The 70,368-nt window shown below is 43.7% G+C and overlaps 4 protein-coding genes across 9 annotated transcripts; 2 read left to right on the forward strand and 2 right to left on the reverse strand.

The window, feature by feature from the left end:
• The first annotated feature begins 3,515 nt into the window (after positions 1-3,515).
• LOC121581699 (G-protein coupled receptor 55-like) lies at positions 3,516-13,360 on the forward strand. The gene is made up of 2 exons (XM_041897175.1): positions 3,516-4,241; positions 12,585-13,360. The coding sequence occupies exons 1-2, from the start codon at positions 3,516-3,518 to the stop codon at positions 12,798-12,800; spliced, it is 942 nt and encodes a 313-aa protein (XP_041753109.1). The 3' UTR covers positions 12,801-13,360.
• A 543-nt stretch (positions 13,361-13,903) lies between these two features.
• On the reverse strand, positions 13,904-21,116 carry LOC121580855 (integral membrane protein 2C). The gene is made up of 6 exons (XM_041895957.2): positions 20,888-21,116; positions 18,387-18,524; positions 17,866-18,054; positions 17,403-17,513; positions 16,681-16,834; positions 13,904-15,707 (listed from the first exon to the last, which is right to left on the reverse strand). The coding sequence occupies exons 1-6, from the start codon at positions 20,978-20,980 to the stop codon at positions 15,616-15,618; spliced, it is 777 nt and encodes a 258-aa protein (XP_041751891.1). The 5' UTR covers positions 20,981-21,116; the 3' UTR covers positions 13,904-15,615.
• A 1,703-nt stretch (positions 21,117-22,819) lies between these two features.
• LOC121581492 (transcription cofactor HES-6) lies at positions 22,820-25,070 on the forward strand. The gene is made up of 4 exons (XM_041896991.2): positions 22,820-23,147; positions 23,242-23,328; positions 23,444-23,525; positions 23,912-25,070. The coding sequence occupies exons 1-4, from the start codon at positions 23,070-23,072 to the stop codon at positions 24,373-24,375; spliced, it is 711 nt and encodes a 236-aa protein (XP_041752925.1). The 5' UTR covers positions 22,820-23,069; the 3' UTR covers positions 24,376-25,070.
• Positions 25,071-28,514: 3,444 nt separating this feature from the next.
• LOC121580854 (period circadian protein homolog 2) lies at positions 28,515-60,065 on the reverse strand. 6 transcript variants are annotated; one of them, XM_041895953.1, is made up of 21 exons: positions 59,987-60,065; positions 49,700-50,596; positions 45,148-45,398; positions 44,870-44,991; positions 44,372-44,573; positions 43,850-43,901; positions 40,929-41,071; positions 40,709-40,787; positions 39,946-40,052; positions 39,648-39,801; positions 39,120-39,420; positions 38,606-38,714; positions 38,166-38,379; positions 37,603-37,724; positions 36,763-36,966; positions 34,386-34,655; positions 33,156-34,096; positions 31,726-31,957; positions 31,165-31,414; positions 30,251-30,401; positions 28,515-30,111 (listed from the first exon to the last, which is right to left on the reverse strand). In XM_041895953.1, the coding sequence occupies exons 2-21, from the start codon at positions 50,458-50,460 to the stop codon at positions 29,926-29,928; spliced, it is 4,851 nt and encodes a 1,616-aa protein (XP_041751887.1). In that variant the 5' UTR covers positions 50,461-50,596; positions 59,987-60,065; the 3' UTR covers positions 28,515-29,925. The 6 variants fall into 6 exon arrangements, with proteins under 6 accessions (XP_041751887.1, XP_041751886.1, XP_045080771.1 ...); XM_041895952.1 differs by having other exon boundaries at positions 38,606-38,717; XM_045224836.1 differs by having other exon boundaries at positions 38,606-38,717; positions 59,907-60,045.
• Positions 60,066-70,368: the final 10,303 nt, after the last annotated feature.

Below are 70,368 nucleotides of genomic sequence, written 5' to 3' on the forward strand. Positions count from 1 at the left end.
AAAAATATTTTTTTATTTCACCTTTATTTAACCAGGTAAGTCAGTTGAGAACTAGTTCTCATTTACAACTGCGACCTGGCCAAATGCTTACTTACAGTCCATTGCACTCCTTTGGGAAAAACTCTTATTTCCAATTTTTGTTCTCTTCTTGACTGGTGACACATCCATTTCTAATTTGCTGACCCTTTGATGAAGGCTGACAGTGATTGTGCAAGTAATTCTGTCGCTAGCAACTATTCTTGGCTTCAAAACATTCACTATCAGTTTTTCACATAGCCAGAACTAGATAAAACATGACACAGCTAAACATTGACTAAACTGTAAATGTAAAGCTAACTAGGTACTAGCCAAGAGAAAGCTTATAGTTGCTCATGTTCGTTCTAACATATCAAAGTTTATTCACATTCATACACTTTTTACTCAAACTTACTTTGTTGTTGCCAACAACAATTACTTTCCCCAGTGTAGTGTGTGATGGTGGTGGTGCTGCTGCTCAGTGCTTTTTCTCTCACTAACACACTACCATCCTGCTTGTAACAACTAAGAGTGAGAAGGAAGCAGTCATGGGGCAGTCAGTGGGGGCAGGGGAAGTGACTCACGTTCCAGCAGTAGAGGTCTATTCAAAATAAAAGTCCCTCAACGCATCTGCTGACTCATTTTTCTAAATAAAAGTCAATGTGTTATATGTTCTTTTTATTTGATTTATTTTACCTGCTTCTAACATTGGGGCGGGGGGTGTCCCCACTGTCCCCACTGTCCCCACTGTCCCTCCCGGCTCCTACACCCTTGGTTACAGTAACTCAGATTAAAGCAATAGATTCACTTTTCTGGTTCATAGTTTAAACAATTTTTTTTTGCAAGAGATGAATTTGCAAAGAGAATCATTGGCACTTGCAAGAGATGCATTGGCAAAATAGAAAAACACAATTAGTTACTTACACACATCCCATAAAATAAATCAAATTACATTGAAAAATACATACATGTAAAATGATTAAAAGGAAAGCTAGTGAAAGCTGTATAGTGTAAGTACAACATCAATGACATTGTCAAGATGTTTGGAACTCTTGGTAAAAAGCATACCTCACTGTTAAACTCATCTCAATTGTTCAAACTTTGACGTTTTCAAACCATTTGTTCAAAGGTATGTGACTGTCTAACCCCAATTCTTTCTGGCTATGTCGCCGCTGTGCTGACAGACATTGGGCTCTATTCAATCAAATCCGCTTTAGCCGACATATGCATAGCGGTTGTTTTGGTGGTGTCGGAACTGCGTTAGAGCTGTCAAATCCACAAGTGGCTCCTGGCATTATACCCAAAGTGGACATTGCCATTGGCTGCACGGAGTCGCATTAAAAAAATTAAAAAATAATAATTAAGAGAAATCCCATGCAGCCTTGTTTCCAAGTTGGAACACTGGAATGTGAGATGTAATCTATACCTCGATTAGGCTGATAGAAATCCTCATTATTTAGGATTTTAAATTTGAGTGTCATTATTTCTATATAGGGTTAGGGTTAGGGTTGGGATAACTTTCTAACGCGAGTGGTACGGGAGTGGCTAGGTGACAATGATCAAGAGAGCAGCTGCTAGACGACTTGACAGCTCTAATGCAGTTATGCGGTTAACATTTGATCTGATTGAATCTAGGCCTTTGACTTAATTTGAATATTTCTCTAAGAAAAATATTTTTCAATCTGTATATAATATACAGTATGTTATTATATGTGATAGCAGAATGACACTATGTTCTCAAACAAATCTGATTGTTATGATTTGTGTATGTATTTCTAAGTTATGTCTCAGACATAACCTCTTGTCTGCGGCTGTAACCTGCTGTAGAGAGCACCAATTCAGACTATTGGAGTTCTCTCACATAGGAAGTGGTCATGAAAAAGCAGAAGTGTTAAACTAATGTGTCTGGCACAGATAGACTGACAGACAGACACACCAGCAGCATGGCATCTATAAGGTAAGGTTTCACTTACTGTATATACTGTATGGTGGTGGAAAAAGTACTCAATTGTCATACTTGAGTAAAAGTAAACATACCTTAATAGAAAATGACTCAAATAAAAGTGAAAGTCACCCAGTAAAATACTATTTGAGTAAAAATCTAAAAGTATTTGGTTTTAAATATACTTAAGAATCAAAAGTAAATATAATTGCAAAAATATACTTAAGTATCAAAAGTAAAAGTATCAACAATTTCAAATTCCTTATATTAAGCAAAGCAGACGGCACCATTTTCTTGTTTTTATTTTATTTACGGATAGCCAGGGGCACACTCCAACACTCAGACATAATTTACAAACAAAGCATTTGTGTTTAGTGAGTTCGCCAGATCAGAGACAGTAGGGATGACTAGGGAGTACTTTTGGGTGTCAGGGAAAATGTATGTAGTAAAAGTACATTCTTTTCTTTAGGAATGTAGTGAAGTAAAAGTAAAAGTTGTCAAAAATATAAATAGTAAAGTAAAGTACAGATACCCCAAAAAACTACTTAAGTAGTACTTTAAAGTATTTTTAACTAATTACTTTACACCAATGATGGTGTTACATCATTACAACAGAAAACACACTCAGAGAAGAGTGATTATTCAAATCAAACCAATAAAATAGGTGATTACCTTATCTAAAACAACGTAATAAACATAATCCGAAGTCATTTTAAACTTAGAAAACACTTAACTAATAAAAAATGTATAGGTTGGATTTATGTCAAGCTAACCATTATTTTACCAGGTTACTTTAATTTAGTTCTACAGTATTTGATGAGACCAAGCCACAAAAATATTTTGGTTCAGAATAGTCTTTGGCCATATGGCATGCAGACTGGCAGTGAAGTGGTTAAAGTGATGCTCTGGAAATTTTGTACAATTTCAGCCAGTAGTTTTGAAAGTGGTGTTCACGAGCTAAAATGGGTCCCCGTTTTTTGTGTACTACGTCATCCAATTTTGTACTACGTCATCCATTTCGTATGATATGTTACTTCCTGCAAAAAACAACAACATATATATTTATTTATTTGTGCAATTCGTATGATATGTTACGAATCCAATTCGTACAATATGTTAAGTATTTGTTGTACTTAAGACCCCAGACTGCATCTTTAAAGGTTCTCACATTAAATCAGGCAGGCACTGCTTTCATATGTGAGGAGGGTACAGCTACTGTAGGCTATCCACACGGCTGAGAAAGGGAATCAGGTTTTGCATATTGGCATGCGTGTGTGTCTACGTGCGTGCGCGTGCGAGTGTGTGGGTGTGTTTCAATCTCAGTGCCAGTAAAATGATACATGGGGTATATGGGGAAAAGTAAATATCAAAGTAGTGGGAAAATGATTGGGAGGAAAAAAGCAACAACAAAAAGGTGAGATAGTATGGCCATAATTTGTATCCTACATTTTGTGAGACACTCATTCATAATCAAAACACCATTCCTTTTAGAAAATAAATTACAAGGTCTATTTGTATTGGCTTACCCAACGTCTCCCATTTACCCCTCAGCAGCAACATGACAACCAACTGCTCCTTCACCGAGGTAGACAGCCTCATGAAATCACTGGAACTCGCCATCTACGTGCCCATCTTCGTGTGCGGCCTTGTCCTCAACATCCTTGCCCTGGTTGTCTTCTGCGTCCTCCTCCGCAAGTGGACAGAGTCCACCATCTACATGACCAACCTGGCCCTCATGGACCTCCTTCTTCTCCTCCTGCTCCCCTTCAAGATGCACGCCACCATCCACCACTGGGCGGCCCACCACCGCATCCTCTGCTCCTTCCTGGAGAGCCTGTACTTCGTGGGCATGTACGGCAGCGTCTACACCATTGCCTGCATAGCCGTGGACCGCTGGTTGGCCATATGCCACCCCTTCCGTGCCAAGCAGCTCCGCTCCCCTCGGGCCGCTCTGGGGACCTGCATCCTGGTCTGGGTGATGGTGCTGGGGGGCACCTCCCCCATCTACTCATTCCGCACGGCAGAAAAGGGGTCCTTCCACTGCTTCCACAGCTTCTCGGACCAGGGCTGGCGCCAAGAGGTGATCGGCTGCCTCTTGGGCTTTGGGTTTGTGGGACCGGCCCTGGTGCTGGTGGTGTGTTCGGCCCAGAGCATCGGCACGCTGAGGCAGTCGGGCCAGGAGAGCCCTAAGAGCAGAGCCTGCGTGAGGACCATCTACAGCAGCCTCTGTGCCTTCCTAGTCCCCTTCACACCCAGCCACCTGGGCATCCTGCTGCAGTTCCTGGTGAGTTCATTATAAACAGGCCCGGCTGCAGGATGACATGCCTGAGGGGGCATTTTAATTCCATGGGGGGTGCACAACTAGTATTGATTTAGAGCCCTAATACCACAAGGTAGATTGTTCCTACTAATGTTCAAATGTACACCTCAACAACCATGGCTTTATATAGTAACACAAGAAAGATATGAGCCCCACTACAACGTGTCTATCTGAAATGCAGCCGTAGCTACAGTAGGCCTAGGCTACACATAACTTGCGCCTACCAACACACACAGATCACCTCAACAGGATGAGCGCCACTAGCTTATCAAAGATTCTTACAGGCTTCATAACTTAAACTTCAATAATTAGATCTATAGGCTACGTTCCTGTCGAATTTGTGACACTACGCTACGCAATGAGCGTAACCAAGCCGCTACTTCTCTAGAGTTTCAGAAAAGCAAACTAAATAAAACTAACTGCATATTTTATAGTCATAGCTGATGTCAAAATGTCCTACATGGCAGTAGCTAATTTGAATCTGCCGCGAATAAGAGTAAATACCCATTCCGAGAGCAACACACACACACGCTATTGAGGCGGTGTGTCCAAACTTTTGACTGGTACTGTATATATATTTATACTCTGGACTCCGACGTTGCTCGTCCTAATATTTCTATACTGTATTACTCAATTCCCCCCCAAAAATGCTTTTCTTTCGAAAACAATGACATTTCTAAGTGACCCCAAACTTTTGAACGGTAGTGTATATATACAGTGGGGAGAACAAGTATTTGATACACTGCCGATTTTGCAGGTTTTCCTACTTACAAAGCATGTAGAGGTCTGTAATTTTTATCATAGGTACACTTCAACTGTGAGAGACGGAATCTAAAACAAAAATCCAGAAAATCACATTGTATGATTTTTAAGTCATTAATTTGCATTTTATTGCATGACATAAATATTTGATACATCAGAAAAGCAGAACTTAATATTTGGTACAGAAACCTTTGTTTGCAATTACAGAGATAATACGTTTCCTGTAGGTCTTGACTAGGTTTGCACACACTGCAGCAGGGATTTTGGCCCACTCCTCCATACAGACCTTCTCCAGATCCTTCAGGTTTCGGGGCTGTCGCTGGGCAATACGGACTTTCAGCTCCCTCCAAAGATTTTCTATTGGGTTCAGGTCTGGAGACTGGCTAGGCCACTCCAGGACCTTGAGATGCTTCTTACGGAGCCACTCCTTAGTTGCCCTGGCTGTGTGTTTCGGGACGTTGTCATGCTGGAAGACCCAGCCACGACCCATCTTCAATGCTCTTACTGAGGGAAGGAGGTTGTTGGCCAAGATCTTGTGATACATGGCCCCATCCATCCTCCCCTCAATACGGTGCAGTCGTCCTGTCCCCTTTTCAGAAAAGCATCCCCAAAGAATGATGTTTCCACCTCCATGCTTCACGGTTGGGATGGTGTTCTTGGGGTTGTACTCATCCTTCTTCTTCCTCCAAACACGGCGAGTGGAGTTTAGACCAAAAAGCTATATTTTTGTCTCATCAGACCACATGACCTTCTCCCATTCCTCCTCTGGATCATCCAGATGGTCATTGGCAAACTTCAGACGGGCCTGGACATGCGTTGGCTTGACCAGGGGGACCTTGCGTGCGCTGCAGGATTTTGTTCCATGACGGCATAGTGTGTTACTAATGGTTTTCTTTGAGACTGTGGTCCCAGCTCTCTTCAGGTCATTGCTCAGGTCCTGCCGTGTAGTTCTGGGCTGATCCCTCACCTTCCTCATGATCATTGATGCCCCACGAGGTGAGATCTTGCATGGAGCCCCAGACCAAGGGTGATTGACCGTCATCTTGAACTTTTTCAATTTTCTAATAATTGTGCCAACAGTTGTTGCCTTCTCACCAAGCTGCTTGCCTATTGTCCTGTAGCCCATCCCAGCCTTGTGCAGGTCTACAATTTTATCCCTGATGTCCTTACACAGCTCTCTGGTCTTGGCCATTGTGGAGAGGTTGGAGTCTGTTTTATTGAGAGTGGACAGGTGTCTTTTATACAGGTAATGAGTTCAAACAGGTGCAGTTAATACAGGTAATGAGTGGAGAAGAGGAGGGCTTCTTAAAGAAAAACGAACAGGTCTGTGAGAGCCGGAATTCTTACTGGTTGGTAGGTGATCAAATACTTATGTCATGCAATAAAATGCAAATTAATTACTTAAAAATCATACAATGTGATTTTCTGGATTTTTGTTTTAGATTCCGTCTCTCACAGTTAAATGATCAAAATTACAGACCTCTACATGCTTTGTAAGTAGGAAAACCTGCAATATCGGCAGTGTATCAAATACTTGTTCTCCCCACTGTATGTGTGAAGGGATGTATAGACATTATGGACAGTATGTGGATAGAATATGTAGTATATCTGAAGAATACGTAGGATAGAATAATATGTACAGCAATAGTTGAATAGGATGGCCTTGACTAGAAAACAGTATATACATATGAAATGGGTAAAATCAAATCAAATCACATGCGCCAAATACAACAGGTGTAGACCTTACAGTGAAATGCTTACTTACAAGCCCTTAACCAACAATGCCGTTTTAAGAAAGAATACCAAACAAAATCACAAAAAAATACAATATAAAATAATACGAAATAAAAGTAACAAATAATTAAAGAGCAGCAGTAAAAATAACAATAGCGAGGCTATATACAGGGGGTACCGGTACCGAGTCAATGTGCGGGGGCACCGGTTAGTCGAGGTAATTGGGGTAATATGTACATGTAGGTAGAATTATTAAAGTGACTATGCATAGATAATAAACAGAGAGTAGCAGCTGCGTAAAAGAGGGGTGGGGGGGCAATGCAAATAGTCTGGGTAGCCATTTGATTAGATGTTCAGGAGTCTTATGGCTTGGGGGTAGAAGCTGTTTAGAAGCCTCATGGACCTAGACTTGGCGCTCTGGTACCGCTTGCCGTGCGGTAGCAGAGAGAACAGTCTATGACTAGGGGGGCTGGAGTCTGACAATTTTTAGGGCCTTCCTCTGACACCGCCTGGTATAAAGTTCCTGGATGGCAGGAAGCTTGGCCCCAGTGATGTACTGGGCCGTACGCACTACCCTCTGTAGTGCCTTGCGGTCGGAGGCCGAGCAGTTGCCATACCAGGCAGTGATGCAACCAGTCAGGATGCTCTCGATGGTGCAGCTGTAGAACCTTTGGAGGATCTGAGGACCCATGCCAAATCTTTTCAGTCTCCTGAAGGGGAATAGGTTTTGTCGTGCCCTCTTCACGACAGTCTTGGTGTGCTTGGACCATGTTCGTTTGTTGGTGATGTGGACACCAAGGAACTTGAAGCTCTCAACCTGCTCTACTACAGCCCCGTCGATGAGAATGGGGGCATGCTCGGTCCTCTTCTTTTTCCTGTAGTCCACAATCATCTCCTTTGTCTTGATCACGTTGAGGGAGAGGTTGTTGTCCTGGCACCACACAGCCAGTCTCTGACCTCTTCCCTATAGGCTGTCTCGTCGTTGTCGGTGATCAGGACTACCACTGTTGTGTCATCGGCAAACTTAATGATGGTGTAGGAGTCGTGCCTGGCCATGCAGTCATGAGTGAACAGGGAGTACAGGAGGGGACTGAGCACGCACCCCTGAGGTGCCCCCGTGTTGAGGATCAGCGCAGCGGATGTGTTGTTACCTACCTTTACCACCTGGGGGCGGCCCGTCAGGAAGTCCAGGATCCAGTTGCAGAGGGAGGTGTTTAGTCCCAGGGTCCTTAGCTTAGTGATGAGCTTTGAGGGCACTATGGTGTTGAACGCTGAGCTGTAGTCAATGAATAGCATTCTCACATAGGTGTTCCTTTTGTCCAGGTGTGAAAGGGCAGTGTGGAGCGCAATAGAGATTGCATCATCTGTGGATCTGTTGGGGCGGTATGCAAATTGGAGTGGGTCTAGGGTTTCTGGGATAATGGTGTTGATGTGAGCCATGACCAGCCTTTCAAAGCACTTCATGGCTATATACATGAGTGCTACGGCTCGGTAGTCATTTAGGCAGGTTACCTTAGTGTTCTTGGGCACAGGGACTATGGAGGTCTGCTTGAAACATGTTGGTATTACAGACTCAGACAGGGAGAGGTTAAAGATGTCAGTGAAGACACTTGCCAGTTGGTCAGCGCATGCTCGAAGTACACATCCTGGTAATCCGGCCTTGTGAATGTTGACCTGTTTAAAGGTCTTACTCACATCGGCTACGGAGAGCGTGATCACACAGTCGTCCGGAACAGCTGATGCTCTCATGCATGTTTCAGTGATACTTTCCTCGAAACAAGCATAGAAGTAATTTAGCTCGTCTGGTAGGCTTGTGTCACTGGGCAGCTCGCGGCTGTGCTTCCCTTTGTAGTCTGTAATAGTTTGCAAGCCCTGCCACATCTGACGAGTGTTGGAGCCGGTGTAGTACGATTCGATCTTAGTCCTGTATTGACGCTTTGCCTGTTTGAAAATGTTGCCGTCTGGTTTGCTTAATATAAGGAATTTGAAATTATTTATACTTTTTCTTTTACTTTTGATACTTAAGTATATTTAAAACCAAATACTTTTAGACTTTTACTTAAGTAGTATTTTACTGGGTTACTTTTACTTTTACTTGAGTCATTTTCTATTAAGGTATCTTTACTTTTACTCAAGTATGACAATTGGGTACTTTTTCCACCACTGATTAAAGTGACCAGTGTTCCACGTCTATGTACATTGGGCAGCAGCCTCTAAGTTGCAGGGTTGAAAAACCGGGTGGTAGCTGGCTAGTGACAGGGACTAAGTTCAGGGCAGGGTACTTACTGGAGGCCAGCTAGTGATGCCTATTTAACAGTCTGATGGCCTTGAGATAGAAGCTCCCTGCAAGAGAGCAGGGAGGGGGCAAAAAAGTTGTGTATGTGTCGTTTTCATAGTATTGACATCAGTTTTACAGTAGCCTATCACACACAATGACTGTGTAATGTAAATGAATGATAACAGAGTGAAAGTTACTTGTTTTAGTAGGCTACACACGGTATTGGTCCTACATACAACATTTTAAACAAAATAGGCCTATCTGAAATGCAGCCATATACACGACAACTGTCATTTTGCACACAAGAAAGCACACAATGTTGAAGAGAAGCCCCATGAAGACTGGTAGCCCAAGATGCACTCATTAAAACAGCACACACCGTAACCATCGAATCAGGACAATGGACAGAAGGCTACCTGCAGTCAGCGTGACGGGACATTAAAAACTGTAATATCTTATGTTTCACCGAGTCGTGGCTGAACGACGACAATGATAACATTCAGCTAGCAGGCTATACATCGGCAGGACAGAATTCCCCCTCAGGAGACTGAAAAGATTTGGCATGGGTCCTCAGATCCTCAAAAAATTCTACAGCTGCACCATCGAGAGCATCCTGACTGGTTGCATCACCGCCTGGTATGGCAACTGCTTGGCCTCCGACCGCAAGGCACTACAGAGGGTAGTGCGTACGGCCCAGTACATCACTGGGGCAAAGCTTCCTGCCATCCAGGACCTCTATACCAGGCGGTGTCAGAGGAAGGCCCTCAAAATTGTCAAAGACTCCAGCCACCCTAGTCATAGACTGTTCTCTCTGCTACCGCACGGCAAGCGGTACCGGAGTGCCAAGTCTAGGTCCAAAAGACTTCTCAACAGCTTCTACCCCCAAGCCATAAGACTCCTGAACAGCTAATCATGGCTACCCGGACTATTTGCACTGCAAACTATTTGCACCCATCCTTTTTACGCTGCTGCTACTCTGTTAATTATTTATGCATAGTCACTTTAACTCTACCCACATGTACATATTACCTCAACTACCTCAACTAGCCGGTGCCCCCGCACATTGACTCTGCAACGGTACCCCCCTGTATATTTAGCCTCCCTACTGTCACTTTATTTTACTTCTGCTCTTTTTTTTCTCAACACTTTTTTTGTAGTTGTTTTATTTTGACTTTAATTTTTGTTATTGTATTTAATTTTTTTAAAGAAATGCACTGTTGGTTAAGGGCTGTAAGTAAGCATTTCACTGTAATGTCTGCACCTGTTGTATTCGGCGCATGTGACCAATACAATTTGATTTGATTTGATTTGATTTAAAGAGATCCTTTTAACGCGTACATTCGGATTGTCATGCTTGCTTCGCAAGCTAGCAAGCAGGCTAGGTAGTGCTAGGTATCAGCAGCCAATCCAGTAGTGTCTGGAAACTATAGTGCTCTTCGATCGGTCAATAGCAACGTGATGTCGCAGAGTATTTGCATAAAGTTCTGTTTTTCCCAACTTTGGTCCTGCCCTGTTCACGTCCCTCACCCATGCTTGCATCGCCCAACGGTCCCCCCGCCCACTTCACTTCCTTCATGAAAATGAATGGGCTTCCGTTGTTTCATCGACCCCAACGTGCTATGTGGATCTCTTGTGTAACGTTAGATGCACTGCCAATTTCAGCATCACCTCATAGCACAACCAATAGGATACATTGGTCATTGTTGGTATTCTTGTCATAAGAAGGAATTCCCCTCGACCATGCCCACAAATTGGGGAAAATAAACATTATTTCACATTGACCCCATTGTAAAAGCGCCAACTTCCTTGTCAAATTTTTGTTATACAGAAATAACAAAAAATGCAGAAAAGCTTCTGTGTTGTTCAATGTACATGTAACCAGGTCAAAATCCCGACCTACGGTTTGCAATGCTCCCATGTAGGCAAAAAGAAATTGCGAGAAGAGCCCTATGGCTTCAGGCTATTCGGCGTGGGAGAGTGGGAAATATGGGGACACGGTGTCCAAGTAGGCTAGACGTAGCTATGTGTGTGTAAAACATTTCATCATAGGTAAGACATGTAACTTGTTTAGTATAGTCCGTTTGTAACTCCACTCACTACTTGTAGCTGTGTAGTCCATTTGTTTGTGTTGTTGGTCTTGGCTAGCTTAATGTTCCGGTCAATAGCTTGCTAGAACTCACTCACGTGGCTGCTAGCACCGTCATGAAAAGGAGCATGAGGCAAGCCCTACAATATTACGTTTTTCTAAGTAGTGAGAAAGCTCGGGAGCAGGCATTGTTGAAAAGTAATCTTTAGACATGTAGTACTTTTCTTAAATGTAGTTTGTAATTGACTAAAAGAAGTAGACAACAAGAAAATTGCGTTTGAAAAATGTTATGTTTTTGCTGTGAGCCAATGGGGTAACCACGGGTTGTTTTCCCCACTGGCGGGCAGGGCCTCGAAATTCTATCTAATACCGACTGGGACTATACCCGTCAAATAACGCAACGCTGTATATCTATCAATAGCAAATGGACCCACGAAAGCAAGCACTGACTTTAAGAATCACAGATAAATCTAAAAGAAGCATTGAAGTAAAAACCTAAGGCCTAAACTATACATTACATTCAATATCAGACAAACAACAAATAGGCTTACATGAGGGAAAACCAATTAATTAATCATTCTGGCAGGGCGGCCAGGGCCATAAAGGTTGTAGCTTACTATTTAGATGAGTTGCAGCCTCCTCCATGCGCTGTTGAACCTCATGAGAAGTTTCGGATTCCATTCTCCTTCCTGGTGAAATTTACTTGTCAGGTCCCTCTTAAATGCCAGCTGGACAAGCTGGGCTTTTCGTTGATGTAACATGCTGTGCCTGTGTTCACTGAATACATTCTTCAGAGTGGAGAATGAATTTTTGCACATTGCTGTAGATGTCCCAAGTGTTAATCCAAATCCATGTTTCAGTGCCAACAGCACAGTCTGCATTGCTGACAAAGGCCCGCTGTATCTTTGAAGAACACTGAGTGAGGTCCATTTGTTGCTGCTGGCTGTGATTGCAATTTCACTTTGCAAGAATCAATAAACTCTGCTTCCACTGGTTCAGTTTATGTTAGATCCAACAGGTGGTCAGGTGCTAGTGGCTGGGGTAACGGAGGTGCAGGTGCTTGTTGTGATGTTACCCTCTTGCTGTTGGTACTACCTGGCTTCTTGATTTTGTTGATCAACAGGCAGTGTGGGGGATGGGTGGGTATTTGCTGCTAGGCTCCTCAACCTCGTTGGTCGGGCCAGCAGGCTGCTTGGTGAGCTCGGCATCGCACTTGAAATGGTGGTCCTCAATTTTTTTGCTCTTGGCAGTGCCCAGGCATGCCCGGCTTTGCCACTACGTAGAGCCGGCTCTGATTATAAACCTAAAAATGCCATAAATACTTTCTTGAGGTTATCTTATGTGCATTTATATGTCTGGGGGCAACTTCATCCTTTGGCTCTTTTTTTCCTGACCATGTGACCTGACCAGGAAAAACCTTACAGGCATAACCTCTATCTCCTCCCAGGTACATAGATGCGTGATCGAGGACTGCGTGGCCAAGACGAGGATCAGCCTGTTCCTACAGGTGGCCATGAGTCTGGCCAACATCACGTGCTGTCTGGACGCTGTGTGTTACTACTTCATCACCAGGGAGGTGAGGACCTCCAAGCAGACCTTCAACTTAAGGAGGTCCAGGTCCATCAGCCAGAAGAGAGCCACCACCAGCACCTCAGAGCTCTGACGAGACCCATGGAGGGACAAACACTGTGCAGAACTGGTTGAAATTATGTTTCAACCAGTTTTGCCCACTGGGAAGTTACTGGCTATAATCTTACTAGCTGTGTGAGAAATTCTGCCACTGTTTGAGGACAAGGGACGTTGAGTAGGAAAAATTAGTATTTATTATTGAAAACCTACGCATTTTGGCACTATTTTCCCTTTTGACTGTCTGTAGCCTTACCTCGGACAAGAGTTAACCCTATCAGACCAGATATTTTTATATATTTAACTTTGACTATATTTCACTGCTTCGCTTAAGTAAAATGTTTTAAACTTCTTAGACTACCACAAAAATACTTTTAAAGAGGTGAAGCAATTGAACAACAAAACAAAACATGGAAAATTACCATCTGATCTGATTACTATTGTTTGTGCCCTGTGCAATGCCATCTATATGTGTACTGTATGTCCTGACAAGGGAATCACCACAGAACAACAAGGCATGTTAAGTAGGAGAAGTCAGTTCGACCCATGGGGCGGCGCACAATTGGCCCAGCGTCGTCCAGGGTAGGGAAGGGAATGGCCGGCAGGGATGTAGCTCAGTTGGTAGAGAATGGCGTTTGCAACGCCAGGGTTGTGGGTTCGATTCCCACGGGGGGCCAGTATGAAAAAAATAATAATAATGGATGCACTCACTAACTGTAAGTCGCTCTGGATAAGAGCGTCTGCTAAATGACTAAAATGTAAATGTCACTGAAATCCTTGAAGTGTCCTAGATACATAATTAATGTACCAAATATTGTCCATTGCAGCTTCGGCCTATATAAATTTGTATGTTATATAAAGTTTCTTTATAAAGCTCTTGAATGTATTCCTCTGAAGGGAGATGTAGTTGAAATGTAGTAATGTAATTTTCACTGATTATTTGTCATTGGTTTGACTTCTGTGCTTGGGTTTGACGCAAGTTAATGGTGTTTTGCGGACATTTTTCTATTTTTATTTAAGATAAATATGAAACGGTAGATTTTGGTACCCATGATATCCTTTGTATTCTCCTGAGTTTATTTATGTTTCTCTAAAACACACACACACCAACGACAATGAAAATGCAAAGATAAAGGAATATAGTTTTTACATATTTATTTATTAGGTAGTAAGATAAGCTATTACAAGCCAAATGACTGTACAGCATGGCGAGTCAGAAGAGAAGGGGACAGATCATGAAAGCCTATATCATACAATAGGTCCCTTTAAAACAGCAAAATAATTCCTCCATAACATACAGTAGATCGATAGTAAAAAAATGTTAACAGAGACAGGCATGCAATAGAGAGAGAGAGAGAATCTAGATAGTAGGGATGGAGAATGGCTGCAATGACTCAACTGCAGACAAGAGGCTGATCCCTTTTTTTTTTTTTTACCTTTTTTTGTCATTTAGCAGACGCTCTTATCCAGAGCGACTTACAGTTAGTGAGTGCATACATTTCATCCCACTACTAAGACAGGAGGAAGAGGGCGACTGCGTTCCAATTCTCCACCCTTCTCCTGGAGTGTGCACTTGCACACTCCCTCTCAGAATCAGGACGTAGTTAAAGACACACAGAAAGAAAGAGTTTAACTAAAACCTATCCAACTGTACAGATGTAGGATCTTAATTTGAGCCAGTTTGCTACAGAAGGGAAATAATCCTGCAGCAACAGGAAATGAAAATTATGTGGATTATATATTAATTGAAATTCTTGTAGGCGTTGATACATTTTTCATAAGGGAAAATCAAGTCTGACATTTCAAAGCATTTTTTAAACCTCAAATACACTACCAGTTTTACATTTCCTGCATTTCAGGAAAGTTCTCCTGCAACAGGGTGATCAAATTAAGAGTCTACATCTGTAGGTAATCTATATATGCCTAAGTAACACCCTCACGACTCAACATAGCGTTAGTGAGTATAGATTTGGTTCCGTTGGCCCGTCGAAAGCACTGCTACTTTATACAGTCTAAAGCCATGTGAGACCCAGAGAGTCAACCAGTGGAAGATACCACAAGGAAGAGGAACAAACCATAGAGAAATTATCATTCAATCACAAAACAAGCTCGGATAAAAATCAATGCACGTTCGAATATGAAATCCAAGAAAAATCCATATACAGTATATATTGCTTATAGGAATGATGCAAAATACATACACAAACAATTGATGATTTAAATTACAGGCGAAAAAACGTCTAAAATATATGAGGTATGTTTCGGCATTTCTGGACATCCAAAACAAGACGAGACATCATCATGGGTTCATTTTGGAACCAAGAGACAAATAGAAACACGTGTGTGTGCACAACGCACGCAGCATCTTAACTCCCAATTCTCCTCACTGTTACACACTGCACAGGGTTACAACAGAAGAAAGAGAAGAAGTAAAATACAGAAAGGACAAACTCAATCTGAGCCGATTGAAGTAAAAACCTAAGACAACTCATCTGATTATGCTGGCGTCGACTTCAAATCGATACAAATAAAATAATAAAACGTCAGTGCAACAACATGACATGAAATCCCAAGCAACAAAAAAGCTACAGATTCATCGCATTACCGACATTATCGAAATATACAGACCATTGGAATACAAAAAACTAACAAATAGAAACAACACCAGAGCAGTAAACAACAATTAAACTTGGGACAAAAAAAGGAATAAAAGAAAACATTCAAATCAATAACTATTGGACAAACACGTGCTTTTTAAAGTGCAATATAAAGCCTAAGGGATGCGCGAGGTATGGTTTCAGAGTTGGCTTGGTGGTGTAGGGCGGCCATCTTGCCATCTTCCTCCTCAGGATTTAGACCCTGTCGCAGATCACTGTCTCGACGACAAAGGTGTTCTCAAAGTGACGGATGCTGTGGCAGTTCCTCGCATTGCGCTTGTCGATGCCTGGAGGAGGGAGAGATTAAGAGAAGAATGGAAGAGAAGAGAAGATAGGTAAGCTTACATCCAGTTTTATGTGTCTTGTTCAATGATGTTATACTTTTGATATATGATGTGAGATGTTCCATAGGGTTTGGTATATCTATGGTGCTATTGCAGTGCTGGGTTACTGAGGTAACTCCCCATATGTGTTCATATGCCAACATATTAGGTGCCTAAAAACCAGTATGGTATCATCCTCTGAAGACTAGATATTGAGCAATACAACAGTTGAGGGAGCTCCCACTGCCTACCTCACTGTTACCATGACTACCAGTACCAGCCTCATCTTGGATCAATGGAGTTGCCTACCAGCCCATATATGTGCTCAGAGGGAAGCATGTTACATCAATGCTCTGGTTTTACAACTAGCCAATCACAGAGGCTCACGGAGCACATCACTACTACGCATCACTTCCTCCCCCACACACGCTGTCTGATCATAGGACCTGCGTGGTGTGTTGGAAAAATTACTCACATGCGATGGCTTTGACATGGTAATCATACAGGGATCTGTGTGTGGAAGTCACTTAGAACTCATACTGTGGGAGGCTAGCGCCTGGCAGAACCCACACGCAAACTCACTCTCTCAGAGCCAGCACAGGAAGCGCCGATATGGACCTGGCCATCTCTGTTTCCTCTGTGATGAGGGGTGTCATATGGACACCTCTGACAGTCAGTGTTTCTCCCACCACACAGTCAGCCAGCCCATGGATTCGGACTGACTCAGTGACTACTGTGAAACACACAACCCTTCGCTCTCCTCTCCTCTCCTCTCCTCTGTACAGGACAGGAAGAGCCTAACTGATGACCTAGCACTTACATGCATCTCATGTTGACAAGGACATCGGTGTGTGAAATGTGTGTGTGCGAGTGTGAAATCTGGATGTGTGAGACAGAATAAAAAATAATGTGTTGTTGGTGTGTGTGTTGTCCTTACGTCGGCGTGCTTCGCGTCGGCGTTTGAGGCGGTAGGTGTCTTTGCCGTAGCAGAGCCGGTGGATGAAGGGCCCCAGAGGTCTCATGTTCCTCACCCTCCCCGTCACCACCATCTCCTCCTGGATGATGTAGGTCTGGGGCAGGTACGTCCCCTTCTGTTGGAGAGGGAGAGAGAGACACAAACACATACGTTAGTACAGGGATCATCAACTAGATTCAGCTGCAAACCAATTTTTTCTTGAGCAGATGGTCGGGGGGCCGGAACATAATTACAAATCATTTGTAGACTGTAAATTGACCGCAAGAATCCCAAACAGATATAATGTTTGACTAAAATATAATCATTTCAAACCGTGCTTACATTTGTATACGATCACGTCGTGTCTCTCTATTAATCGTGGGACTACTTAGGAACAGATTTCTTAAATTAAAATCACTTGGAGCTGATTTGCTGTTTTTTTTTTTTTTTTTTTTTTTTTTACAGTTGTTTGTGTCCAACAATGAAAATTCCACACACAAAAACAAAAAAAACACTGGCGCGGGCCGCCAGTTGGGAACCCTGCGTTAGTATAATGCCCTTCACAGGACAGACGGTACACACATGACCGCAATGTCCTTTTGTAGAATAAATATGCATGGGCAGACTGTCCCTCTGAAGGACAACCACATACACACAAACAGTTTCTCTGACAGACCTAACACAGATATAACACAATAGTGTACCTTGATGTTGACCAGCAGCTCCCAGAGGTTCCTTGGTGGCATTACCAGGGTGGTGTTGAGCTCAATCACATAACACTTGTCCAGGGCAATGTCATGGTACACAGTCAGACCCTGGAATTAGAAATTACAACAAAACATGAATCATCAATCCTGAGTTGAAACGGTGCTCTTGATATTTGAGAAGCAGAAAGGTCATTGCTAACCACATCTTACAGCAGATTTAAAGGAGGAAGGAAATATCAGCATTTACTAAACCCACAGATTCCCTCCAGTCTGCTAACTAACAGAAAAGGTCACATAAAGCTTTCATTGCCTTATAGACCACTGACCCTAATAGACACGTCCTCCAAAATCATATGCTCATATGTATACTAATGGGCAATGGGCGAGCATTTGGACACAAAATGGCCGCCTTGTATCACACTACACAATGAGTGTGTGGATAGGCATAGGGATGACTTACCCTCTGGAAGTCGTGGATGATGTCTGCGGGGTCGCTCCCCCCGAAGTGGGGCACGGGCACGCTGATCTGCTCATAGTTGTCGTCCAGGTAGATGCCCACGTTCTCCTCCAGCTCCTGTCTGCCGTGCAGGGGGGCGTACACAGAGTCTTCATACAGAACCCTGCAGTGGAACAGACTGTCCTCGGGGATCTAGAACACACAGAGGGAGAACAGATCAAAACAGGGTTAGGATAGTCAGGGGGGATATCTATATCATTCATCACTGCTCCAATCAGAACCAATTTGTCTATATGACTGAATATGTGAGGTATGATGTAGCAGGTAGTAGTAGCTACTACTGGCAGTTGTACAGTAGTATAGTATAGTATAGTTGTAAGGTGTGTGAGGTAGTATGTAAAAGTAGTATAATATCTGACCTGTGGTATAAAATAGGAGGTACTAGTGGTAGTTGTATAGTGTAGTGTAGAGTGGTGTAGTATAGTTGTATTATAGTAGTATAGTGAAGTACAGTAGTATAGTACCTGTTGTATGAAGTAGTACCGGTAGACGTATATGGAGGCCAGCACCAGTCCTGACATGAAGACCACCAGGCCAAAGGTGAGACAACACAGCCCGTTCAGATGAGACTTCTTGGGCCTCAGAGGAAGAACCAGCTCCTCCTGGAGAAAGAAACAATTCACAGGTCAGACCTACAGGCCAATGTCAGATAAGTTTAATACGATTCATCAGCAAGATGCTCCCACTATGAAAGAGCAGTTTCCGTTTCACTCAATGTTGGTGGTAATAGCTAAGCAGTTAGCTTCACCCAAGAAAAAATCCTAGGTGAAACAAAAATGACTATGATATAGTCACAATTATCAGAGCAGAAATAGTCTTATAATATGACAGTGAACCTCTCACACAGCCACATTTCCCTTTGTTACATCCTAACAAGCAATATCTTGCTTGCTTAGTCTGTGATGAGACCACTCTGTCCTTGCCAAGTAGTTAGCCAGAGAGGAAATCTCTAGGATGTAGGCTGAAGGATAGAGATGCTGAAGATGCCTTGTCATCCCAACAGCCCACCCCCAGTCTCTCAGCCCTACCGTCAATCTGTTTGCTATTAGCTATACACTACTCGCTACCTAGAAACGGTACCCACACACAGTTGCTAGGCACAATGGAGGATCAAAAGGGATGAGACAGATTGTGTTGTGTTTGCCGAGTGATGGCGAGGGAGGCTGTCATGGTTGTCTGGTAGTTCTATTCTTAGGACTCGACTTCCACATGCCCTACTTGTAGCTGTGACAGCGTTACATCACACACACCTCCAGTGGGAGGGAGATCACAGTGATTGCGTGGAAGTGGAATCTCAAGCCAGATTTGGTATTAATAGTCCTTATACACACATACAGATTTGGTATCCACACGTCTCCTATGACGCCTTTGCGAGCATCCCCTGTCCCCCACCTCCCTACATGACGTCAAAACCATAACTATGTCATTACTAGTTATAGTTGCTCAATAATTTGAGGTACATGATCTCACACCTTCAGATTGGGACTTGCCAAACACATATGTATACTGAACAAAAATATAAACGCAACATGCAACAATTTCAAAGGTTTTACTGAGTTGGAGTTAATATAAGGAAATCAGTCAATTGAAATAAATTCATTAGGCCCTAATCTATGGATTTCACATGACTGGGCAGGGGTGCAGCCATGGGTGGTTCTGGGAGGGCATACCAGGCCCACCCACTTGGGGTTGGGAGCCAGGGCCAGCCAATCAGAATTAGTTTTTCACCACAAAAGGGCTTATTACATACAGAAATACTCCTCACTCCTCACAGTTTATCCTGTCACTTGCAGAAATACAATTCAATGTTTAGCATAAGTGGCAGGATAATTTCAGATTTGCTATGAATTGTATTAGCCTGCCTGACACTATACCATCCATCTAATGACAGACAGACCTACAAATGTGATGTCAACGCTAACATATTGAGCAGCCACATAGACACAACAGTGTGTGAATTCTATGAGTCAACACTTGACAGAGGCTTTCTATGCAAATCCAGTATGGCCACCCTTTTAGCAGCTCCCGGACAGCTATGTAACCAAATGCATATTTCTTATGACTCTCTCAACAAGTGTCACTTCCTTTCCTTTATCTGATTTGAAAGAACAGAACAGATGAAAGCCAACCGAAGTACGACTTTCTTCTAGCATATAGCACCTGTGAAGTATTTTCAGATCAGTGCAGACTGCATAGATGAGGGTAATCACACAAGGAAAGGAAATCCCATTACACTATTGAAATGCATGCGCCCTCATTTCTAAAAACAGCCCAAATGCCCCTCACGCGGTACATGCTGGATTGGCGGGGGAAAACACCTCGGTGATGTGAGCATACCGCAGCGATAACGTCCCCATTTGTTTGCACAATTTACGGACTGTCGATAAGATACAACTTCCCAATATCAACCTTTAAACGTGTTGTCTTGAAAGTTTTCGATAAACATAGCAATTATTCGGTAACATGGTCTAGGATAGCCAGCCTACGATTCGTGGCTACGTCTGCTGCAAACTGAGGTATCTGCAGTGTCCCCAGTTAGCCTCACAAGGTGACGTAATGTCAACATCCTCTGGCTGTGCTGGCAAGCTTGTATCGATTTTAAAAGGTTAGGCTACTTTGTATCCGTGTTTCCAGCGCTTTCACAGCAGCAGTGTATCATTTCTAGTAACAATAGTAGTAACACAGGATACTGTAACAGTAGCCTAAATGATATCGCGGTAGCCTACTATGCAGATTAGCCTACAACTGACGTTATGGGCTCTTTTGGACTTGAATATATTTTGAAATTCACATCAATGCAATCATTAGGCTACGTGCACGAATAGAGAACGCATTTAACTATAAAGCAATTAAGAAAACATAGCCCTGGTATAATCTAATTATTGCATTGGTCAGCAAAACATCCCTATTTTACCACAACGCTGTCAATACATCATGGAACAAAGAAAAGAGACGCTGAACTCACGTGTTCATAGGGCATGAGAATCTCGGCTTTGTCTCCATCGAGCTCCTTCTCTGGTTTCTGCGCCGAGACCGGCTGGAAAGTTATCTTCACCATCTTTGTATGTTTCTCTTTTTCACTACACTGACTTCCTCATTGGACACTGGTGGATTATATAGTTGCACTGTTCTCTCGCCCCCGTCGTATCAAGCTCCTCTCTGACCTCAGATGAGCGTAGCTGTGACGAACAACCCTGTGTGGGACTCTAAAAAAAATCAGACCACAATCACTTTTCAAGGTAAGAGATCCTGTTGCTTTTATTAACCTGTTGTTGACGTTATTATGTTTTGTAATAATTTGATTTTATGTTTGTATCGATATTGCTGGACTAAAAACTGTTTTGCACCTGAATGGGTGTTTTTCACTGCATGAATTCGATTCAGAATAGCGGGTTTATTTGCGAGATTCATTCAGGGACTTTTATTTTGAAGGTTTGCACCAGATATGGGTATAACTTCCTTATCTTATTTTTATCGCTTTTTCTCTGCTGATTTGCCTGAATAGGCTCTGATCACCCGGAAGTCTATAATGATACGCCTATACAGGAATGATACTCAAATTATCTCTTTAATGACGTGAAATTGGATATGTGAGAGTATGTGAATGTTAACCACACATTTATAATCAGTGGTTCCCAACCAGGGGTACTATGACCCTTGGGGGTACTCTGCCCATCCACAGGGGGTACTTGAGAAGACTCATTAGAACATAGGTTTACTGGTCAAATGCACACGAGGGGGTACTTTAGGGGAACTCCGGGCAGAGCAAAATTCAGTTGGTGGTACAGTAACAGAAAAAGGTTGGGAACCACTGGCCTAGGCTATATAGAGTGTGAGGTCACACTATGGAAAAAGTCATGGTAACACTTTATTTTGTTTAAGGGCTGTTTTATTCTTATAAAGGTCATACTGTGTGTGCATCTTATAATAATAATAATAATATGCCATTTAGCAGACGCTTTTATCCAAAGCGACTAACAGTCATGTGTGCATACATTTTTACGTAATGCTCAATCTTCCTATTGAGCATTAATAAACTCTTCATATGAGATAATAACAACTCCTCTAGCAATGTCTGTATGTCTGTCTGTCAGATCTGTAGAGAGGAATAGAGCACAAATGGAGAGAAAACTATCTTATCTAAAATTAATTTCACACCTCTCAATAAATAGAAGTATGGATGGCGCCCATGTGCCCAAGGATGAACAGGCCTACAATAGACTACAATGTAGATAAGAAATTCCTTTAGTCTATTCAAGACTGAAATAGGACTGTAATGAAATGTGGCACATTTTTCCAATTCAAACTTGGCCTAATGACCCATTCTGTTCATTGTCTTGGATTGGGTTGGGATTGGCCTCAATTTTGGACAGAATATGCAATGGCCCACAATTAAACTTGAAATACACGTAAAGGTGACTAATGATGCACGGTGAGAATTGTCTGTGAATGTTGCAAGATTCTTAATAGGCTAATGGCATTTGGCAATTGGTTATGCCTAGGCTAAGTGTTTGTTTGAGTTGGAAGGTATGTTGAGTAGGCCTAAAATATATAGCATTTATAGGGCACATTCAGAATGATCCTTTAGGCATATTGTTTACTTATTATTTTATATTTGCTAATTCAATAAATATTGGTTTTATGTGTTAAGTAGGCCTATAATGCCGCATTTAAAGTTGACGATAAAATACTGTCTCTTTGCTATTTATTATCATAATTTCATTTCCATCTATCTTTCAAAACATATTGGTGTCAGGATCACTACTAGAATGGTGGATTATGAAAGAAAAACCTATTTCGGGCTAGTCAAGTCCTCTCTCTCTCTCTGCAGACAACTTCCATGGTGCTCAGAGGACAAAAGACTAGACCAGCGATTGGCTGATTCGCATTGCGCTCAACAATCTTCTGCTCGCGTAGTCAGCCCCTCTATTCACATGTAAATGAGGTGAGGCGTTATAAATACCTAATACAGGCACTATCGTTGCGCTTGAGGCTGCATAACAAATCAAGTGCTCGTCTGCACAAGTACAGTTCGGCTTTGTTTGCAACAGGGACCGGCGGCCATCTGTCCCATTCACGGTGTGTAACGGTCGTGTGGATTTATCAACCCTCAGTTTTTGGCAGTGTCTGGGTTAAACTTCTACAACATGGCCCCCACTCCCAATAATAAAAACGGACTGAATAGAGACGAGGGTGAATACTATGGCATTAAAGTGGACAGAAAGGTAGGCCAAAGTGTCGCTAATTGTTGTGTATTGAGTGTTATTTTGTGTAACTTATTATAATTTATTAATGTGCGGTCAATTGGGTTTTTTTCAGACCAGAAAACCGTTGGTTGAGAAAAAGAGACGGGCTCGCATCAATGAAAGTTTGCAAGAGCTCAGAGTTCTGCTCGCAGACACAGATGTACGTTTTTGCACATTTTATGTCACTTTATCTCACATTTTCCCTCTCTTTGTGTAGCCTATTGTCGTTACATTGTAAACGAGTTATTTACATTATATCAATCTGGCATTCACAGTTACAATCAAAGATGGAGAACGCCGAAGTGCTGGAAATGACTGTGAAACGAGTGGAGAGTATCCTTCAAAGCCGAGCACAAGGTAAGGTAGGCCTATAGGCTAGGTTTATGCACGCGATGGTATAATGCACGTGGACATTTCATACAACTAGTAGAAAGTAGTGTGTACACCTACATATGTAGGATCTTAATTTGAGCCAGGTTTGCTACAGCAGGAAAATAATCCAGCAGCAACAGGAAATGTGAATTATTATGTGGATTATAATTAATTGACATTTTTGTAGAGGTTGATACATTTTCCGTAAGGGGAAATCAAGTCTGACATTTTAAACTGGTAATAACAGACGTCAGAAGCAAAAACACTGCATGTTTTACATTTCTTGCTTTGCAGGAAAGTTCTGCAACAGGGTGATCAAATTAAGATTCTGTGTGTCTTTTAAATGTATCTGTCTGTCTGTGCTTTGTCAGAGGTCGACACCGTGAACAGGGAGGCAAGCGAAAGGTTCGCTGCAGGCTACATCCAGTGCATGCATGAGGTGCACACCTTCGTGTCCAACTGCCCGGGAATCGACACGACCATCGCGGCGGAGCTCTTGAACCACCTCCTCGAATGTATGCCCCTGAACGACGAGGACAGACTCCAGGTGATGCTCCAGGATCTCATGACAGACTGCTCCACTAACAGTAACAGCACTTGGCCCAGTTCTGAGGGCATATACGCAGCACTGGTCTCCCCGGGGGGAAGGAGCATCTCCAGCGGCAGCTCCTCAGCCCTCTCCCCGGCGCCCTCCACTACCTCCAGCGATGACCTGTGCTCGGATCTGGAAGAGACTGACTCTGAGCAGAACCACATCTCTGTGGACGCTGAGAACCAGGATGTTCTGAGCATGCCCACAGCGGCCTATTCCGAGTCCATGTGGAGACCCTGGTAGAGCCCCAAATGAGGCCTACAACTTTCCTGTACTAGAGGAATAGCCTACAATAGTTATTGTATATTGGGTTTTATTCTGTAACGCTGAAGATCAAATTCCTTGTAATGTTGTTAGGCTGTTGGATGAGAGATTTTGTAGGACTAGCATGTGAAGTGGGACACTATAACTTCACTTGGCAATGCAAAGTGTTGTTGCAAATAGGCTAGAGGTGGCATCATTTTAAAAAGCTATTTTTTGTATCAGAACCATTCTAATAATGCGTTTGAACAACTAATAATAAGTATTCAAGCTATTTAATGAATGAATTGTATGTAATATTTAATTCAACTTTGAATAAGTCCACATTGTTATAGATCTGAGATGTATTTTTGACAGATATAGGTGGTTTATTTACCTTCAGTGAAGGGAGGGTACATTAGGCCTGTATACAGATGTAAATATGTAATGTTAATAGTATGGCTGTATAGAAAATTACCTGTCCCAGTAAACCACACATAGTAATACAGTGTTAGTTGTGTGTAAATTATTTTATATGTTTAGGTTGAAGAAAATAAATAGTGTAATATTAGTCTGTAACATTGTAATAACACCGTTTTTAAGTGTTTGTGCCTGATCATGCCATGTCCATATCTAATTTCAGACATTAATTGTCATACACTGACTTAGTTCATTTAATTAAAAGCATTTTCTCTTCATATTGGACTCAGTTTATCCTATTTATACTAAATAAAAATATAAACGCAACATGCAACAATTTCAAATATTTTAATGAGTTACAGTTCATATAAGGAAATCAGTCAATTGAAATAAATTCATTAGGCTCTAATCTATGGATTTCACATGACTGGGCAGGGGTGCAGACATGGGTGGGCCTTGGAGGGCATAGGCCCACCCACTGGGGAGCCTGGCCTAGCCAGTGGGAATGAGTTTTTCCCCACAAAAGGGCTTTATTACAGACAGAAATACTCCTCATCAATTGCACGCTCCCTCAAAACTTGAGACATCTGTGGCATTGTGTTCTGTGACAAAACTGCACATTTTAAGGTGGCCTTTTATTGTCCCCAGCACAATGTGCACCTGTGTAATGATCATGCTGTTCAATCCGCTTCTTGATATGCCACACCTGTCAGGTTATCTTGGCAAATGAGAAATGCTCACTAACAGGGATGTAAACAAATGTGTGCACAACATTTTAGAGAAATAAGCTTCTTGTGCATATGGGGGGGTAGAAGGATTACTTTATCCTATCCCAGGTATTCCTTAAAGAGGTGGGGTTTCAAATGTCTCCGGAAGGTGGTGAGTGACTCCGCTGTCTGGCGTCGTGAGGGAGCTTGTTCCACCATTGGGGTGCCAGAGCAGCGAACAGTTTTGACTGGGCTGAGCGGGAACTATGCTTCCGCAGAGGTAGGGGAGCCAGCAGGCCAGAGGTGGATGAACGCAGCCCAGTCAAAACTGTTCGCTGCTCTGGCACCCCAATGGTGGAACAAGCTCCCTCACGACGCCAGGACAGCGGAGTCACTCACCACCTTAATATAAGAACATTTATATGCCATTTGTGTGTGAAGGTAGGCTTGGAAGTTTTAATTTAGGACTAAATTAGCACAGCTGGGCCAGTGGACCATTATCAGGTGAGAATGTCTGCCTTGGGGCTTCTCTACAATGCAGTGTGAGATCTGACAGCTGGTTCATTTGATGGTTGGGCCTTCATTAGTATTCTGTCAGCTTTAATTCCTTGAAATATGTCAATATCATGAGATGTTAGTTCACCACAGAGGTTGTGTGGGATAATATCAGAAACGGAAGGGGAAGCGAGACATCCCACCAGTGGTGGAAAAAATACCCAATTGTCATACTTGAGTAAAAGTAAAGATCCCTTCATAGAAAATGACTCAAGTAAAAGTAAAAGTCACCCAGTGAAATTCTACTTGCGTAAAAGTCTGAAAGTATTTGGTTTAAAATATACTTAAGTATCAAAAGTAAATGTAATTGTTAAAATATACTTAAGTATCAAAAGTAAAAGTTTTTTTTTTAAGTGTAGGGATAGCCAGGGGCACACTCCAACTTTCAGACATAATTTACAAATGAAGCATGTGTGTTTAGTGAGTCCACCAGATCAGAGGCAGTAGGGATGACTAGGGATGTTCTGTTGATAAGTGCTTGAATTGGGCCATTTTCCTGTCCTGCTAAGCATTCAAAATGTAACGAGTACTTTTGGGTGTCAGGGAAAATGTATGGTGTAAAAAGTACATTATTTTCTGTAGGAATGTACCGAAGTAAAAGTAAAAGTAGTTAAAAATATAAATAGTAAAGTAGAGTACAGATAACCAAAAAAACTTTACACCGCTGCATCCCACTCCCTATTTTTTTCTGGTTCATATCCAGACAATGAACTAAGCAGACCAGACCCAGCTGCTATAGCATTGGTGCTTATAGAGCCACCCCTTAAGTAGACCGGAACGGTGACTATTTTTTTTCAATGGTAAACGACCGAAACTCTGATTAAGACATGTTTATTTATCCACCATCTTTGATAAAATGACCTCAGATCATGCGTCATGCGTAACGGGTACATGGACACCAGAAGAACGTTGCGCTCTGTTCATAACATTTATATCCCTTTCAGTCAAAAGTAGAAAGCACTAGCACATGTGGGGTAATCTTTTAAGAAGTATACAGTTTGAGCATGAAAGATCTCAACAGACCCACAGACCCCCAACAGCCCACCACAGATACCTACACTGAATATGAAAGCGCCTCTCCTCGGCTCAGTGGACCTAGTGGCACCTTGGAAGTTTCTCTGATGTCCCTAAGTGTCACTTCTGACACATCCATATACGTGTAGTAACGCCTCGACTCCCACCAACATAAACATGTTAAGACCCTGTTATTCCTCTCTCATTCTTCCAAACCACAGAAGAAGAAAAATATTTTTTTACTAAAAGCTATTTCGTTTTTCCAATGATAATTATTCTTCTCATTGTATAATTAAACAAATATTCATGCATGATGTGAAATAAAGTCTAAAGATACATTATATAGGATATTAAATGCCATTTCATTAGCCTTTACGCAATGTTCAGTGAGTTATATGGCTCATTTGCAAGAGTAGCCTAGCTAGCCTTTAAATAACACACCTCAACAACCCAACACCTACTCTGTAACATATAGCCTAGCCAAGGTTGCTCAAAAACGATTAGATAAATGGTATATTAATTCTCTACCTGAAATCCACATTATTAGGAGACATTCACAGACTGTTGTCAGTTTGGGATGGAGCCGAGTCCAGATTAGCGGAACCCCAGAGGTGTCCATCACCGCAGGAGGGCAACTGTCCAAATTCACACCTGATCCTCAAATTGGGAGAGGTGCGAACCGCGAGGCATGTCAATGGCCGTGGCCGCTTTGATCCAAGCGGCTAAAAGCCGTGGGAGAATCTTTCCCACTATCCCACTGTCTGTCTGCCTGTCTGCCTTCCTGTCCAGTTTCCACTGATAACATCTAGCCATGGGCTTTTGGTCGCGAGCATTAGGATTTTATTTGACCCTTTCCTCTTGCATTTTTTAGCCAAATCTGATTTAAATGTTCTATACTGCAAGAAAAAGTGGAATAACTAACATGCGGTGGTTAATAGCCCTATTTTGGCTGATAGGCCTATTTTGGCTGATAGGCCTATTTTGAAATTCCACACTGCCATTCAATTCGAACAGTTACTGAAGTGAGCATATCGCCAATCATCTCACCAACGGTCAATTTCTGTAACTGCTCAAGTCATTCAGGTCCTCTCAAATTAAGAACGTGCCATTAATGTTCCATTACACCATCTACCGAAATTAACCTAATTAATTAAGAACTGAAATCACTTAAGAGTTGCAATGAAATTATCTTGGGAAAAACGTGAAATGGGCTCTTTGGTCTAAAGCTATAGCAGCTGTTATCATCAAAAGGAGCACTTGCAAGGATATCCTTCTTTATTGATAGTATTTCCACTGAAAATATTTACACAATGGCCTTATCCTTAATACACACACGAAACAGGTATCCTAACATATGGCATGAAATAAATGAACATTACCTACTTGATTGTATTACATTTGTGTCAGATTATTGAGTTTTCATAAAGAGTAGGCTAGAAGCGTAAATATATTTACATGTTTGACTTTTATTTTGAAACATTAACACAGAATAGCCAATGTGTTTACACTTTTTAAAGTGACTATCCAACAAAACAAGAAATACAGAGACATACAAGACAAACTGTAAAGAAATCATTTAGGAAAAATGCAGGTAGACCATTTGTGTGTTGAGTGTTTATATCTTTGAAAAATAGACAGAGGTCCTGACAAATGTCTTCGACATCTGTTCCAATTGCTTTATACCCATGCAATAAACTATTGGTCAATGCCTAGACCCAATAACTATCCCAGCCGTATTACAACGCAGAAAGTGTTGCTACTACCATGTGCTCTTAAACACTGTTCCAAGGCCAGCAAGCCTGATAGCTTATAATGGTATGCTTTGTGTTTGGGAAAGCTGATCCTAGAACAGTGCTATAGGTCACTCTTTCCTCAAAGCTTGGTCAAACCATGAAGGTCCTCCCAATATGGGAACATTCAATCACAGGCTAGAAAGAAACTGGTGAACAGAAAGCACCATCTCTACAAGCCTCCCCTACCAACTGTACTCTTTAGTCAGCCAACAACCTTGTTAAAAACAGATGAATTATCATGTATATTGGTCCTAGTTCTCTTATGCTGGTTTCTTCCTATATTTACATTGTGAGCTCAGAACGTACAAACACATATACTGTACATATGCTTTTCTAGAGTACAAATTCATATCTCTTTGAAACCACTGGGGGTAAAACAAAAAAACATTTCACCAACCATTTACAGGTGCTTAAAATTATTTATTGTTTCTCATATTGAGAGACAGTTGAAAATCAGCAAGTCCACCTAATATTATTGGCTACCATCAACACAAATACAAGACTAAAAGTCTTTAAGTTCTTCAGTGAAAACATTCATTTCAATCAGTGAAAAAACAAATTGAAAGAACAGTATTGTGCACACACTGGAACTCACTCATTTGACATTTTTGTAATTTAGCAGATGCTCTTATCCAGAGCGACTTACAGGAGCAATTTGGGTTAAGTGCCTTGCTCAAAGGCACATCGACAGATATTTCACCTAGTCGGCTCGTGGATACAAACCAGCAACCTTCGGTTACTGGCCGATCACTATTAACCGCTAGGCTACCTGTTGGCCCTCAATCTCATCTTCTTTTTCTCTCTCTCACACATTCACACACACCGTTACATTCTGTATGTCCCCTGGTCTCTCAGGCTGTAGCAGAGTTTCCATACAGTTTAGCTGGTTGTAGAAAAGGTGTGTACCACCAGCAGGACGCAAGCAGTACTAGGCAGTTCAATATGGTCTTGCCCTGTTCAGGGACAGCTGTTGGTCTGAGGGTGGGACCGAGTCTTGGTGGACGAGTCTTGGTGGAGGTGATTATGTTACAATCAACAGGGGTGGATTCAGGGTGTGGATGTGGCTATGCTGATCCAAGGCCAGAAGAGGGGCAAGGGCTGGGGCAGGTGTCTGTGTTTAAGGGCTCCTCGCTGGGCTTCCTGGAGGGGCTGACCTCCCCTGTCTCAGTCTCTGTGTCTCCCATGTCCAGGTCAGGCTGCTCCTCAGACACCACCGCCTCTAGAGCATCCTCCTCACAGCACACACAGGCCTAAACAAAAACAACAACACACATTTCTGTTAGTTACCTTTAGACTTGCTTTTGACAAACATGAATGACTGCCCATAGTATAAGAGAGAGAGTAAGAGCGAGTGAGAGAAGGAGAAAAAGAAAGGAAGAGAGAGCTCACCTTGACGTCCATGACCTTGGGCAGACCTCCTCTCTTCATCCAGGGGTGGACCTCTACCAGTTCCCTCTGCTGCTCCCCAGTGAAGCACGGCTGGCTCTTCTGCATCACACGCAGCCTCTCTCTGTCCTCTCTGAGCAGCCTTTCGATGCCCCTGAGTAGACCAAGGGACATACACACTCAGTATTCTGAACCATGTGACCTATGTGACCAGGGAAAATATACTCAAACAGTCAGAATAATATTGGACATACAGGTAACACAGAGAGTGGTATTGGGTATTAGGGTGTCGGGAAAGGTATGTCTGGTATAGTGGTTCAAAAATTGGTATTTGGTATGAGAGAGTCATGGGTATCAGATGGCAATTTAATATAATTGATCTTCAGGGTTAACTAGATTGGGTGTCTTGTATCTGGAGAGTACTTAAACTAGCCTTGAAGAAACCACACATTTCCTCTCAATCCACCTTGTCTGACAACTGTGGGTCTTTGTGTAAAAGCCCCATCTGGTGGACATAAATTAGAACTGCAATTTAATAATAGCAATGCTTTTAACACAAATGGTCAATTCTAATTCAGCATGCCAGGTGAATATAGGAAGGGAGTGTAAGGGAGTGGGTAACAACAAGGGTGTACAGTGCAATGTACTAGGAAAGTATTTCCCAAAGATCTAGAGTGCTGTGTCCCATCTAAACATTTTCTTATGACCTACCAAATAAAACCCAACAAATATTTCAAACCCCAGCATTCACAGCCACTCATCATGCCCTGGGTAGAAGTTGCCTGTAGTCACAGATCTAGGATCAGTTTACCCTCCCCCACCCCAAATCCCAAACTGACCCCAGATCTGCATCCACAGACAACTTTCTCTTACTCCAGGGCACATTGCGAGGTGCCTCTCCTGTCTCCTCCACTTACCGCGAGGGCATCTGATAGGTCAACGTGACCTTGTTGTCAGCGTTGGCGGTGACCAAACACAGCGGGTCCTGCAGTACATACTTGTCGTGTTGGCTCTGCTCCACCTCCATTGGCCGCACCTCGCTGACACTACTGCTGCTCCCGCTACCGCAGCCGGTGGAGTGCCCTTTGACCTTCTGGCTGCTGTTCAGGGAGGAGCCCACGCTGCCAAAGTAGTTTCTGCTGTTTTCGCTGGTGTGGTTGCTGCTTACTGGGGTGGAGAATAACAAAACAGAGTTAGGATATTTTACTTCTGAATCACAAGAGTTCTAGTCTCAAGTGCTTTATACATGAAGCAACAAATGGTTGAATGTAATGTCTTGCTGCCATGTCCTTCTGTCATGTGTTTGTCCCTGCCAGTCTTGTCCAGAAAATATGCTTAATAATAATTTTTACAGTTTTAGATGGGAAGACCCCCCCGAAGACGGTTACAGGAGTGAAGTTTGGTACAGTGGAAGTGACTGGGATAGGAACAAATGTCTTACAAACGTACAAAAATATAGGGTAAGTGTGTGTACAGACCTGTGCCATTGCCAGATACTCCACTAGCTGACGTTCCGCTAGCTAACGTTCTACATCCCGACGTTCCGCTGTTATTAGACCTTCCACTGTTAGACGTTCTAGCTGAGGTTCCACAGCCGTTAGACCTTGAACCCATGGAGCCTGAGGTGGCTGAGCTGGTGCCTGAATGAGAGTCCGAATGGAGCAGGATGTCAAGCATTTCGCTTTGGTTACCGTCGCCTGGCGAACCCACCTGCAAGACAGAGGTCAAAGGAAAGGTCAACAAACAGAAGCTCCGCTCTTAAGTTGTATTGCTCTCTTCTTTCTTTAATCAGTCCCATCCTTTCTTTCTTGCTACTCTGCTCCTTTAATTCCTTATCATGATCTGAGAGGCACCTCAACCATATTGTCCTGAAATATTAATCCAACAGAGACCAGTTTTACAGTAACTACAGTACGTTTTGTTTTGTGCATTTTAACAATGGAGGAACTGGAAGTTTAGTAAAGCCACACCAATCCAGCAATACTTCTCCTGACACGTTGCCAAAATTAGATTTCCCATCTACCTGTATGCCAAACGCTATCTTTCTAAAAATGAATTTTTACGATATAGCCAATTTTGACTTTGCAGCTGGCCCATCTAGCGGAAACTTCTCAGTTCTGCCTCAAGGGCAACATTCATGAAAATAACATCAACCTGCAGAGCAGACAGAGTTTGGATTTAAAGGGATACTTCGGGATTTTGGCAATGAGGCCCTTTATCTAATTCCCCAGAGTCAGATGAACGCCAGCAGATACCCATAGACTTCCAGTAATTGCGCTAATGCTAGTTATCATTTGCTCGCAAAACTACTTCTAACTTCCTTCATACTGGACATAGAGACATACAAATGGTATCCATGAGTTCATCTGACTCTGGGAAAGTAGATAATACTGAAGTATCCCTTGAACACACTTGGCATGTTTCCACTGTTTTGACTGATTTTGATGTCAAAATATGTTTAAAAACTGTGGTTTGCGCCTTTAAAGTCCTACTCGAGTCTCCTTTTCAGACAAGAAGAATTGGTGAAACTATAACATCATATCACAGTAAAAGCATTCTTAAAACATTGAGGAAAATGTCAAATTAATCTATAGCCTATGTGCTGGACCGCCACTTGGCTGCCAGCTGAAGACAATATAGGATTGATTTGTGAATGCCTTACGGATTAAGCAGCCTTTATACATCCTAACCCTAGCTTAACACCTCCAGTCTAAAAACAACATTCTCATAGTGTTGCTGTGATTTTGGGGAATCTCAACATTACTGCCACAACCTCACACCGACCCTATCTGTTATTCAGATGGTTGGATAAAACATTAGAAAATAGAAAGAGGGGAGGGAGGGAGGAAAAAAAGCTAAAGAAAGAGAAGACAGTAGGGGGAAGACAAAGAACAGGGTTATGTCATACCTGCTGAAGCGTGATCTTCACCATGGCTTGGCAGACCACACTCCTTCCCTTCTCGCTGAAGGTGTTATTCCCTGGAAAACCACTGGAGGGCGCTACCACCATGCTGTCCTGCCTCTCCAGCGAGCATGGCGTCTCTTCCAGCTGCAGTAGGTTGAGCTGCAGAGGCGAGCTGCACCGTGACTGGAACACTGGAGGGGAGGGCACTTGGTCCCTGCCGCCCATGGACCCAGGTGTGGAGCACCGAGACTGGGTGGTTTCCCCAGATGGCTTGAGGGGCTCCATGGCCATGGAAGAGAAAGGCTGAGCGGGGATTGGGAAGCCTGTCTGGGGGGCAAAGGGGTTCTGGCCCGGGAACTGGGCCTGGATGGTGAAGGATGACTGTGGTGGGAAGGTGAGGGATGTCTGTAGGGGGAAGGGCTGCGGCTGGGAGGGGTAGCCGGCCGTCTCGGCCTGGTAGAAAGGCTGCTGTCCTGGAGCCCCGCTCCCCATTTGAGGGAACATGTAGTTGGGGAGAACCAGAGTCACCACGGGGGTCACCATGGGAGTTGATAAGGGCGAGGGCTGGATGTTTTGCGGGGGGCACTGGGGATCCTGGTTGCACTGGCTGTCGCCGAAGCCTGGCATTGAGTTCTCCGGGCTGGTAGGCATGGTGCCAGCCATGGTGCCCGTCCCGGGGTAGACCTGGAGGGGGAAGCCTGGCACCACGTTGGGGTAGGCCAGGGGCGGGAAGGTGGACTGGGAGGTGTTGGAGGGGGACCAGGAGGTCTGGTTGAGGCCCTGATTGAGGAGGTGGAGTCGGGGCTGCTGCTGTCTCCTCCAATGGGACACAGAACTGTCGGACGACTCGTTCTGTTTCACCCGCTTGGACTTGGTCTTCTTGTTGCGCCCACTTCTACGGGCGGCGGGCTCGGCCTGCCTGCATAGGCGCACAGCGGGCACAGCTAGAGAGGGGGACAGACGGTGGGAAGAGAGGTAAATAGGGTATACATTATGTATTTGACTGTGAGAAGTTGAGTGTATGAGAGCATTAAGGTACTGTGTGTGTGTCTGTGTTGAATTGTCCTAGCCTATGTCTACAAGCTATACTAAGTTTGTATTGTATTGTATTGTATTGTATTGTACTGTATTGTAATGAATTGTTTTGTAATGTGTTGTATTGTAATGTATTGTATGGTATTGTAATGTATTGTACTGTTTTGTGTGTAAAGCGTGTTTGCTGCTGTACTGTACCATCAGTGGCACCTTGTCCCTTCTTCTGGTGCTCCAGGTATTGGGAACAGTTCGCCTGGAAGGCCTGGACTCCCCTCAGCTCCCTGAAGCGACACAGGAAGGCCTGCTCCTCTCTCTGGGTGTGGGCCGCTAGGACCTGCTTGGTCAGACCCAGCTTCTTATAGGGCTCCCTCTGCAGGCTGGGAGGTGAAACAGCGCTAGGGGGAGGCCCAGGAGTCTGGCTGCCTTGCTCCACCGCCTCCCCAGCACCAGATACATCCTCAATGATCTCTGTATGGAGAAAAACAGATAGAGAAACATTAGATCCAGCAGACAGCCATGGATGTATAAGTTAGATACAATATATACATAAAACATCCAACCGCTCAGGACATAAAGAGATGAACAGCTGTGATACACTCAACAACATTGATATACATATATATACAGTGATATACATTACAGGGAAGCAGATAGGAAGATACATGCAGGACGCCAGTGTGTGCTAGGGTCATCTACTGTATAGCATACATCATGATATAGTCTCGTGGAACCAGACAAGTGTGAATATCTGAATATTGTAATATAAATCTGGGGAGTGAGATTATGCATGGTATATGTACAGTACCAGTCAAAAGTTTGGACACACCTACTCATTCCAGGGTTTTTCTTTATTTGTACTATTTTAGAATGATAGTGAAGACATCAAAACTATGAAATAACACATATGGAATCATGTAGTAACCCAAAAAAGTGTTAAACAAATCAAAATATATTTTATATTTGAGATTCTTCAAAGTAGCCACCCTTTGCCTTGATGACAGCTTTGCACACTCTTGGCATTCTCTCAACCAGCTTCATGAGGTAGTCACCTGAAATGCATTTCAATTAACACAGGTGTGCCTTGTTAAAAGTTAATTTGCGGAATTTCTTTCCTTCTTAATGCGTTTGAGCCAATCAGTTGTGTTGTGACAAGGTAGGGTCGGTAAACAGAAGATAGCCCTATTTGGTAAAAGACCAAGTCCATATTATGGCAAGAACAGCTCAAATAAACAAAGAGAAACGACAGTCCATCATTACTTTAAGACATGAAGGTCAGTCAATACGGAACATTTCAAGAACTTTGAAAGTATCTTCAAGTGCAGTCGCAAAAAAACATCAAGCGCTATGATAAAACTGTCTCTCATGAGGACCGCCACAGGAAAGGAAGACCCAGAGTTACCTCTGCTGCAGAGGATAAGTTCATTAGAGTTACCAGCCTCAGAAATCGGCAATTAACTGCATCACAGATTGCAGCCCAAATAAATGCTTCACAGAGTTCAAGTAACAGACATCTCAACATCAACTGTTCAGAGGTGACTGCATGAATCAGGCCTTCATGGTCGAATAACTGCAAAGAAACCACTACTAAAGGACACCAATAGGAAGAAGATACTTACTTGGGCCAAGAAACACGAGCAATCTGTCCTTTGGTCTGATGAGTCCAAATTTGAGATTTTTGGTTACAACCGCCGTGTCTTTGTGAGACGCAGAGTAGGTGAACGGATGATCTCCGCATGTGTGGTTCCCACCGTGAAGCATGGAGGAGGAGGTGTGATGGTGTGGGGGTGCTTTACTGGTGACACTGTCAGTGATTTATTTAGAATTCAAGGCACACTTAACCACCACAGCATTCTGCAGCAATATGCCATCCCATCTGGTTTGCGCTTAGTGGGACTATCATTTGTTTTTCAACAGAACAATGACCCAAAACACACCTCCAGGCTGTGTAAGGGCTATTTGACCAAGAAGGAGAGTGATGGAGCGCTGCATCAGATGACCTGGCTTCCACAATCACCCGACCTCAACCCAATTGAGATGGTTTGGGATGAGTTGGACCTCAGAGTGAAGGAAAAGCAGCCAACAAGTGCTCAACATATGTGGGAACTCCTTCAAGACTGTTGGAAAAGCATTCCAGGTGACGACCTCATGAAGCTGGTTGAGAGAATGCCAAGAGTGTGCAAAGCTGTCATCAAGGCAAAGGATGGCTACTTTGAACAATCTAAAATCAAAAATATAGTTTGATTTGTTTAACACTGTTTTGGTTTCTACATGATTCCATATGTGTTATTTCATAGTTTTGATGTCTTCACTATTATTCTACAATGTAGAAAATAGTAAAAAATAAAGAAAAACCCTTGAATGAGTAGGCGTGTCCAAACTTTTGACTGGTACTGTATGTTCTGGAAGATGCATGACCTCGTAGTACAGACATGATACTGCACCAATGGTGTGCGATAGCATACAGTACACAACATCTAGCTACATCTGTACCCACATACCTACACACACACACAGAACCCACCACCACAAAAAGAGCAAAAGACCAGAGAATGAGACAACTCCATGTAGTGTATACCTGACTCTGGCTGCGCTTTCTTGTCTCCTACATGCACGATGGTGCTACTGTAGCTACACTGGCTTGTTATTGACACCACACTCTCGGCTTTGCTGCAAGGTGGCATGGCGAGGGCCGCCAGGGAGGAGGAGCCCACTACCCCTGAGGCTGCGATGATGTCATCCACAGGGGTTAGACTAGGCTGAGCCTTAAACAGTGCAGGGTCTGCCAGGGTGATAGAGAGAGACCGAGAGAGGATGACTTGGAGAGTCACATATAAAGTCCCATAAATGTGGATTATAGAGAGAGAGAGAGAGAGAGAGAGAGAAAGAGGGAGTCTGGCTATGTCTGATTCAGTTGGTGACCTGTCCAACAGAGCTTTGGCATGAACTAAAAGATGAGCTCTTTATAAATGAAGAGGTATAAATATTATATTTTATTTATTTGTACATAATAAGTGTTGATCTTTTGATAAGTTGGTATGTGTTCATCCGTTCTGATTCCCTGGCGATCGGTGGAGCCAGATGGAATCTGCAGTGATGTTTTCTAACAAATGTATTATCAACGTTGTCACACCATTCTAATAAATGTTTCCGTGACTATTAATCTAGCAGTATTATTTGGTTTGAATTGAATTCATCCCACAGGTATCTTCAATTTGAGATTGAATGATGACGGGCAATTCAATTCATGGTGCATTCAATGACTGGTAGACATAGATAGCGGTGTAGGAAAGGTCACTTGCAATATAGGCTACATGCAACATCATACCAACCATACCATAGTCAAGAGTTGTAAATGTTTTATTGTAAGTAATGGAGTAAAGCTAGATAACGTTAGCAGAACGTTGGTAGAACGTACCTTCAGATATCTGCATGCGGTTGTCCCCTCCTTTCTGCTTGTCCTCGTCTGAGGATGTGGTGTTGTCAGAAGAGTGGCACTTCCTCTTCCTAGCGATGGGAACGTTACAGCCCTCTAGATATCTGTCAAGAGAGACACAGGAGAGACTGCTTTACTTCTATCTTCATCAAAAACAATAGCCCATGATGTAACAACCATGTAATTGGGGAGCAGTATGTACTTAAATAGCAGCTACGTAGTACCTACCACTCTCCTTCCCACATAGTTACCCAGAAATAGTACCTATAAGTATTTTGCCCCATAATAGACAAACTTGATGAATAGACAGATGACTGGCTGACCAGAGATATGTCCAGCACAGGAGGCTGGTGAGGGGTGGACAGCTCATAATAATGGCAGGAAAGGAGCAAATGGAATGGTATCAATGTATCAATGGTATCAATTATATATTTGATTACGTTCCAGCCATTACCACGAGCCCGTCCAATTAACCACCAACCTCCTGTGATGTACAGATAAATGATTAGCAAGATGAATAAATAAGTGACTAGTTAGAAGCTGACCTGATGACGCTGTCCAGGCAGCTGATCTGTTGGTAGGAGTAGACCGTCTGGTCATTGAAGGCCAGCTGCTCCTCCTGTACTGCAGGCCTGCAGTCCTCCAGGGGGGTTGCCCCACTGAGTCCAGCACTGGCCCCACTGTCCCTCCAGCTCAGAGTTGCCACGGGGGCCGCAGTGGCCTTGAGACGCACCACCGCTGGACTCTTCTGGAGGAACTCTGCTAGGGAGAGGGCAACGGTCAGGACTGGAATGGGCATCTGACTACACCCATAAACTACACCCATGTATTAAACACACACATATACATCTCATACAAACATGCATTCATATCTGTACATCCACTCCCCACTTTACATTATTGAATGCACACACAAGCATATCTCAAAAAGTATGTTTCCTGCAAATTGTAAGTATTTCTGTGTTGGTTTGCTTGTGTGACTTACTGCCAGGGTTCTTCTTGGTCTCAGGCCTGGCTGAGGAGGAGGCTTTGTAGATCTGTTGTTCCTGACTCTTCTGGAGGTGGATACCTTTACAGATCTCCTGGAATGACCTCTGCTGTGGAGGAGAGAAAAGACATGCTCACTATCATGGAGAGAGAGAGAGAGAGAGATAGAGAGATAGACTGGGAAAAGGGAGAGAGATAGAGAGAGAGATAGACTGGGAAAAGGGAGAGAGATAGAGAGAGAGATAGACTGGGAAAAGGGAGAGAGATAGAGAGAGAGATAGACTAGGAAAAGGGAGAGAGATAGAGAGAGAGATAGACTGGGAAAAGGGAGAGAGATAGAGAGAGAGATAGACTGGGAAAAGGGAGAGAGATAGAGAGAGAGATAGACTGGGAAAAGGGAGAGAGATAGAGAGAGAGATAGACTGGGAAAAGGGAGAGAGATAGAGAGAGAGATGGAAAGGTAAAAGAGAGATTAAGATAGACAGGTAAAACAGAGGTCGAAGGGTACCCACAGGTTTGGCCCCGCTGCTCTCCCCCTCCTCCTTGATGCATGACCTGCTTGGGCTGCTACCATTGCTGTTGATTTTGTTGTCGCTGGATGAGCGTGTGTTGCTCTCGCTGGTCATCACCTGGGATGCTGCAAGGTGGTCGTTGCTTCCCACGCTGCCGTAACCACTGGAGCTAGTGCTGTGAACTGGCTGTAGTAGCAGTCTGTGGATCTGTTCAGCGATCTCCTGGACTTCAGAGTCCATGGTCTTGGTCTCCATGAGGGCAGGGAGCGGGGCTGCGAACACATCCTCATTCACCGGGCCCCTTCCAGTGGAAACAACCATATTATCATTACTATCAAGAAGGCCCTTGTTTCCAAACTGTATTTCAGTCATTTCTATAACAACAGATACAGCATAATAAAGGCTTTTTTGGCCATTAAAAAAATGGTGCCAAGATACTGTAACACAAAAAAGTGCTGAGCCGAGAGAAGTGCCAAGGTACTCAAAAAGTGCCAAGATAGGAAAACATTGTACTGGGCAGACACTCACATGCGGACTTTGTGCCTCCCGATGATGAACGAGACCTTGCGGCTCCAGGGATTGACAAAGCTGGACCAGCTGGTGTCAATGATGACATACTCTCCACTCCGCGTGCAGAACCTGATGGAGGAGTGGTCGAACGGCTGGCCAGCATACTGAAGGACTATTGGTAGCACAGGGAGAAAAGGGAATATAAATGTGACTAAAATATGCAGTAAAGGGACATTCTATTTGTTTTGTATGCAGCCCAGTGATTTAATAATTAAAAGTGTAATAATTGTTCATGTGTTGTTCTAGTTTGACTTACTCTTCTTGTGAATGGCCAACATGATCGGCCTGTCGTTGGGATGCATGAGAAGAAGGACTGGGGTGCCAATCAGATCCTGGGGGAGGTACCCAAGGAGAGGAACAGCCCTGGAACACACAATGACATCATGAGTCAGCAATCAGCGTACAGTTGTCACGCCCTGACTCAGAGGACGCTTATATGTTGAGTCAGGGTGGGTATATTCCTTGTTGTGATTTTCTATACTGTATTTTCTATGTTTAGATCTAGTATGTCTAGATCTATGTTGGCCGGTGTGATTCCCAATCAGAGGCAGCTGTCGCTCGTTGTCTCTGATTGGGGACCATACTTAGGCAGCCTATTGGCACTAGTGGATTGTGGGATCTTGTTCCTTGTAAGGTATGTTGTGTGTGCTACCTTGGACTTCACGTTTCGTTTATTGTTTTGTCGTGTTGTTTATTACTTTAATAAACATGTACGTATATCACGCTGCGCCTTGGTCTGACCCGTCATTCAACGAATGTGACAACAGTATTACTACCAGAGGAGGTTGGTGGTACCTTAATCGGGGAGGACAGGCTCGTGGTAATGGCTGGAGCGGAATCAGTGGAATGGTATCAAACACATGGTTTCCATGTGTTTGATGCCATTCAATTTTCTCAGTTCCAGCCATTATTATGAGCTGTCCTCCCCTCAGCAGCCTCCACTGATTACTACATCACAATCCCAATACAAACACACTATCAGAACAATGTGGGTGAAAATAGTGTATTTGGTGTCTTGCCTCTTATCCACATCCTGGAACACACAGCTAGGAGTGTGTGTGGTGGTGAAGATGTGCTTGTCACTAGGAATTCTGGGAGCTGTAGGCAAATTAAAACACTGTCAACACTGTTCCCACACATTAATCACATACTATCCACTATTATACACTATTAAGGATGCAGTTTCAAAATTATTCAAACAGGCACAACTCAGGTGTTGGCCTTATGATTGGTCCTTACCCTCGTATCCAGAATGCAACCTTTCAGCCAGTAGGAGGCAGCAGAGCTGGTCCTCAGAATGGACCTTGTCCTGCACCTTCAACAGGTAGGGGGTCATACAGAACGGGTAATACTGAAGGTCCCCCACACACTCCTTACCACCACTACAGAACACAGGAGAGAGAGGAAGAAGTCAGCAAGTCACTAAAGCAGCAACAAAACCATGAAAATATAGCCTATAGTATGATAACGATTGACCGTTTCGGTCAGTGGATTTCCCTTCAGCAGATATTTGTTGAGCTCTACTATGCTGGTTGGGTTTGTATCTGCCTCTTGGGGGCAGAGTTGGCCGTAGTTTTACTTTAACGCCAACTATGAAGAGAGTGTGTGTGTATGCATGTATTTGTGCACATGTCAGAGTCTGTCAGAGAAAAGAGCGAAACTCAAACTAATTTAAATCTATCCAAAGTGGGAAGAGGGAATGAATAGAAACACGAAGAGAAGCTGGCACAAGGTCATAGCCCCACACACACCTGATCCAACAGAAGAACGATGCTGGCACACGGCCATAGCCCCACACACACCTGATCCAACAGAAGAACGATGCTGGCACACGGCCATAGCCCCACACACCTGATCCAACAGAAGAACGATGCTGGCACACGGCCATAGCCCCACACACACCTGATCCAACAGAAGAACGATGCTGGCACACGGCCATAGCCCCACACACACCTGATCCAACAGAAGAACGATGCTGGCACACGGCCATAGCCCCACACACACCTGATCCAACTGAAGAACGATGCTGGCACACAGCCATAGCCCCACACACACCTGATCCAACAGAAGAACGATGCTGGCACACGGCCATAGCCCCACACACACCTGATCCAACAGAAGAACGATGCTGGCACACAGCCATAGCCCCACACACACCTGATCCAACTGAAGAACGATGCTGGCACACGGCCATAGCCCCACACACCTGATCCGACTGAAGAACGATGCTGGCATACGGCCATAGCCCCACACACACCTGATCCAACTGAAGAACGATGCTGGCACACGGCCATAGCCCCACACACCTGATCCGACTGAAGAACGATGCTGGCACATGGCCATAGCCCCACACACACCTGATCCGACAGAATAACGATGCTGGCACACGGCCATAGCCCCACACACCTGAGCTGACAGAAGAACGATGCTGGCACACGGCCATAGCCCCACACACACCTGATCCGACAGCAGGTAGCTTAGTGGTTAAGAGCGTTGTGCCAGTAACCGAAAGGTCGCTGGTTCTAATCCCCGAGCCGACTAGGTGAAAAATCTGTCGATGTGCCCTTGAGCAAGGCACTTAACCCTAATTGCTCCTGTAAGTCACTCTGGATAAGAGCGTCTGCTAAATGACTCAAATGTAAGAACGATGCTGGCACACGGCCATAGCCCCAAATACCTGATCCGACAGAAGAACGATGCTGGCATACGGCCATAGCCCCACACACACCTGATCTGACAGAAGAATGATGCTGGCACACGTCCATAGCCCCACACACACCTGATGCAACAGAATAAAGATGCTGGCACACGGCCATAGCCCCACACACACCTGATCCAACAGAAGAACGATGCTGGCACACGGCCATAGCCCCACACACACCTGATCCAACAGAAGAACGATGCTGGCACACGGCCATAGCCCCACACACACCTGATCCAACAGAAGAACGATGCTGGCACAAGGCCATAGCCCCACACACACCTGATCCAACAGAAGAACGATGCTGGCACAAGGCCATAGCCCCACACACACCTGATCCGACAGAAGAACGATGCTGGCACACGGCCATAGCCCCACACACACCTGATCCAACAGAAGAACGATGCTGGCACAAGGCCATAGCCCCACACACACCTGATCCGACAGAAGAACGATGCTGGCACAAGGCCATAGCCCCACACACACCTGATCCGACAGAAGAACGATGCTGGCACACGGCCATAGCCCCACACACACCTGATCCAACAGAAGAACGATGCTGGCACACGGCCATAGCCCCACACACCTGATCCAACAGAAGAACGATGCTGGCACACGGCCATAGCCCCACACACACCTGATCTGACAGAAGAATGATGCTGGCACACGGCCATAGCCCCACACACCTAATCCAACTGAAGAACGATGCTGGCACACGGCCATAGCCCCACACACACCTGATCCAACTGAAGAACGATGCTGGCACATGGCCATAGCCCCACACACCTGATCCAACAGAAGAACGATGCTGGCACACGGCCATAGCCCCACACACACCTGATCCAACTGAAGAACGATGCTGGCACACGGCCATAGCCCCACACACCTGATCCGACTGAAGAACGATGCTGGCATACGGCCATAGCCCCACACACACCTGATCCAACTGAAGAACGATGCTGGCACACGGCCATAGCCCCACACACCTGATCCGACTGAAGAACGATGCTGGCACATGGTCATAGCCCCACACACACCTGATCCGACAGAATAACGATGCTGGCACACGGCCATAGCCCCACACACACCTGATCCGACAGCAGGTAGCTTAGTGGTTAAGAGCGTTGTGCCAGTAACCGAAAGGTCGCTGGTTCTAATCCCCGAGCCGACTAGGTGAAAAATCTGTCGATGTGCCCTTGAGCAAGGCACTTAACCCTAATTGCTCCTGTAAGTCACTCTGGATAAGAGCGTCTGCTAAATGACTCAAATGTAAGAACGATGCTGGCACACGGCCATAGCCCCAAATACCTGATCAGACAGAAGAACGATGCTGGCATACGGCCATAGCCCCACACACACCTGATCTGACAGAAGAACGATGCTGGCACACGTCCATAGCCCCACACACACCTGATGCAACAGAATAACGATGCTGGCACACGGCCATAGCCCCACACACCTGATCCGACAGAAGAACGATTTCTCTTGCATGCAGTCCGACGGCGATGACTCTGAATAGAGAAGAGGGGAAGGGGAAAATGTTTTAATTCAAAAGAAGCCCATTTCCCAAGCTCTGATTAATCCCTCTGTATTACCTGGCTTTAGGGATCTGCCATTGATTTGTATTGTTTAGCATGGCTGACTAGGGTAGGGCGACTAGCCTCAAATCCAGGTAAATGTTTTCATGTTTTCCTAGCAACGGCTTAGCGTGTGCTGTTTGAAATTAATTAGTTTTTCGATCATTATAAATACATGGGATTTGCTTGTAAAGGGTTTTGAGTGTCTCGAAAGGACGCTATACATTTCAAAAGAATGATTCACTATCATTAGGATGGGGGGACCACTCTTAAAGCCAGGTGTAATGGGTAAACAAGCATGTTCTCTTTTTCCATCCTACCTTAAGCCTTTTGTGCATGATGTAGCTAAAACTGTTCATAGACTGTCTATAAAAGGTTATAAATTAAAGAGGGGTGTTAGCTACCTGCTCCGGTGCAAATGTTCCAGGAGGGCAGGCGGTAGGGCGTGGTGAAGCTGTAGAAAACACTGACGTCCTGGGGAGTCAAGAACTCCACAAACTTAGCGTCCTTGAAGACGCCCCTTTTACAGTTGAGGATGGAGGCAGCCTGGTCTGAGATGTAGACGATCTTCCCTGTGATCAGAGATATCGCTACCGCAAAGATGTCCTGGAGGGACACACAGGGACAGGTGTGAGAAAAACATGCATATACAGTACACACCCACAGCTGCAAGTGTGGATTATTCCTAATCACTGGGATATCTGATCTGTTGTTGGTCAGACACTGTATGTCAAATAAGGTCAGAGATGGACACAGGTGTGGGTATGACAATGAGTCACGCTATTAATGTATTTTGGTATTGTTGGGTTCTGTTTACAACTGGTTTATGTATTTAAGGTAAAATTGGCTATTTGTCATGCTTTGAAGGTGTATTCAGAGGAAATAGGGTGATAGTAACTTACATTGTTTTTGAGGGTGTACTCTGAGGTGATGCTGTCTATCTCCTTGATGGTGTAAGAGGAGACATCCAGGCCGGACGGCTGACTGTCATTGGTCATCAACAGCTTGTAGTACTCCTCATTGGCTGAAACATAACAACACAAACACACATTGGTTTCGTATTGGCCTTTTAAGATACATTAGACAACAACAAACTATAATGTAATGATGCTAAATACATAATCAAATCATATGTTCAGTCCTACTACCCAGAATGCTTTGCGGTTGGGTTGTCTCTTACCTTCCACCTGTTTGACACAGCGCAGGGCGTATTTCAGGGTGTTGAGGGAGCTGGACTTGTTGCCCTTGTTCCTCTTGTCAGAAGGAAGGTGGCGCTTGAGCTCCTTGAGGGTCCTGAGAAGCTCCTTCTGGGTCTTGGCCTTAGCTGACTCCTCACTACTGCAGCCGCTGGTGGAGGGGTTGTCCTGCTCAGAACTCAGCAGGCTGAAGGCATTGGAACTACTGGGAGGAGAGGGGCTGTGGGAGTTAGAGCTGGGGAGACAGACAGACACAGAGAGATTATTAATGACATAAAGTAACATGTTTTCATTGAGAATTGTTTCAAACCACTAGAATGAAATTGTTATAAGCCAAAGTGCTACACTAAAAATAGACTCCATAGCTACTACCGTATATACGTATGCATCTATTGATGAATGATTAAATTCCTCAATCATGGACAATAAGTGGATTTCACATTCATGACGAAGAGGGTATTTTCCACAAAATTCTATGAAATGAAATAGCAAAACAAAGTCATTGAGTTTTGCATGAAATGAGTGGGTTCATTTATTTTCCCATCTGGTACAATGGCTTGTTCTACTTTTATTGTGTTCAGGAGGGTACAATGCTACAATGGTACATGGATACCGGAGCAGCTCTTAAAAATTAAATTTATCTTTTTGTTTTCCCCATCCACTCTGCAGTAGTCTGGGTACCAGTCTCTGTAACATTCCACTCCTTGTACTCCATCTTTGGCAAATGACACAGAGTACAAGGAGTGGAATGTAATAGTTGAACAGAGACTGGCAACCAGGCTAACTCCACAGAGGATGCCAGGGAAATTCTATGCTGTTTCAATCTCAGGTCAGCCTGACTTTCCTCTGTCTTTGAAAGAGCACAATTACATAACTCTAATCCACTGTTTGCTCCCTCTTGCTCTCTCTCTCTTTCTTTATCAAATTTTTCTTTCTGTTCTTTCTTGTCTGTCGGTGTTCTCCAAAACTAGGTGCCATATAGAGCCCCACAGTGGAGGTGTCATAATACCCATAAAACCTAGCGGTCAAACAGGAAAATGGTTCCAATCGTTTTTCCATCATTTTTCCCATAGGGGATTTTAGAAACATTTAAAATAAGGGCTGTGTTTCCTGTAGGCTTACCCTGGCGTGACATTTTGATAACCATTTAAATCTCTCTCTGACTTTTATCAATATATTCGGCTCTATTTACTCTCAAATTCGAAAATGCTAATTAGCATCAAAGTAGACAGCATGCAAAATCCCAGCAAGCTCCTGCACGTCATCTCTAGCTGACACTTTTGCTAATAGGTATTGTGCCAATTTAAAACGTTCACAGAATTGTCCATTTAAAGAAATGTAGGCAATTTATTAATTACTACATTTACAGTGGCTTGTGAAAGTATTCACCCCCCTTGGCATTTTTCCTATTTTGTTGCCTTACAACCTGGAATTAAAATTTATTTTGGGGGGGTTTGTATCATTTGATTTACACAACATGCCTACCACTTTGAAGATTCAAAATATTTTTTATTGTGAAACAAACAAGAAATAAGACAGAAAACTTGAGCGTGCATAACTATTCACCCCCCCCCCCCCAAAGTCAACACATTGTAGAGCCACCTTTTGCAGCAAGTCTCTTGGGGTATGTCTCTATAAGCTTGGCACATCTAGCCACTGGGATCTTTTCCCATTCTTCAAGGCAAAATTGCTCCAGCTCTTTCAAGTTGGATGGGTTCCACTGGTGTACAGCAATCTTTAAGTCATACCACAGATTCTCAATGGGATTGAGGTCTGGGCTTTAACTAGGCCATTCCAAGACATTTAAATGTTTCCCCTTAAACCACTCGAGTGTTGCTTTAGCAGTATGCTTAGGGTCATTGTCCTGCTGGAAGGTGAACCTCCGTCCCAGTCTCAAATCTCTGGAAGACTGAAACAGGTTTCCCTCAAGAATTTCCCTGTATTTAGCGCTATCCATCATTCTTTCAATTCTGACCAGTTTCCCAGTCCCTGCTGATGAAAAACATCCCCACAGCATGATGCTGCCACTACCATGCTTCACTGTGGGGATGGTGTTCTCGGGGTGATGAGAGGTATTGGGTTTGCGCCAGACATAGCGTTTTCCTTGATGGCCAAAAAGCTCAATTTTTGACCAGAGTACCTTCTTCCATGTTTGGGGAGTCTCCCACATGCCTTTTGACGAACACCAAACGTGTTTGCTTATTTTTTCTTTAAGCAATGGCTTTTTTCTGGCCGCTCTTCTGTAAAGCCTAGCTCTGTGGAGTGTACGGCTTAAAGTGGTCCTATGGACAGATACTCCAATCTCCACTGTGGAGCTTTGCAGGTTATCTTTGGTCTCTTTGTTGCCTCTCTGATTAATGCTCTCCTTGCCTGGTCCGTGAGTTTTGGTTGTTTGGCAGGTTTGTTGTGGTGCCATATTCTTTCCATTTTTTATTAATGGATTTAATGGTGCTCCGTGGGATGTTCAAAGTTCCGGATATGTTTTTATAACCCAACCCTGATCTGTACTTCTCCACAACTTTGTCCCTGACCTGTTTGGAGAGCTCCTTGGTCTTCATGGTGCCGCTTGGTGGTGCCACTTGCTTAGTGGTGTTGCAGACTCTGGGGCCTTTCAGAACAGGTGTATATATACTGAGATCATGTGACAGATCATGTGACACTTTATTTAACTAATTATGTAACTTCTGAAGGTAATTGGTTGCACCAGATCTTATTTAGGGGCTTCATAGCAAAGGGGGTTAATACATTTGCACGCACCACATTTCCGTTATTTATTTTGTATAATTTTTTGAAACAAGTTTTTTTTAAAATTTCACTTCACCAATTTGGACTATTTTGTGTATGTCCATTACATGAAATCCAAATAAAAATCAATTTAAATTACAGGTTGTAATGCAACAAAACAGGAAAAACGCCAAGGGGGATGAATACTTTTGCAAGGCACTGTAGCTAACATTAGATAGTTAATCCAGAGATTCTTACCTTTGCCTCGATTCGGCAGTCTCGTCCAGATCATCATGGCATTTGTAGTTATTTATGATAGCCACATGATCAGCTAATTAGCATTTCATTTTTTTTTTTTTTTTTGGGGGATATATTGATAAAAGTCACATTGTCCTAGAGAGATTTACACGGTTATCAAAACGTCACGCCAGGGTAAGCCTACACAAAACACAGCTCTTATTTTAAGTGTTTCTAAAATCCCCTATGGGAAAAATGAATGGTGGAAAAATGATTGGAACCATTTTCCTGTTTGACCACTAGGTTTTATGAGTATTATGACTGATACTGTGGTACTCTATTGTGTCTTTTGGAAGCAAAGACTGGACCATGCCACAGGTTTTGGCCCAGTAAACTGGAGTGTGTGTGTGTGTGTATGTGTGTGTGTGTGTGTGTGTGTGTGTGTGTGTGTGTGTGTGTGTGTGTGTGTGTGTGTGTGTGTGTGTGTGTGTGTGTGGTGTGTGTGCGTTAATGTGTGTATGAGAATCTGTAGTAAGTATGAGCCAATGTGTGTTTTTGGGTCACAGGCATTAGCCTACAGGCTTAGCAAGAGCGCTAATACATCCAAAGGCTATAAACAGCTGCTGAAGACAGCCAACCCGTCAAATATAACTCAGGTGTATTTAAATAGCAAGCTTAAGTAGCTCAGAATATAAATCACATTTAGAAATAGCCGCTCTAAGATTTTAGAGATCTAATTATATAAAAGAGAGCCACCTACAGTATCAGCGGCATCTGCTTTTGGCATTAACAGATTGGTCTGGCAAACGGTGGCAGCTAATTATAGATGTAGGTTAATAGAATAAGCTAATTAGATAATGACACTAAGAGCAGCTGTAGGCCTCCCCACTGTTACAGCGGAGCTGACAGGCACATACTGTATTGTCACAGAGTGGAGACAGGAAGCGAAAGACAACTTCACCATATGACGCACAAGTACTGGGACCTCTCAGCGAAAAATGACCTCGATCACTCTTTGCTTTTAACAAGAAGTTTCACACAATCAAGATGTGCTACAGTGCCTTTGTCTTCAAAGAGTGTTTTTTCGAGGTGTTTTCAGCCCAGTTACTGAGGAATAAGGAGGGGGCAGTGTGTCATTAGGGTGGTGAAGTCAGTATCTAGGGCATGTCTGATGTGGACCAGCATGTGCCAGCAGAGAGGATAATAGAGGAATGGAGGGACCCTGATACAATATGAAAGACAGCCACCGTCTCTAACGGCTTCAGAACGGGCTGCCAGTGAGTCATATTGATGTCAACCTACGTCAAAGGAAGAGAATGGGGACGCAGTCACAACAACAGAGGATGAAAAAAAGGAAATGCATGTAGCCTTGGATTTAAGTGGGATTTTGATGATGTGTGGTGTTGGATCAACTAATGCTGTCAACTCTTTGTAGTCTGATGTGTGCCGGTAAAATAGGATTGGTAAAAACTTAAGACTGGTAAAAACTTAAGACTGGTAAAAAGGTACCCATCTAGAAATGTGGTCTACTCTAACCCCTCCCACAAACCAATAAAAGCACACCCCCTCACTGACCATTTGTTGCTCCCAGATGACTCCAGGAGAGCCGAGTCTTTGCTGTTGCCATTGGAGCTACCCGTCGACTCGGTGCTGTGACTCTCGTTTCCATGGCTTCTGTGGCTCTCGTTGCCGTGTGACTCGGTCCCGCTGGATCCACTGCTCTTCATTTCCACGTCCTCGTGGAAGGAACGTGAGCAGGCGCTCCTACGGCCACTGTGGGGTGAGGCCGAGGGGTCCTGGCCACTGCTATCACTGCCCTCTGAGGCTAGACCCAGGTCTGGACAACCCTGGCCGTAGCTGCTCCTACAATGGAGCTGGGCCATGGACCTGCACCATGAGGCCCCCCTGGGCATGGACCTGCACCCTGAGGCCCCCCTGGCCATGGACCTGCACCCTGAGGCCCCCCTGGCCATGGAGCTGCACCCTGAGGCCCCCCTGGACATGGAGCTGCACCCTGAGGCCCCCCTGGACATGGAGCTGCACCCTGAGGCCCCCCTGGGCATGGAGCTGCACCCTGAGGCCCCCCTGGCCATGGACCTGCACCCTGAGGCCCCCCTGGCCATGGAGCTGCACCCTGAGGCCCCCCTGGACATGGAGCTGCACCCTGAGGCCCCCCTGGGCATGGAGCTGCACCCTGAGGCCCCCCTGGGCATGGAGCTGCACCCTGAGGCCCCCCTGGGCATGGAGCTGCACCCTGAGGCCCCCCTGGGCATGGAGCTACACGAGGAGGCCCCCCTAGCCATGGCGCTGCAGCCTGGGTCTGAATCCTCCGACATTATAAGGAGGGAGGTGTGGTGTGTTGAGGGTTTAAACCAGAGAAGTGCTGAGTAGAGGATGGAGGAAGCAAAACTTAATCACCCCATTGTCCACAAGACACCAAAGAGAATGGATGGATGAGCTGCAGAGAGTTTTCTGTAAATGAAGAGAGGAAGAGGAGGGTGAGTTAGCTATACACTAGAGTTGTGACTATTTCATACAATGATAAAACCATTTAAGCAAACCATGCACAATGAAATAAATCCCAGGAACAAATATATAATTTGATACAGTAGAATTCCTTTGAAACTATCAGACAAGAAACACCTAGACAAGACCCCCAAAGGTGACACCTGCCCCTGTCTGCTGCCCTGTAACACAACAGAGCTAGACATTGGCTATCCCAGTTCCTATACCAGTTCTATCTAGACCTCTGGGATCCACCCAAGTGAGGACCAGGCCAGGGGATGGTCCATCAAAGAGGAACCACCTGACAGTGCTCCTTACTGGGGTAGCCCCCTGTCCTTTCTCCCCTCTCTGGGGAGCTCAGTTGAACCTGTAACTTCTCTAGACAGGGCTAGAGTCAGGCCAGCTCAGTGTATGAGTCTACTCCACCATCCTTTCAAAGGGTCTCCCAGTCCCTGACAGAGATGAAACGTGCCAAACCAAGCCAGAGTGTCCTATAAACAGCAGTTGGCACGGCCGTGGTGGAAAAGTAACTATCCTCTGTACTAAGTCCACATGCCTTCATGCAACACACTGTCCTCTCTGTAATTGACCAATTGAATTACGGCTTTATGTGTGTGTGTGTTCCCAGAATAACCTGGTGACCCAGAGAGAGACTGGCATGAGGCAGAAGTAAAATGCACTATGGACCGTCTGTCTGTTACTGCAGAGACTGGTTCTAACAGGCGAGGCGGCTACTCCTGTTACATTTTTTTTGCTCTGTGGAGCAATGGGCACATTGGCAGGAACCTATGAGGTGTGAAGAAGTGGCAAATGACTGGCCGGCCATTAGTTATATTTCAAGTTTCAGAGTTTATTCGCCACGTGCACAGGATACAACAGGTGTAACACAGTACAGTGACATTTTTAGTCCAAGACTTGATCTGTGTCCAGGAAACTGGCCCTCAAAGCCAACCCCCTGTGAGTGATGTATCACTCTCCTCACTTTGCCCTGAGCAGCATCATATGAACGACACAATGCCCCCAATCAGACATGTAGCGAAACAATGCCCTGAATCAGTCATGAACGACACAATGCCCTCAATCAGTCACGTAACAACACAACGCCCCCAATCAGTCATGTAACAACACAACGCCCCCAATCAGTCATGTAACAACACAACGCCCCCAATCAGTCATGAACGACACAATGCCCCCAATCAGTCACGTAACAACACAACGCCCCCAATCAGTCACGTAACAACACAACGCCCCCAATCAGTCATGTAACAACACAACGCCCCCAATCAGTCACGTAACAACACAACGCCCCCAATCAGTCATGAACGACACAATGCCCCCAATCAGTCATGTAACAACACAACGCCCCCAATCAGTCACGTAACAACACAACGCCCCCAATCAGTCATGAACGACACAATGCCCCCAATCAGTCACGTAACAACACAACGCCCCCAATCAGTCACGTAACAACACAACGCCCCCAATCAGTCATGTAACAACACAACGCCCCCAATCAGTCACGTAATGCATTGGGCTGCCTGCCAATATCTACCTCTGTAGGGCTGTCCTCTGGCTGAACCTACCGCTGTTAGTATAAGGTGATAAACATAATCAGCATAACTTTATGGTGTTGCATTAGTAGTCAATAAAGTAACTTGTAGCATAAAGCAATATTGGATTGAACCACTCCGTGCTGGAGACAGGAGACGTGCTGTCATCATGGGACTATTGTCACTGAACGAGGTCGTATGTTTACTGAGCTACCCAACTCTCAGACCACTGACCCATTTGTTTACTGAGCTACCCAACAGTCAGACCACTGACCCATTTGTTTACTGAGCTACCCAACAGTCAGACCACTGACCCATTTGTTTACTGAGCTACCCAACTCTCAGACCACTGACCCATTTGTTTACTGAGCTACCCAACAGTCAGACCACTGACCCATTTGTTTACTGAGCTACCCAACAGTCAGACCACTGACCCATTTGTTTACTGAGCTACCCAACAGTCAGACCACTGACCCATTTGTTTACTGAGCTACCCAACAGTCAGACCACTGACCCATTTGTTTACTGAGCTACCCAACAGTCAGACCACTGACCCATTTGTTTACTGAGCTACCCAACAGTCAGACCACTGACCCATTTGTTTACTGAGCTACCCAACAGTCAGACCACTGACCCATTTTCTACACAATATCTTTATTACATTATCATCTCACTGCCTTGAGCATCTTACTTTAGCTACTTCCCATATTTAAGAAAATCAACTTTATCCTGCCCCTTGGATGTGGGACATCTGTGTCGAGTGACAACATTGTGACAATATTATCAAGTGGAACATGTCCAGGAGGAGAGAGAGATATACGTTATAGGTTTCCGGTGTTCTCCTCCATGACATCCTAGTGATAATGTTCCTTCCCTCAGGCCCACTGGAAAGCCTAGCAGGTGATATGGGATTCTGCATAGGTGCTCTCCTCACGAGATTACCATGAGAACCAGACTATGGATTGGTCTATTTTTTATCTCTAAGGACAGTTGCTGAATATCCTGGTTTGATAACATGGTTATGGGAGGCATACTGATGTTTAGTAGGGCCGGGATGATACCAGTATTGCGATACTCATTAGTATCGTGGGCAAGGAAACAAAACACGAAGCGGATTTGACTTCTCTAGGAAAACCGCCCTAATGTTGGAAACAAACATCATTATGTTGTCATCCAGAGTCACATGTATTTATTTTCCTAGCTATATCACACATTATTTTACATACAGCAGGTTCCTAAAGGACCAAAGAGTTTGGTCTGCTTCGTGTTTTCATTTTTGCCATGGAAAAAATATTGCCATACTGGTATCGTCACAGCCCTAATGTTCAGTAGCGCAGGTAATACAATCACAGACTCTATTCTAGGAGACCCGTGCAGACGTGCATGTATGGAGTGACGTATGTGGTTGGCGGTTGCCAAGGCCATTGCCTTGTGGCGGAGATTAGCAGGCACCAGACTGATTAACCTATACTGATAACCATTCATGCTCTCTTTACTTAGCTTTGCTTTTCATATGGACTGAGGTAGAGCATTGCTGTCCTGTGCAAACATCGTTGAGCTCAAAACTTTCACCCTTCACAAATTACCTTCAATGCTGCAGAAATTTTTCGTTACCCTTCCCCAGATCTGTGCCTTTTAGACATTTTTGCAAATGTATTAAACCTAAAAAACAGAAATACCTGATTTACATAAGTATTCAGACCCTTTGAGATTCAAAATTGAGCATCCTGTTTCCATTGATCATCCTTGAGATGTTTCTACAACTTGATTGGAGTCCAGCTGTTGTAAATTAAATTGATTGGACATGATTTGGAAAGGCACACACCTGTCTATATGAGGTCCCACAGTTGACAGTGCATGTCAGAGCAAAATGAGGTCAAAGGAATTGTCCGTAGAGCTCCGAGACAGGATTGTGTCAAATCAAATCAAATCAAATTGTATTTGCCACATTCGCCGAATACAACAGGTGTAGACATTACCGTGAAATGCTTACTTACAGCCCTTAACCAACAATGCATTTATTTCTTAATAAAAAAGTAAAATAAAACAACAACAACAAAAAAGTGTTGAGAAAAAAAGAGCAGAAGTAAAATAAAATAACAGTAGGGAGGCTATATACATTGGGGTACCGGTGCAGAGTCAATGTGCGGGGGCACCGGCTAGTTTAGGTAGTTGAGGTAATATGTACATGTGGGTAGAGTTAAAGTGACTATGCATAAATAATTAACAGAGTAGCAGCAGCGTAAAAAGATGGGGTGGGGGTGCAAATAGTCCGGGTAGCAATGATTTAGCTGTTCAGGAGTCTTATGACTTGGGGTTAGAAGCTGTTGAGAAGCTTTTTGGACCTAGACTTGGCGCTCCGGTACCGCTTGCCGTGCGGTAGCAGAGAGAACAGTCTATGACTAGGGTGGCTGGAATCTTTTACAATTTTGAGGGCCTTCCTCTGACACCGCCTGGTATAGAGGTCCTGGATGGCAGGAAGCTTGACCCCAGTGATGTACTGGGCCGTACGCACTACCCTCTGTAGTGCCTTGCGGTCGGAGGCCGAGCAGTTGCCATACCAGGCGGTGATGCAACCAGTCAGGATGCTCTCGATGCTGGAGCTGTAGAACCTTTTGAGGATCTGAGGACCCATGCCAAATCTTTTCAGTCTCCTGAGGGGGAATAGGCTTTGTCGTGCCCTCTTCAAGACTGTCTTAGTGTGTTTGGACCATGATAGTTCGTTGGTGATGTGGACACCAAGGAACTTGAAGCTCCCAACCTGTTCCACTACAGCCCCGTCAATGAGAATGGGGGCGTGCTCAGTCCTCTTTTTTTTCCTGTAGTCCACAATCATCTCCTTTGTCTTGGTCACGTTGAGGGAGAGGTTGTTATCCTGGCACCACACGTCCAGGTCTCTGACCTCCTCCCTATAGGCTGTCTCATCGTTGTCGGTGATCAGGCCTACCGCTGTTGTGTCGTCTGCAAACTTAATGATGGTGTTGGAGTCGTGCCTGGCCATGCAGTCATGGGTGAACAGGGAGTACAGGAGGGGACTGAGCACGCACCCCTGAGGGGCCCCCGTGTTGAGGATCAGCGTGGCAGATGTGTTGTTACCTACCCTTACCACCTGGGGGCGGCCCGTCAGGAAGTCCAGGATCCAGTTGCAGAGGGAGGTGTTTAGTCCCAGGATCCTTAGCTTAGTGATGAGCTTTGAGGGCACTATGGTGTTGAAAGCTGAGCTGTAGTCAATGAATAGCATTCTCACGTAGGTGTTCCTCTTGTCCAGGTGGGAAAGGGCAGTGTGGAGTGCAATAGAGATTGCATCATCTGTGGATCTGTTGGGACGGTATGCAAATTAAAGTGGGTCTAGTGTTTCTGGGATAATGGTATTGATGTGAGCCATGACCAGCCTTTCAAAGCACTTCATGGCTACAGATGTCAGTGCTACGGGTCGGTAGTCATTTAGGAAGGTTATATTAGTGTCCTTGGGCATGGGGACTATGGTGGTCTGCTTGAAACATGTTGGTATTACAGACTCAGTCAGGGACATGTTGAAAATGTCGGTGAAGACACTTGCCAGTTGGTCAGCACATGCTCGGAGTACACGTCCTGGTAATCCGTCTGGCCCTGAGGCCTTGTGAATGTTGACCTGCTTAAAAGTCTTACTCACATCGGCTACGGAGAGCGTGATCACATAGTCATCCGGAACAGCTGGTGCTCTCATGCATGCTTCAGTGTTGCTTGCCTCGAAGCGAGCATAGAAGAGGTTTAGCTTGTCTGGTAGGCTTGTGTCACTGGGCAGCTCGCAGCTGTGCTTCCCTTTGTAGTCTGTAATAGTTTTCAAGCCCTGCCACATCCGACGAGCGTCAGAGCCGGTGTAGTACGATTCAATCTTAGTCCTGTATTGACTCTTTGCCTGTTTGATGGTTCGTCGGAGGGCATAGCTACAGTCCTGTAGCTTAGCATCTGCGTCATCTTACCACTTTTTTATTAACCGAGTCACTGGTGCTTCCTGCTTTAGTTTTTGCTTATAAGCAGGAATCAGGAGGATAGAGTTATAGTCAGATTTGCCAAATGGAGGGCGAGGGAGAGCTTTGTATGCGTCTCTGTGTGTGGAGTAAAGGTGGTCTATAGTTTTTTTCCCCTCTGGTTGCACATTTAACATGCTGGTAGAAATTAGGTAGAACGGATTTAAGTTTCCCTGCATTAAAGTCCCCGGCCACTAGGAGCGCTGCCTCTGGATGAGCGTTTTCCTGTTTAGTTATGGCCTTATACAGTTAATTGAGTGCAATCTTAATGCCAGCATTGGTTTGTGGTGGTAAATAGACAGCTATGAAAAATATAAATGAAAACTCTCTTGGTAAATAGTGTGGTCTACAGCTTATCATATGATACTCTACCTCAGGCGAGCAAAACCTTGAGACTTCCTTAGTATTTGATTTTGTGCACCAGCTGTTGTTTACAAATATACACAGACCGCCACCCCTTGTCTTACCGGAGTCAGCCGTTCTATCCTGCCGATGTAGCGTATAGCCCGGTAGCTGTATGTTGTCCATGTCGTCGTTCAGCCACGACTCGGTGAAACATAAGATATTACAGTTTTTAATGTCCCATTGGTAGGATAAGCGTAATCGTAGGTCATCTAATTTATTTTCCAATGATTTCAAGATTGGCTAATAGGATTGATGGAAGAGGCAGTTTACTCGCTCGCCGTCGGATCCTTACGAGGCACCCTGACCTACGTCCACGATATCTCCGTCTCTTTCTCCTGCGAATGACGGGGATTTGGGCCTTGTCGGGTGTCTGTAGGATATCCTTCGCGTCCGACTCGTTGAAGAAAAAATCTTCGTCCAATACGAGGTGAGTAATCACTGTCCTGATATCCAGAAGCTCTTTTTGGTTATAAGAGACAATGGCAGAAACATTATGTACAGAATAAATTTCAAATAACGTGAAAAAACACACATAATAGTACAATTGGTTAGAGGCACAGATCTGGGGAAGGGTACCAAAACATTTCTGCAGCATTGAAGGTCCCCAGGAACACAGTGGCCTCCATCATTCTTAAATGGAAGAAGTTTGGAACCACCAAGACTCTTCCTAGAGCTGGCCGCCCGACCAAACTGAGCAATCGCGGGAGAAGGGCCTTGGTCAGGGAGGTGACCAAGAACCCGATGGTCACTCTGACAGAGCTCTAGAGTTCCTCTGTGGAGATGGGAGAACCTTCCAGAAGGACAACCATCTCTGCAGTACTCCACCAATCAGGCCTTTATGGTAGAGTGGCCAGACGGAAGCCACTCCTCAGTATAAAGCACATGACAGCCCACTTGGAGTTTGCCAAAAGGCACCTAAAGACTCTTAGATCATGAGAAACAAGATTCTCTGGTCTGATGAAACCAAGATTCAACTCTTTGGCCTGAATGCCAAGCGTCACGTCTGGAGGAAACCTGGCACCATCCCTACGGTGAAGCATGGTGGTGGCAGCATCATGCTGTGGGGGTGTTTTTCAGCGGAAGGGACTGGGAGACTAGTCAGGATCGAGGTAAAGATGAACGGAGCAAACTACAGAGAGATCATTGATGAAAACCTGCTCCAGAGCGCTCAGGACCTCAGACTGGGGCGAAGGTTTACCTTCCAACAGGACAACGACCCTAAGCACACAGCCAAGACAATGCAGGAGTGGCTTTGGGACAAGTCTCTGAATGTCCTTGAGTGGCCCAGCCAGAGCCCGGACTTGAACCCGATCGAACAACTCTGGAGAGACCTGAAAATAGCTGTGCAGCAACGCTCCCCATCCAACCTGACAGAGCTTGAGAGGACCTGCAGAGAAGAATGGGAGAAACTCACCAAATACAGGTGTGCCAAGCTTGTAGTGTCATACCCAAGAAGATTTGAGGCTGTAATTTCTGACAAAGGTGCTTCAACAAAATACTGAGTAAAGGGTCTGAATACTTATGTAAATGTGATATAATCAATTTTAGAATAAGGCTGTAACGTAACAAAAAGTGGAAAAAGTCAAGGGGTAGCAATAACCCTGTTATACTAAGCAATAACCTTTTATATGAAGTAATAACCCTGTTATACGGTAGTAATTAAGACATTTACTTATGCAGTACTTTCCACTGGTGCACTCCCTCATTTGTATGTTCATTTAAAACAAACTAGAACACTGGTAAGTACTATTACCATGTAGTAGTAACACAGAAATTATACTTGTAAAGTGTTGCCACTGTAAATATTCCAAAAAAACGTATTGGAGAACAATCATGTAGTACTGGGTATCGTTAAGCAGAAGGTCTGAGGTAAGGGAAACTAGCCCCTAGTGCACATGTGTAGCCTATTGTGCCTATGTGGGTTTACTGTATGCCTTTCACAAACATTTCGGATTAGGAGGTTCATTTAATAAATTGTGTATACATAATATTATAAATAATATAAATAAGTAGGTGAGGACACTGTGCCATTTAGTTTAAACACTTCAATGAATCAACATTGAATGAATCAAAATATAATTTCAAAATGTACAAATAATCTAACTTGTTTGTAAATGTTAGACATCTTAGTAAGTAGGCTATTATTACTAAAGCCTAATCAATCAATCAAATGTATTTATAAAGCCCTTTTTACATCAGCAGATGTCACAAAGTGCTATACAGAAACCCAGCCTAAATCCCAAACAGCATTAAAGACAGATTTTTCTCCAAGATGTTCAAACGTTCTAAGAAGACCAGCAGGGTCAAATAATAATCACAGTGGTTGTAGAGGTTGCATCAGGTCAGTACATCAGGAGTAAATGTCACTTGGCTTTTCACAGCCGGGCATTTATAGGTTGAAATAGCAGGTGTGGTAGAGAGAGAGTTGAAAACAGCAGGTCTGGGACAAGGTGGCAAGTCTGGTGAAAAGGTCAGGGTAGAAGAGTTGAAACTGGAGCAGCAGCACGACCAGGTGGACTGTGGGCAGCAATTTCGGGTGAACAAAGAAAGTTCATCCTCCTCCATGCCATTGACCTTATGATTGTGTCTCTGTATTCTAGCAAAGCAAAATCACATAAAATTGGAAAACCAGACACAGCGATGATTGTTTAGTAGGCTAAAGATTACTAAGAACTGTTTACAATACAGGCTCCATGCGGTGGCGCTTTTTCATGTAGGCCTAATGAATGTGTTATAAAACAGCACTGCAAGGCACCCAGCCACTGTCTGGCTTGAAACAATTAAACCAGCCACCTGATCAATTCATCATGTTTTGTACCAATGTTTCACTGCCAGTCAACACCGCAATAGACTGCCCTTTCAATGCACTAAGCATGTTTTTGAAAGATCTCTGACACATGCAATGATGACTGATCACTCATCCTCACTCAAGCTTGATCACACAGAGGGCAAAAACATTTGTTATTGTTTTTGCATAATTGTTTCTATGTATTGTTTCTATGTCTATGGCACAGGCTGCGTATAGTCTTCTAGCCTTAGACTTATAAGGAGCGTTCCTAACACTGATGTCAGTGGGCAGGGCTTACTGTACCACTATGACCCGCACACTGACAGTCATGCAATGCAACTTTCAAACTCCTTTTAAATAATTTAAAAGGTCTGTAAAACCCACCAAACCGTGTTATAATAAAGATGTATATATGCTCTGACCACTCCCAGAGTTTCGAAGATGTAGGCTTTCGCTATACAGTTGAAAATCACCCACAAACCCCAAACCATAGGAGCCAACAAAAATATCACAAATTCACCAACCTGCCAGTTAAAGTAGATCATTTTCTGTGAGTTCAAAGACGTCTGTTAGTTTTCAAAACGATTCGTTTTATCTTGCTTACCGTTAATTCAGGCTTTGGTTTGACACACTGTACATCTCTGCCTAGCGCCTAGCGTTCGACTTTCCTCACAGTATCCCGAGAACTTTGTAGTGACCTCATTTTTAGCTCCTCCCTTAGCACCAGCAATCGCCAACTACTACCCTGCGTTCATTGGCTCAGGTAATTGTGTTTCCATGGCAAGTATATGGAAACAGCCCGAGACGCACGACCATTGGTGAAAAACAACTCCAGTCTCTTTATAATTTATAAGGAGTTCATCGCCGCTCACGTGGAATCCCATGGCCACAACCAGCGTGCAAGGAGTGTGGTCGAATCACTACGAGAGACTGTAGTAGTTGAATGGAGCGCTGTCGGTGGTCACAGAGGCTCAAACGACTGGCTGTTATCTAACGGTTATACAAATGTGTGTATTGTCAATGTGGGGGAATTGTTTAACCAAATCCATGCATGGTGATAGCATAGGAGAACTGCTGATGCAAGTTTCGAAATTGCACCTTGTGTATTCTACTATACTAACTCTCAACAGTATTTTGAGACCCCGACTGAGTTCTTAAAAAATATATATTATTATATGTAGCTAAGGCCCTGAATAAGAAGTACAGTATTCACTGTTATACATTATAAATCAATATTTTCCTGTGTGCATTTGTCAGCACAAGCTTAGGGGAAACATAGTATACTTGGCACTGATTAAGGAGCAGGTGTTGTGTACATAATGTAGTGTGTTTCAATCTCATCCTTATGTAAAAGCCCTGTCATCCAGAGGCTGCAACCCTTTTAACCAATAGTTGCCAGGATAAGAGGAGGGATGCATGGATCACTATAAGCTGTTTATACACTGTTATACAAGTCTAGCCATTATCATCAGGATAGCATGACTATTTCTATAGCATAAATTGTTTGGCAATGTGAAGATAATAAGAAACACACAATAATGGTAGTTCTAAAGCTCAAAGAATATGGACCATGGAATATGGGATATTCTATGGAACATAGAGCATGAAAGAAGTCACACATTTACTGCATGCATTCTTTCCTCTCTCTACTAGGGTAGGTCAGTAACTCATTCTTCTTGCACTGACATCATGCAAGAACAAAAGGGGAGAGAGTGAGTTGGCACTTTGCAACTCCTGACATGGGCCTGGCTACTCAGCCACTCACTACCAAATACTTTGACCCAGCGGAAAGTAAAGATACACTTGAGGTTTGGATAGCCCACTGAATGCAATGAGAATACTCCACAATGAAAAAAGGAATGTCCACAACTCTGGTACGCTCCCATGGTGATTTCAACAGATGCACAACAAGGACAATTTTTAGATCTGAGTTGGATCTTCGTCAGGTCGAAACGTTGTCCTTGTTGTGCGTCTGATTATATCACCATGGGATCATACCAGAGTTGCAGACATTCCTTTTTTCTTTGATACATTTTTCTGTCCTGCACCTGATTAGTTGGATGTGCATATTTTTCTATTTTTCTCTAATACTCCACAATGCTCATATTAATTGGAAAGAGACTTGCTATTAGGGCATTTCACACATTGTCTCAAGTGTGTTTCCCTCTCTTCTGACTGTGACCTCCTAATAATCTTACTTCCTCAGTTTATGTATTCAATGCAAAACTTTGAGAGAGCGATCCATCTTAGCCTGGCTCCAGCTCTGTTTGTGCTGTCTTGCCAACTCCATTGCTGTCAGTTGGCACTTGGCAAGACAGCACAAACCGATCTGGGACCAGAATAGATCCATCTATTTCTCCCAGCCAAAGCTGATCAACACTTATTTCCCTCTATCCACCCTTCCTCCCACTCATCAGGGCGCAAATTAAAATCATTTTCCGTCCCTCAGCGGGTCTTGTCTGTCTCCATACTTCTCACTGATATTCTGGCAGGTCATTTGGATGCTATTGATACTACAGATTGACCCATGTTAAAACATGCAGAGCCACAATCACATGTTGTTGTCTCGCCTTTTGCTGCAGATATGACATGGGAATCAGAAATCATCAAGCTCTTTAAAGGGTCAATCTGCAGTTGTTACATACATTTGTAGACTTTTAAATTAATGATTATAGACCCCTTTCCAGTACACGACACACTGACGTCACGCACAGATGCGTTCGACTCTTGGCGGCAGTAAGAACGCCATCGCCATCTGCGCCCATTCAACATAGCCTAGATTTAAGTTTTATTACTTCTAAACAAAATAACTTTTGGTGGTTCTCATACGCTTACAATTATGTTTTGATTCTTGCTTGAACAGTCGCTAAGATTTTATTTGGTTGTGATCTTTGCAAAATAACTATTTTGGATGCAGCAGTTGTTAGCTCGAATGCTAATGCTCATTGACATAGGCTGTAGCAAAAGCTAGCCAAAGAGCCATTTTACTTGTTGATGTTGAAGTGTTTTTGAAAAGTATAATGCAGTTGAGTTGCGATGATGACACAAACACTATATTAAGCAGGACATTCATACGAGCCTTAAAATCCAATTTTAATCCAAAAGTAGTGTGAAATGCACTCATAAGCAACATATAAATAGAGGCTTTCTATAAGAACTCCCCCTTGTTCTGCCACCAACTTGCTCGTATCACCCTCGTGTGGCAATGTTTGCAAACACAGAAAGGGGTCTGTAGATGCCTCATTAGCTTAGTTCAACTGTCGTATCCCATCAGAACCCAAAATATCAGCTTGTTTTACTCATTTTTACAGACGCTCTTATCCAGAGCGACTTACAGTTAGTGAGTGCATACATTATTATTATTATTTCTTTTCATACTGGCCCCCCGTGGGAATCGAACCCACAACCCTGGCGTTGCAAACGCCATGCTCTACCAACTGAGCTACATCCCTGCCGGCCATTCCCTCCCCTACCCTGGACCAATTGTACGCCGCCCCATGGGTACATCGGTCGCGGCCACCAAGACAGAGCCTGGATTCAAACCAGTGGATGCGATGCAGTGCCTTAGACCACTGCGCCACTCGGGAGTTAACAATGTAATTGTAAATAAACACTGTATAGCCTCAAAACATGGCCTCAAAACATATGGCTTTGGTTAAAACTATAATTTTGCTCTGATGGATGGCAGTCCTTGCATCCATAGCTCTGTCTATTAATTTGAGAGTGGTGATATTTCTCTAGCCCCATTCCTTTTTACCAAAACAGTTGCGGGGCGTCTACTTTATTATTGTTTAATTGCAGATTGCCGCTTTAAGCGTGAGAACATGTATAAAAGACCCAAGAGATGTGTAATAACAAAGTAAATACTATAGTCATTAGGGGCCTTAATTTAGGGCCTACCATAAACCCAATAATTATTGTGTAATAGACAAAGAGATTTATTATTTATTATTTCTATTTTAAAATAGAACACGGTAGTAACTGAACAACTACAACACTAATGCTGTTGTTACAGTTTGGTTGCCCGGCTACCCAGACTTCTTGCTCAGGCCAAACGCTATGAATGGACGTTAGTTATCAGTCTGGATCTGAGTACCCCCATGCGGCCATCTGATTGGTTCAGAAACGGATGGGTGGGGCCAGAGCCAGAACACACGTGGGTATAGCGTAGGTTTGGCAATTTATAATTATAATATAATATATAATAATATAATAATCATAATAATAATATAATCAGCAATTTCGTCAAGGGCTTTGATGCTGATTGGTTAGAAATGATCCAATCGCTGATTAGTTTATTTTGTACAACGCCCCTCGTGCCCCTCGTCACCACAAACAACTTCAATAATGGCAGTCTCAGACTAAATAAAGTATGTAGCGAACGATGGAGCAGAGGAAGAATTTAGCATGAGTCCTCAGGCTAACAGATTGGTCATTACGATACATAATTGTCAACTCATTTTAACTGTTCAAATGAATGCATTTTTTAACAAAACATATACAGAATGATACTGTTTAAATGTTGTTTTCTTCATCAAAAACATTGCAGAGGAAATGTATGGTTTCATGTATATTTCAGTGATATCTGAGGCCGCAGATGGTATAGAGTCACACATACACACACACACACACACACACACACACACACACACACACACACACACACACACACACACACACACACACACACACACACACACACACACAACCACACACACACTTTCACCAAATCAACAGAACAGCAGCAGATGGTAGTCTGCTATAATATATATATATATACGTGTCTGTCTGTTGGTGGTTAGCAGATACGCTTGTATGTGTAGATGTAGCACTTGCAGTCGCTATCACTGGCCGTTGCTATGCATCCGTCCCATCCCTGCAGACAATGTGAGAAAGTAGTACAGTCTGATGCCAATGGCATGCATCCACACACACACACACACACACACACACACACACACACACACACACACACACACACTAAAACCTGACTCTCCAAATGTTCTAGTATAGGGCCGCAGGGCCTGAAAATGCTTTTTAGAATGAGAAAAATGAAAATCAGTAAGAAAATAAGTGCCTGACCCTTCTAAAGTAGACCCAAGATTGGCTTCCAAAATGGGTCTCGCTCTTCTTTTCCTTGAAAGGTTTTCTATTAAGTTTGACCTAATTCGATGGACGATTAAAACTACTAGCTAACCTCTTTTCAAATAGAAAATTCTGGAATTGTTTGGAACATGGGAGTTTTGGGAAAGAGCCCCCATCCTCACAGCTTAGTGGAAGCTGCTTCGAATCGGCACATTCAATGACGTAGAAGTCCTGGTGACTCACCAACCCAAAGTGCACCAGTCTCGACAAACACACGTTTTGGTGCTCGGCTGACGGTGTCTCTATCTCTGTATGTAGGGCAATATGAGGATGAAGTGTTTAATTTTGTCTCCCTGTGTCTATGTTTGTCTGTGGCAGTGTGAGAATGACGCACATCGGCCCCCGGCTCTGGCTAGGAAGCTTTATGATGACCCCTCAGTTTGCTGCAGAAGACACACAAGTGTATGTGTGTCCGTGTGTGTGTGTGCACACGACCCAAAACCATCACCAGGGCTGATAGTAATGCTTCAACAACAAGTTAAAGGGCAATACAGTGCTAAAAGCATTGGGAGTCAAGAGGGGTCAGCATGTTATTGTGGATGGACTGACGCAAATAGTTGCAATTCAGTTTTGAAATTAGTATCCAATTGAAAGTATCCATGGTGATTTGTAGCATATGATACCATACCTAACTATGGACTACAGTTAGGAGTGGACCCAGACAGGAAGTGGCTGTCTAACCTGCTAAACACACGTGTGCCTCAGCCTAGGCAGACTGGCATTTCCTAAAATGATTATACTCTTTAAGTTAAACTACTTCAATGTGGAATGAAGGAACAGTTGAACAGTTACGAGTATGAAAACATAAGCTAAGTCTGACTCAAATGTCCAAGCTCAGATGTCACCATTCAATCTCCATAGACTTATTCCATTGTTGTGTCACACACAGCACATTTTGCAGCCACAGACAGACATTAGCCAATCCTACAGCACTGTGGAATTCCATTATGGAATGTTTGCTGTCTGCTGGGAGATTTCTAAAGTTCCTCCCCTTTACCACCCCCTCCTCTCCTGCCTTTATATGATAAGAAGAAAGCTAGTGTTTGGGTAATGACGGACGGTTCTGGTCGGTTTGTTTTAAGATGGAAATAGACTCCCTGAACTGTCATAACTGAAACTAACTATTTATTTTATGTCTGAACTATGTGATACTTTTAGTCAGACAGACTCAAACAAAAATACCCAATTTCCAACTTTGTCTATGACTTTGCAAAACCCTTGACAGAAAGGATTAACCAAAGCTGACATTAGAAGAAAACGGTCATATGATCTATACTGAGTCCAACAATTTGTGGAAGTTTGTACTAAACTACATTTTTCACTTTCATTTTAATATAATATTTTAGATGTAGGAAGAACAGACAAAATCAAATGCTCTCAGACAATTGTGAAAACCTTTGTTGACAAAAGTGGACAGAAAAAGATGACTCTGCAGTCCATAACTTCGTCCATGACCTTTCATCCCTTCAATCTATTTTAGTGTAAATGTGTGTAAGTGTGTGTAAGTGTGTGTTTGTGTGTGGATACTTATTCTCTTGTTTGGGTAAATTACTGATATCAGATATCAACTCTTCAATACCATTCTAATTGTGGGTGTTAAAAATGTTGAGCATGACTACGGATGACAGTCATTCCATCAACAGCCAGACTGAGCTATACTTAACATTAAAAGCCACACATCATATTCTGAATAGTAAGATGATTAATCCAGTTCTTGGTGGAGACCAAAGCTGTGCGTGGGAACCTCTGAGAAATCAGTCATATCAAACCTACCATAGATGCAACATAGAAACCCCATAAAGAACTGTTTGAAACTCCTGTTTGGTTTGAAATATAAATCTTAGGCTGTCATCTAATCTTTCTATCAGTGACAGTCAGCCCTTATACACACTCACAACCTGTAGTTCTCCAGGACTAGGGCTGGTGACTAACCAAGAGTGTCATTATAAGTTGGGAGCAGCTTGTAGTATGTTGCCATCTATGGACCTTATAGAGCACTGCATGTCATGGAGACAGAAGGGTTGAGACAGATTTTATCAGGGAGGAGAGGTTTAGAGTGATGGATGGATGGATGGAATGGAGACGGAAATAAATGACTAGAAACACATCTATGATTCTTGGGAATTGTTGGGTGTGTGTGTGTGTGTGCGTGTGCGTGCAAATAAGAGAAACTGTCCACCCACTGAACCGCCCACCTGGCTTCTTCCCCTGTAATCAAGCCACCATGCTCTGTCCATTCTCCATCACCCTGCTGTGCTGCCTAACCATCCATCCACCTTTCTCCTGGCTATAAATGGACTCACTATCACTCCTTCGGTTGGGTTAAATGCAGAAGACACATTTCAGTTGAATGCATTCAGTTGTACAACTGACTAGATATCCCCTTTACCTTCCCTTTCCCTACTGGACTCCCTAGTGTTGTGGGGTCCCTGAGCTCTGTCTTACATGACAGAGCACAGGGACAATAGATGGTTGGATAATTGGTTTGATAACCAAAAACAGATGATTTGATAACGGGTTTGATAACCAAGAATAGATGGTTTGATAACTGGTTTGATAACCAAAAATAGATGGTTGGATAATTGGTTTGATAACCAAAAACAGATGATTTGATAACGTATTTGATAACCAAGAATAGATTGTTTGATAACTGGTTTGATGGTGAATATTGTGACAGCACAGTATAGAACAACTTTATTTTTCCCAATGGAACTTCAGTATTTCTTTATGTAAAATGTATATTTTAATGATATAATACACTGTTCAAACAGAGTAGGCCTACAAATATACTGCCATTCTATGAATTTCCCATATTTTATTTGATATTACCTCTCTCTACTCTAACTGGTTTAGGGTTGTTGTATAGAGGATGAATGGTTTGTTAACTAAGAGTGAATTAATTAACAGCATAGAATAGAATAACTGTATTTTTCCCTATGGAACTTTGCTATTTCAATATCATGTGAAAATATATTCTTATTATAATGATATTATATATACCGGTACAGTACAATGCACAGTACAAATACACTGTCAAAATCAATGTCCTATTCTGTGAATGTTAAATTTTTCTGTGTATGTTCAATATTTCCTATGAATGGTTCCTCTGTTGTTTTATGGTAATGAAGTAAGGAAAAAAACCTGCGTCCTTGGAGAAATGCTAAGAGGTGGTACTGTTCGTGGACCTGAAATAATCCTAAAAAAGAGGTGGTACTGTTCGTGGACCTGAAATAGTCCTAAAAAAGAGGTGGTACTGTTCGTGTACCTGAAATAGTCCTAAAAAAGAGGTGGTACTGTTCGTGGACCTGAAATAGTCCTAAAAAAGAGGTGGTCTGCACTACTTCAATTATTAAGGTGAAAACAACTAACATGTTCTTCCATTTCAGACATTGCTCAATAGTACAGTGGACCTTTGCTTCCTCTACTTTTCCATTATGGAAATGACTTCCACACTGCACCACTTAGTCTGAGTGTCCCCAACCTGAAAGAGAGAAAGAGAGAGATGGAAAAGAAAGAGGAAAAGAAGGAGGAGAGAAGAATAGTGTGAGTCACTTCCGACTGGTCATTGCATCGTAGGAGGGTGTAGAAACATTAGTGTGGAAACATAGGGAAAATCTCAATTGCTTACTCCTTGCGTCCTCTCTCCTCACCTCCTTCTCAAAACCCATTGGATGAGAAAGCCAGAGGTCCCGCCCCTCTGTCCTTCTCCTCCAATGGGTTTTGAGAAAGAGGCAAGGAGAGAGGACACGAGGAGTATGCAATTGAGATTCTACCTATGTTTCCACACTAATGTTTCTACACCCTCCTACGATGCAATGACCAGTTGGAAGTGACTCACACTATTCTTCTCTTCTCCTCCGCGATGGAGAGATAGAGGGATGGAGGGATCACCCTCAAACGTCAGTGGATCTTCCCTTGTCTGTTTAGGTGGGTACACTCATCAGGGCATCCTCAAGTGCACTCTCTCTCTCTCTCCACTCTCTGCCAAGGAGTTCCATGGCCACATAAAGCTCGAGCGAGGCCCTAGCACAGATAGAACAATGAGTCAGATATTTTACCAGATGTATAAATGTGAAGCATCCGGTTGGCGTTTCTGCTCACTACCAAATATGGTGATGAGAGGAAGCCAAGTGGCCGGCAGTCGGAGAAGATGGAGCGAGATGGATTTTGTCCGATATTCTGCTAATTAGAAGGAGTGCCAGGGTGAATTGGAGTTATTGCACACTTGCACTTCACAGAGTAAGCACTCCCTAAAGCAAATATGCAAATAAATGCTAGAACGCGCCAATAGAATCTCACTAGCTGGTGCTTGGCTCTGCCCATCTCCTTGCTTGTTCTGCCCGCTATGATTAATTTGCTCCCATTGGAAACTACAGGGTCTGGTCTATCTTGGGTTAGTTATAAAAATCTTGGGCCCTAGGTCATAAAATAAGGAAAATGCTATATTCCTTAAAATTCGATTTGAATTGATTATGCATACATTCATATTTTATTTCCATATAACCCTGGCTGATATAACCCCTGAGAGGATGTAATCATTTGATACATTGTGAATCTGGCCATTTCACTCTCAAAAACAGGTCATCCCAGAGCCCAATCATAGAATTAAACTAAACAATGTATAAACGCTACATGTAACAATTTCAAAGATTTTACTGAGTTACAGTTCATATAAGGAAATCAGTCAATGTAAATAAATTCATTAGGCCCTAATCTATGGATTTCACATGACTGGGCAGGGGCGCAGCCATGGGTGGGCCTGGGAGGGCATAGGCCCACCTACTGGGGAGCCAGGCCCAGCCAATCAGAATTAGTTTTTCCCCACAAAAGGGCTTTATTACAGACAGGGCTTTATTACTAACCCCCTCTTCCACATCAGATGATCCTGCAGGTGAAGAAGCCTGATGTGGAGGTCCTGGGGTGGCGTGGTTACACGTGGTCTGCGGTTCTGAGGCCGGTTGGATGTACTGCCAAATTCTCTAAAACGACGTTTGAGGCGATTTATGGAAGAGATATTAACATTAAATTATCTGGCAGTAGCTCTGGTGGACATTCCTGCAGTAGAATGCCAATTGCATGCTCCCTCAAAACTTGAGACATCTGTGGCTGTCAAAGGCTGATGTGTATGCGGTGGTGGAGTCAGGCGCAGGACACAGAGGATAAGTAAAGACGACTTTACTAGAACACGAAATACGCACGAAAATAAACATCTCCAACAGTGGAGGGGAAAAACACCATATGCGTAAAATGACACAATGAGTATAACACCGACACAAGGCATCCAAGACACGCGGACAATAACATACAAAGACAAAACATAAAACAGGTGAACTTATACGTGACATAATCAATACAGAATACGCAACAGGTGTACCCACTAGACATGACAAAACAAACATTGAAAACATCAAGCGGTAGTAGCTAGTACTCCGGGGACGACGAACGCCGAAGCCTGCCCGAGCAAGGAGGAGGAGCAGCCTCGGCGGCATCCGTGACAGTGGCATTGTGTTGTGTGAAAACACTGCACATTTTAGAGTGCCCTTTTATTGTCCCCAGCACAAGGTGCACCTGTGTAATGATCATGCTGTTTAATCAGCTTCTTGGTATGCCGCACTTGTCAGGTGGATGGATTATCTTGGCAAATGAGAAATGCTCACTAACAGGGGTGTAAACAACTTTGTGCACAACATTTGAGAGAAATAAGCTTTTTGTGCGTGTGGAAAATTTCGGGAATCTTTTATTTCAGCTCATGAAACATGGGACCAACACTACATGTTGCGTTTATATTTTTGTTCAGTATGTGATTCTAGGGCTACACAGATCATAACAATGGAAAAGTTT

The sequence above is a fragment of the Coregonus clupeaformis genome, chromosome 14 (assembly GCF_020615455.1).
Source record: "Coregonus clupeaformis isolate EN_2021a chromosome 14, ASM2061545v1, whole genome shotgun sequence".
In the NCBI taxonomy this organism is placed as follows: domain Eukaryota; kingdom Metazoa; phylum Chordata; class Actinopteri; order Salmoniformes; family Salmonidae; genus Coregonus; species Coregonus clupeaformis.

Bases quoted from the DNA above. Each gene is read 5' to 3' on its own strand.
- LOC121581699 (XM_041897175.1), top strand. From the start codon at position 3,516: ATGACAACCAACTGCTCCTTCACCGAGGTAGACAGCCTCATGAAATCA. The intron at 4,242-12,584 runs GTGAGTTCATTA...ATCTCCTCCCAG, and splicing joins GCATCCTGCTGCAGTTCCTG to GTACATAGATGCGTGATCGA.
- LOC121580855 (XM_041895957.2), bottom strand. From the start codon at position 20,980: ATGGTGAAGATAACTTTCCAGCCGGTCTCGGCGCAGAAACCAGAGAAG. The intron at 18,525-20,887 runs GTGAGTTCAGCG...TTCTTTCTCCAG, and splicing joins TTCTCATGCCCTATGAACAC to GAGGAGCTGGTTCTTCCTCT. The intron at 17,514-17,865 runs GTAAGTCATCCC...TTCTAATTCCAG, and splicing joins TCATCCACGACTTCCAGAGG to GGTCTGACTGTGTACCATGA.
- LOC121581492 (XM_041896991.2), top strand. From the start codon at position 23,070: ATGGCCCCCACTCCCAATAATAAAAACGGACTGAATAGAGACGAGGGT. The intron at 23,148-23,241 runs GTAGGCCAAAGT...GGTTTTTTTCAG, and splicing joins GCATTAAAGTGGACAGAAAG to ACCAGAAAACCGTTGGTTGA. The intron at 23,329-23,443 runs GTACGTTTTTGC...TGGCATTCACAG, and splicing joins TTCTGCTCGCAGACACAGAT to TTACAATCAAAGATGGAGAA.
- LOC121580854 (XM_041895952.1), bottom strand. From the start codon at position 50,460: ATGTCGGAGGATTCAGACCCAGGCTGCAGCGCCATGGCTAGGGGGGCC. The intron at 31,958-33,155 runs GTATGACATAAC...TCTGTCTTGCAG, and splicing joins TGAAGATCACGCTTCAGCAG to GTGGGTTCGCCAGGCGACGG. The intron at 30,112-30,250 runs GTGAGCTCTCTC...GTTTTTGTTTAG, and splicing joins CCAAGGTCATGGACGTCAAG to GCCTGTGTGTGCTGTGAGGA.